Source organism: Lathamus discolor, chromosome 1, assembly GCF_037157495.1.
Source record: "Lathamus discolor isolate bLatDis1 chromosome 1, bLatDis1.hap1, whole genome shotgun sequence".
Taxonomy (NCBI): Eukaryota; Metazoa; Chordata; class Aves; order Psittaciformes; family Psittacidae; genus Lathamus; species Lathamus discolor.
In genome coordinates, this window is record NC_088884.1 from 51,726,682 (window position 1) to 51,785,910 (window position 59,229).

At 40.6% G+C, this 59,229-nt stretch overlaps 1 protein-coding gene across 4 annotated transcripts; it reads left to right on the forward strand.

The window, feature by feature from the left end:
* The first annotated feature begins 1,695 nt into the window (after nt 1-1,695).
* On the forward strand, nt 1,696-24,575 carry NEDD1 (NEDD1 gamma-tubulin ring complex targeting factor). Of its 4 annotated transcripts, none has more exons than XM_065670929.1 (15): nt 1,696-1,846; nt 2,945-3,088; nt 4,979-5,073; nt 6,535-6,651; nt 8,090-8,230; nt 13,498-13,727; nt 14,706-14,907; nt 16,520-16,703; nt 19,575-19,697; nt 19,885-19,932; nt 20,386-20,609; nt 21,623-21,785; nt 22,084-22,240; nt 23,101-23,167; nt 23,852-24,575. In XM_065670929.1, the coding sequence occupies exons 2-15, from the start codon at nt 2,953-2,955 to the stop codon at nt 23,954-23,956; spliced, it is 1,992 nt and encodes a 663-aa protein (XP_065527001.1). In that variant the 5' UTR covers nt 1,696-1,846; nt 2,945-2,952; the 3' UTR covers nt 23,957-24,575. The 4 variants fall into 4 exon arrangements, with proteins under 4 accessions (XP_065527001.1, XP_065526978.1, XP_065526967.1 ...); XM_065670906.1 differs by having other exon boundaries at nt 1,765-1,846; nt 20,386-20,567; XM_065670895.1 differs by lacking the exon at nt 1,696-1,846 and adding an exon at nt 2,125-2,219.
* The last annotated feature ends 34,654 nt before the right edge of the window (nt 24,576-59,229 follow it).

Here is a 59,229-nt window from a genome sequence, read left to right on the forward strand (position 1 = left end):
GTGAGAAGAAAAAAAGCCAAAGGATAATGTTACAGGAAAGAAAAAGCTTTACATTCAGTGTATTGAATATAGAACAGAATAATGAGTATTGGCCTTAGAAGTAAAACATTTGGTTTAAAGTCAAATCAGGAGAGTAAAGTGTAGTGGGGGTAGAAGACTTTCAGGAATGCTGTAGATCCCTTAAGACTCAGATAACAAATGACAGATGATCTAAAAACGACTAGTGATTGGTTAATGAGGATTAATAGACACAATAAGAACATGCACCTCCTTGCTGTAGGGAAATACTAATGGTATTTTGTATAACAATGACAAGAAGGGGTTTTTTTGCCCCGAGTTCACTTATACAGACTAGAAATTAAATTAACTTGGGAAATCAAAACTTCACTGGCAAAGGAAAGTGAATCTACCAATTCTGAGGGTACACAAGGTGAAGACTCATTTGAAACCAGATCTCTGTAGAAAGTTTTGCTAGTTTTCATGTCTAATACCCCTTTAAAGACAATCTTCTACTGAATAATTTTCTACTTAGCTTTAGGAAGCAGAAGCAGTGAAAATACATATTAGCTTTGAGGAAGTGCTTTTATTTTGCCAGATGAAAGTAATAAAAACAAACGCTCCTTCTATAAAGTTCCGCATGACCAGAGTAACAGCTGTATTCCAAGTCAAGATACAGATGTACCAGTTTTCAGTTACTTGCTGTTACTGCAAGTAAACACAAAGGGCGCAGCAGGGTATGTGACAAACGGGTATGTTAGCATGCTGTACTTAAAAATGGGTTCAAACTTAAACAGGGGAAGTTTAGATTGGATAGAAGGAGGAAGGTCTTTACTGTGAGGGTGATGAGGCACTGGAATGGGTTGCTCAGGTGGGGTTCAAGGCCAGGTTGGACAGAGCCCTGGGTGACATGGTTTAGTGTGAGGTGTCCCTGCCCATGGTGGGGGGGTTGGAACTTTATGATCTTGAGGTCCTTTCCGACCCAAACCATTCCATGGACCTGAGCTGACAGGTTCAGATCAGAAACTTCTCTGTTTGGAATGTATTAATTACAATAGGTATAATTGATATCGTATATAACTTATATTTAATCATACTATTTAATTAATAAATATGATGTGCCACCAAGATGTCCCAGTGAAGAATAAGGACCGGGTGGGCTGTGCCGCATGCTTTTTATTCAGTACTGAACACACACCCCTGCCTCCGAGGTGACCATTTAAGATGTGGCCGGTACCACACTCGGTGCCACTCAAAGCTATCCTATAGCGGAGACCAGAACGGATTCGTCGCCCAGCATGTGCCCGGCTCCACCTTTCCCCTGCAGCCTCCGGGGGGGAGCTCGGTGCCGGTGCCCGTCTCCCCAGAAGCCCAAGCCGGGAACTCGGCACCCCATCCAGGCAGCCGGGCTCAGGCCGTGCCTCCGGCAGGCCCGCTCAACAAAGCCAGGCCCTCGCCGGGTCCTTGCCCGGGCGCGCCCGTGCACTGCCTCAGAGCCTGGCGGTGCCTCTTGGCCCCAGGGCCCATCCCGACAGGCGAGACAGGCGGGCTCCCGGCTGCTGCTTTTCCCCTTCCGGCCACCGTAGCCGCCGGGGGACGCGAAGGCGCGCAGGGGCTCTTGGGTCGGGCTGTGAAGTTGGATCCGGCGCGGAAAGTCGGGCGTGAGGGAGGGCGCTCATTGGCCGCGAGTGATACGGACCCCGTAGGGAACTGGGAGCGAGAGGGCCTGAGCCAATCGGGGTCGCAGGCGCCTGGTGCCGGGCCCGATCCCTACATCTGGGAAGGCGCCGGGCTGTGCCGTGCCGTGCCGGGCCAGGGTGCGGGCTGGGCTTGGTGTGCGCCCTGCCAGGTGGGCAGCAGTGGCGGGGGATGATGGGCGAGCGCGGAACGGAGGGAGGCCCGCCGTGGGGCCCGCCTGGGCAGGAGCAGGGCCAGGGCCAGGGCCGGGGCCGGGTGGTGTCGGCGCGGAGCGGTTGTCCCGCGGCCTGCGGGACTGAAAGTGCTGAGCGCGGAGAGACGGCTCATGCGAGCCTGGAGGAGCAGCCTGGGAGCGGAGCGGGGCGTAGCTCCGCGGGCTGATGTCTTGAGCAACGGCCGAGCGCGGGCGGTTGTGGGTGCTTGAGTTACCTCGCTAACGTTGTCAGTGCTGTGTGCCATTCTCGGCAGTGAGGATTAGTGGCCTAAAGCTATGTAGAAACGTCCCTGGAACTTTTGGCTGAAAGGTAGTAAGGCTCTCAAGTGAAGGAGAGTCTTTGCTCTTGTTTGTTGCTAGTTTAAAATTACTCAGAGTAAGAAGCTGAACATAAACTTCACAGACCTGGAATCTGCTAACTTGGCTTCTTAACTTAAAATGGTGTCAGTCTAAACAAGTAGTCGTACGTTGTTGGTGATCTTTTTGTTTTATAGCGCTGTGTAAGCTGCGTTGAAATGTGATTGTTGGGCTCGTATTCTACTGTTAAAAGTTTCGTTTAAAGGATTCTCGAATGCCTCCACAGTGTGAGGCGAACGCCGAAGTGAGTCGTTTAGGTCCAAACTTCCAGCCTTCCCCTGCAACAGTCGGTTTGATTCTAGCTTGTGTATCTCCATCTACTGGTGGAAAACGAGGCTTTGAACTACTCACGGCTTCGTGCCTGGCAGCTGTAAACTGTGGAGACAGCATCATTCGAGTCTCTTGGTGATGCCCCGGAGGGAATGGCTTTTCCTTTGTGAAGAGGAAAGCAGACTTGTAAGAATTCAAGTAACAAGAGTGTGCAGTGTCTGCTGCTTTCAGCAGTATACTCAGATGAATTGTAGTAATAATGTAACTCCAAATAAATGCTCGTGTTACCAAGAAAATAGTATTAGATGGTATAGATTAAAATATTTTTTACTTCTGAAGTTGCTTGTTGCGTATTTTACTTTATATACGTATGCATTTACATTTTTTAATTTATTTTTGCAAAACCAGGTGCAGCCATGCAAGAAAGTGTACGTTTTGCTTCATCAGGAGATGACATTAAAATTTGGGATTCCTTATCTCTAACTGTGGTGGAGCAGTTCAATCCACATACCCCCACACATCCAGTCAGCTCGCTGTGTTGGGCCAGCAATAGTATCCTTTACAGTTTGAACTGTAGTTTTGTGGATGTTCTGTAAAATCTCAGTAGTTTATTTATTTATTACATATGTTAAAGTGTCTGTGAATCACAGCCTTGATGCAGTTTTGAAGTCTTGTGCGAAAAGATTTGTGTATATTGTCAAGAAAATTTTGCGGCTATCTGTGTTGAAACGATTTACAAAATCAACTCATGCTGGTAAATGCTTCTGAGGAAGTTTCTCTTCCTTTAGGAGGCTAACACTTTTTTAATGATTATGATATGCTTGAATTGCCTACCAACTGTAAATCTTACTCATTTGTTTCTTCAGTAGTTGATTACAATATTCACTTTCTACTCAGTGCTTAATTTACTGGCAAGGTTGAACAAACAACTGCTAGTGTAGTAAAATTCTATTCATAGTGTAGAGAGGAAAATTGTAGTGAAAGATGTTGTTTGTTCTTGAACAGCTTCTCATTGATTCTGATAGGCTTTGATAGCATATACTTACCATTTACTCTGTAGGCACTGGTTTTCTTTGTGCTGTTTGTAGCATTTACAGAGGAAGCCCAAACGTGTTGGATATGAAGGAAAACATTCATAGGATGGTGGTGATTTATGCATGAGAATGGATCTGGTCCATTCAGACCTTTCACCTCAGTCTTGGAGGCCTATTACAGGAGGATGAGAGGTGCCAGGTGAATATATGAGTAATGCAAATGGTGTACTGTCAGCTGAACAGCTTGTATGGCTGTCATGGGAAAAGGTGGTGATGTCCGATCTTGATGTAAAAGGAAGACAGGATGCTGGCACATAACAGTTAAGTCCTGCAAGTTATGAATATCTATCCTCTAAGTCGCAAGTAAGTGGATGGATGAGGAAAAAATTAGAACAATCAGAGCTCAAATGAATGTTTTGGCGATGGAGCTTGCAGAGAAATTGAAGCATAGAGGCAATGCATTTATATATATATATATATACACTTATATGTGTTTAATAAATTTTAGCTATAGACAGTCTGTCTTGTTATGCTTTTTTCTGTTTAGTCTCCTCTTCATCCCCTAAAACTGAAACAATGAAGTTTCTTACTCCGTATGCTTTTGAATGTTTGTTAATTGTTAGGGGTAAAGCACTGATTTTGGTTCTGTATGATTCTGTAAGCTGAAACGGTGCCTTAAAATGTTGAAAGCAATAGGAAGCACTAATCTGCTTGCCAGTTCTTTGGTGTTAAATCCAGCCAGTTAACCTGTATGTTCTTAAATAAGCAAATCTAAAATCACTATGGGCATTGGCCTGGAGACATACAGGGAGCAGGTCTAAATGATTACTCAATTTGTTTGGTGTGGGTTCAGGGGCAGATTCCATGCTCTGCAGTTGAAGGCTTTTCTTACTACTTTGAGGTGCTTGGTATCATAAAAGGTTCTTTTGGGGGTTTTGTTTTTCTTCCCTCAGTACAGAGGGAGACAAATTAACAAACATCCATTGTAGTTTAGAAACTATATGGTTTGTCACAAACAGGACTGTTCCTTAAATCCATACTCTGTTAGACATTCCTTTGGACTGTAGTGATAAATGGGGCTCTTACTTCGGGGTGGTAGGGAAACAAAAATGTAGGCTGGTTAAGCTGTCTTAGTGGTAAAGAGCTCTTAAATAATGTGTGTCAAATATTTCTCTTCTCTCTGACAGAAATTGCGCTGCCTTATACTGGGAAGTAAAGGCTGTAGTTAATGCAAGAGCTTCTTAATGAAAGCTTGGAAAATAGCCTTATGTTTCTATTTCTAGGTCCCTTCAAGGTACAGTACCTTAGACTGTTTAGCCAATCTGTCTTCTGTTTAGTAAGGGAAACTTGCTGTTGCTTATATTAATCACCAGTATAACACAATTATGGTCCTTAACTTGTGACTAAGATAGATACCTGGCCACTGCTTCTGCTGCTGGTGATAAAATAGTTGTTTCAAGCTGTAAAAGCAAACTTGTTCCACTCTTTGAAATAGCTGAAGGAGTAAGTATGAGTTGTGGTTCCCTGTTGTTTTCTTTTCCCCACTCTACCTTTTGTTTGTATTGCATCTGTTCTGCCTATTGGGATGAATTTAATTTTAGTATTGTTAGAGTTATGACACATGTAAAAACATCTCCTTGTGTACAGGCAAATACATATGAATGGGGGAGAATAACGGTTCTGCAATAGCATGTGGTGCTTGTATAGCTTTATGCTATGGGAATTGGCATTTTGAGCTCCAGTGTGATAGTGCAAGGCAGCCAGTGGTCCAAACTTGATCTAGGTGATCTAGTGACTAGATCTACTATTAGATCTACTACAAACTTGATGTAGGTGACTGCAGAGCTCAAGTTTGAACTGCATGTTCCAGCTTGAATTGTCAGTATTAACGCATGCCTGTGAATTGTACATTGAAAAACATGAGTCAATATGAAGGTTGTTCTAAGGGCGTATGTGTGCCATCTTTTGGAAATACATGAAATTCTGTTAAGGTGTTTTTTTTTTTTTTCCCTGTTAAATGGAAATGTGGCACTAAAAATTCTTCAGAAAGCTGGACTCAGTTTTAGGAGAGTATCTTGACTGGTTACTTGATTGATTTGCTAGTGCTCTAAACCATTCTAATTATTCCTTTGGATAGCTATTCTAATGCTAATTTGGACTGGAAACTTTCTGAGAAGGTGTTCAAACCTGGCCTTAAGGTTGCTGAAGCATAGGCTTTCAAAAGTGGAGTGTTTGTCCTGGAGATTTCGCTAAATCTGATCTGTTACTAATGGAATCATTTCAGTTTTTCCACGTCAATAATTAAATGGGCTTGTGTTTTCTTCGTTCAAATCTCAGGAACTTAAAAGTGAATTTTCAACATGATAGAACTGCATAATAATTTGTCCTCTATCTAGGTCTATCATTAAGATTGACATTTTTTCCAAAAGCTGGTACTTCAGCTATTTTAAAAATAATCACTTTATCAAATTATGAGGTTTGCTGCTATAATATTCTTTGTAATGTTTAGGGAATGTGAAGTCCATGACTTAGACAACTTTCTGATTTTCTTTTAAGGAGGCGATTTTTTTTCTTAGTGTTTTTTTTTTTTTTTTTAACTTAGCATTTTCTTTTTGAAGACTCTGTATTGGAATAGAAGTCTTATGATTGCATTTTAGGGGGCTGTAATTTAAAGGGAAAATGCATATTGATGGAAAAGGTGCGAAAAAATTGAACAGGAAAGTAGGAGTTTCTTAATTAATTTATTTAGATCTTAAAGTATATTAAACTTATGTTCAAACTGGACTGTATTTTAAATGCTTTTTGATGGGAAATGGCTGTAGTGTACCAATAGCGCTGTTGGTCAGTGGGACTATTTGTGTTAATGAAGAAGAAAACACAAATCACTGTGCTTTTAAATAGGCTTCATAAGTCCCTTAAGTATCTTTAACATACTTTTTTCTTTTTCCCCCCCTTCTCTATCAGGCAAACCAGACATGTGTAAGCTTAAATACTAGTTCTTCATATATTGTAAGTGGAGGCCTTGATAACACAGTTAATATCTGGGATCTGAAATCCAGAAAGGTTTATCGTAGCCTTAAGGTAAGTTTGGCTGAGGAAGCACTGTAGCTTTCATAACTTCAGGTTTTGCTGCCAGCTGTAAAAAATACGCTTTCTCTAAGTCATGTATCTGGAGAATCAAGTTCATAGATGGGAGCAAGCACACATTAAATGTCTTGTTCAATTTTGTGTTCTTAGAGAATCATAGAATGGTTTGGGTTGGGAGGGACCTTAAAGATCATCTAATTCCAAGCCCCCTGCCAAAGACAGGGACACCTTCTACTAGACCAGGTTGCTGTAAGCCCCGTCCAACCTGGCCTTGAACACTGCCAAGGAATGGATAGCCACAGCTTCTCTGGGCAACCTGTTTCAGTGCCTCACCACTCTCACAATAAAGAATTTGTTCCTTATATCTAACCTACATCTCTCCTGCTTAAGTTCTTTACGTGCTGTAAATACTAAGTTTAATTTAACAAGCATTCTTAACTTGATGTCTACAGAGCACAATTCTATAATAATGTATGTTTAACTTTTAAGAATCGTCTTTTTATTTTTGGAATTTTGTATTGATATTCTCTGATGAGGATCTTTTCCAAGGGCAGCATTTCAGGTAATTGCTGTTTCTGGTATATCAACCCAGACAACACTTTTGTATTGGTAGAATACAGTAGTAGAACTAATGTTATGCAAAACTGGGACATGGTTGTCATCTTCTAACTGATCCAGTATGAATTCTTTAAAACCTTGTTATGATGCACAAAACTTAGGATGGTCTAGTATATTTCCGTGATGCCTTCAGTAGATGATTTGCTCTCCCTGTTTATAGAGGCTATAATACTTTGGCTTTGATTTTGTTTTTTTTTTTTTATTTTTATTTTTTCCCTGGACTTTTAAAGTTACAGTTTGAAACAGAACTACTGACTAGCTAATACAGTACTTTAAATATCTCCTCCTTTTGGGGCTAAAAGTACCTGATTGTCTTCCCCAGTATATTCAGTAAACACCGTGTCATCATTGCAAATGACTATATTGAAAAGCTTTTTGGTAAATATATGTGTTAATACTAAAAAGTGATGGAAGGGAAAGCTGGCTGTAGTACACCAGATTAACAGAAAATTTATTCAGATATCACTGGTTTCTGGAAGACTTTACTTTTATAATAACATTAATGACGTGTCATAGATATCTCTGTGGTTGTCCTACTGAAGTATCATATATAATTACAGCATCATCTTTACTAATTTATTAAAACAATCTTCTGAAAACAAGCAGTGGTTAAAATGTAATGGTTGATTGTCAGTATGTTCTGCTGCGGTTTCCTGGGATATTCCATAATAACTCTTAATCTTTTTAAATGTTACAGGTTATCAGAAAAAAAAACCATCAAGCTTGAAGTTCTTCTGCAAAAGCACAGATTAGGAAGAAATACGGTTATCCTGAATGTCTTTAACCATCTCCTTCTAACCTTGCTCCCCCACAGGATCATAAAGATGAAGTCACATGTATTACATATAATGGGAATGATAGCTACATTGCCTCTGGATCTTTGAGTGGTGAAATTATCCTACACAGTGTTACCACCAATTTATCAAGTACTCCCTTTGGTTATGGTAGCCGTCAGGTAGGCTATCTGTATTTAGCTCTTTTCAGGTACAAAGCCTTAATTCACAGTGTTTAGAAATTGAAAGTATGTATCAAGAGCTTTTCAGTTTTGTTAATCTGTTTCCTTTTAATTTTCAAAAGTGCACTTACGGAAAGGAAAAACCAGACCATTGTGTGTATTCTAGTCTTCAGTTATAGTCAACATTGAAATGCAAATTTCTCAAGTATCTTTACTTATATATAGGTTATAGCAAGTTTTACTTTGTAGGCTCTGGTTCCTCAAGAAGAAACTTCTACATATGTTAGAACTGAATGAAAAACAGTTGGCTTTACAAAGCAAAGCAGGATTTCAGTGCATGACTTAATATATGTTGTTGCGAAGAACAGAGACATAGCTTGGGTTCCGACTTACCCAAAGTAATAAGATTTACAGCTGAACAAAGACATCTGTATAGTAAGGATGAATATAAGCCTGCATTTGGAAATAATAAATTCATTTAATTTGGAATCAAAATTGCACAGATGCTGAAAGAGAAAAGCAATGAGATTTTATGTTACCTACTTAGGTGTTTAGGTAAGATTTTGGATAAGTAATTTGAAGGAAAACTGTACAAAAGATAAACACAGAGCATGTGTACTACTTAAGGGCTTTGGTAGGGTTTTACACTGCAGTTTCTTTCTGCAGGCTCAAAAGATACTGGAGAATTATTGGATGTCAGTAGGGGAATTCCCTTGATGTAAGAGCACCTGCGGTAGTAAATGAGCTGTATTGTCCCATCAGAAGTTCCAGTGTGTGTTCTTAGTCTGAATGTTGTCTTAGGCACAGCCAAATGCTTATGTTCTAGGCATTCATTTTTTTTTTTTTTTTTTTTTTATTTTTATTACCAAGTCATTTTTACAGTGGTAGGAGCTGCCTAGGGGATGCAGAAACATTGCTTTGGTCCTAAACCTGACCTTTAATGTCTCAGGGAATACTGAAGTTTTGACTTACTCATTTTCTGTTACTGCAACAGCTTTTTCGGTCCTCAATTACAGATAGAGTGTGAAGTTAAATTTCTCTCCTGTCTAGCATGAACAGCATTAACTCAGTGAAAAATCTCTTACAACTTTATAGCATCATGGGAATTGTGGTATACTTTCTGTTGAAAAATCTCAGTTAAATTCAAACTCTCTCTGCTCTTAGGTGCTGCAGTGTCTGATCCATCACCAGTCTCATTGAAGCAAAATTGTACTTCATACTTGGTTTGATCTTAAAAATCCATCTGTATAGTCAGTTCATTTTTCTGATTGGATTGTTACGATCTTATGAAATATGTGAAGAGGAGGCAGGAGCTACAGGGAAATCCATGGTGGGATTACATGGCTGAGATGAGTATCCAGAGCAGGGACTATGCTGCTAGTTAATTGGAAAATTAAGAAACTCTTATGAGGATGATTTACATCAACCTGTTTGATATATTTGACTCTTTCCACCAAAAAGTGATTAGGAGTAAGTGATGCAATGAATAGCTATTTTGGTAGATGAGATCAAGAGGCCTACTGCAAAGCTGAGTGACCTTTAAGATGGATAAAGATATTTGAAGTTTTAAATCAAAGTAATTGCAAGCACAGAGCCACTGTTCACTTCTGACAGGGTCTATAACATTTTCTAAAGGGGGGCAGTTCTTTGATTGCAGTCTTAATTTAAAATGGAATTGAGCTGTAATTCCGTAATGAGATGACTACTTGGATGTCCCAGTTTATCAGCTTATTTTATATCCTAAAAATTATCTTTCTTCTTATGTGCAAAAATAGCTTTATTTTTTGTTTGGGGGTTTAATTGGTACTTTTAAAGAATTTCAGGGTTAACTGTGCACTGAAGCAAGTATCTGGAGACTAGTGTAATTCCATTAGATTTAAAAAGCCTTTACTTGATTTATAGTTCAGGGGCCCAGTTTTCTAAGAGTAATCTTGAATAGATACACAGTGTATTGTCCTGTTTGATCCTGGCACTAGCGTCTGGCTTAGTAAGGGTCACCTCTCCCTAGTAACTTTTATTTACAATTCGGGAATGTGAGGTCAAACTGACCTTACAAAATTTAGCTTGTCTGTGTTTGTTTCACCATGATGGGATGTAGTTTCCTTGCCAGTTAATTTCTGATACTGGGTAGACTCTAAAAGTAGTAGAGTAGCCCGAGGTTGCAGTGCTTTCTGTCCCTTTAAACAATTTTCTTTTCATATGAGCATTTGCCTATATTCTCTTAACTGATTTTGATTTAGAAACATCTTTGTGCTTTATTAAAGTTGAGTTCTTGCACAGAGTTGTTTGCAAATCCCATAATTTGTCTTTGCTGTTGGCATTTATTTAGACTCCCAGATTCTTATCTGCTTGCTGTTGTGAGGATGAATTAAGGTTTGTTTCAAAACATGTTTGCTCAAGTCTTCACTGCCTGGTGGTATTCTCCTAGCAACAGGATTTAGTTCAGTTGTTTGAACAGCTGGCTAATTTGTAAAGAAGTGTGATGAGTTTTGGTCACTCCGTACAGTGAAAATAGCTTTAAAAGCTGAAGACTATCAACTGTATTTACATCTGCTTTCTCACTTACAAGGCTCAGTAAGGTATAAAGGAGATTAAGAAACTATACTATCTTTAAATAAGGTAATTAATGATGCTAGACCACTTGGTTTAGCTTTGGGTTTTTTGCTTGTTTCCCAGTGGTGAGAAAGTTCTTCTCAGCAATGGGCCAACTATTTTCTGAAGTGCACTGTTCCTTGTTTGGCTGTTTTATTGTGAAGCTTAAAGATAAAACTTCAAATTAATTGATTTGCGTTTGGGAGATGAAATGTTTTGGCTTTATCTTGTCAAGCAGCCTTTCAGAGATGAGGTTCTTTCATGCCGCCTTTCAGCTGTCAGGGCAAGAGTTTGAAACTTCAACATGTAGCATAGTCAGGGATACGTTTGACTGTCTCATAAAAGTGTACTCGAATTTAAGCACCTCTGTTCCATGGGTCTCATCTAGAAATTGCATTGTTGCAAGTGAAGTTTGTTGCTAACCTAATTCAGTGAAAGTGAAGAGTGAATAGGAGCTTCCTCACATATCCTTCATCGGCAACCTGAAATTGAACTTTTAAGCTGTTCTGAGGAAACACCATGATTTCAATGGGAAGTGGGGAATAGAGGTAATATGGGGAAGGATGTATATGAAAGAGAATGGAGAACTTGCCTTGGGCCTGTGAGATTAAAAGGGAAAATGAGAAAAGGAAATGGGAGACTTGGCTGGACAGTAAGGGAGGCTTGAGGAAAGCTGGAGAAAGTAATCTTGGTGGGCAGGAGGACGGAGGAGTGAGAAAATGGAACATGAACAAATGCCAGAGGCAGTAAGGAAGGTATTTGGAGGTGAAGAATTGAGAGAACTGTGAGGGACAGGCATGTTTGTCATGTAAATCATCTACGTAATTGAAGCTGTTATTCCTGAGTCACTCAGTATTTACTTTTTTAATGTAAACAAACTGGAAATGCTAGTAAAAATGTCTCCATGGTCAGTGGAGGACCATATTGATTATAAATAGTCATCTTCCGTCTTATTTGAATACGCAGTTGAGGGTGCTGCTTTGTGGAGCAAATAGGCTTCCAGTGAGACATGCAATACAACTGCTATGTTGGAGGCATATGAGCCAACACATCTCCATTAAAATGAAGTTAAAGAGAGAAATAGGATAAAATCCAGTACAATGCATTGTGGTGTGGTCTATACTGGAATAATATAATAGTTTTCTGAGAGCATTTTCAGACAAAGAAAATGTAACATCTCTCATCCAGCTGGACTTGAGTAGAGCCTTGTTTCAGTGTCTTGTGAGAAGAAGAGGATGTAGGTTAGAAAAGGATCAAGGAGGGGTAAGAAATAGGCTGTAGGAAAGAAGACGTTATGTAATATTGAAAGAAAATATTTGTTCAGGTTAGCAGCAGCTAATCTTGTTTAATGTTTTCAGCAATGGTTATGACAGAAGAGTAGAGCTCTGATGAGACACAGTTGGAACATATTGTCCGTAAGAGAGGATTGTGTCAGTGTCCATAAAGGACTGAAATAATATACATGGGAACAACTATCACAGTATAAAAATTGAGACATCACCATTGAGGCTTTTCTTATTAGACTAGGATTTGAAAAGTCCCAAGAGAAAGAAGGGCTCGGGCTGCTTGATCATAAAATGGCAATAAGCAACCTGAGCAAACTGAATCACAACAAAGAAAATGCAATCTAGGGTATGTTGGGATACGTATTTACAGTATAAAACGGAGGAAGTATTACTGCCTTTGCTAAGGCAATAGCAAAATGTTTTGAGGATCATATAAGATTTTGGTTGCCCATATGCAAGAAAGATACAAACTGTGAGAGCTTCAAAGAGACTGATGGTACTGAAAAACAGTCTTTGGAGGCTATGTATTTGATATTGCATATAGTGGAATAAAGCCTGAAAGAAAGTGAGGTGTCGATGTTTATTAAAACAGGAAAAAGCAGCACTGGGGAGTTTGGAAGCAATTTAAGTATAAGGGCATTATTGGCACAGGAGTGAATTGGTGCAAATGGGTCATAAATAAAATTAATCTGGAGATTAAGTATTGTAAGGTAGTATTAGAGCAGTGAGTTTCTGAAACATCCTCTGAACCAATATGGTATAAACAAAATGCTTGCCTGCTTCTGAAAGGCAAGTTAAGGTCCTGAATTACATGGTTCTAGGATAGCAAGGCTGCATGTGATAAAACATGCAAAAGTGTTCTTCTGCAGGATCTACATGTGTAACTCTGGAGTCTGTCTTATCTAATTGGCTTATATCAAGTACTTTAAATCAGTGGAAGGGAATTAGTTTAAAAAGTTTAACATTCTTGGCAGGAGACTAATCAGTAAAATAATGTAGCTTTCCACTTCTCTAATTTTAGATGTGGTGTGGGTTATTTTGTAGTGTGTGTGATGGCATGATATTTGATAAAAAATCAAGAAACTTTTCTAGAAGTTTGTAGTTTTGGGTTTTTTTAACCTTGCCATTTGTTTTGTTGATCAGCTCGAATGGTACCCCATACTGGTACAAGGGCAAAAAAAGTATCTGCCCCTCTATCAGCAAAAGCGGCATAGTAATGAAAAATGATTTTTTTAAAAACACATGTTGTTTTTTCAGAGTGGCCAGCCATTCTAAACTACTTTAACTTAATGTAACATCTGTATTTCTAATGTGTTTGTGTGTTCAGAAAATAATCTAGTATGGTGTTAATAGTGTTACTACACTTCACTTTTTATGTCTGTTTTACAGCCTGTTCGACACTTGAAATATTCATCCTTTAAGAAATCCTTGCTGGGCAGTGTTTCTGACAGTGGAAATGTAACTCTATGGGATGTAAATAGCCAGAACCCATATCATAATTTTGAAAATGCTCATAAAGCACCAGCTTCAGAAATCTGCTTTTCTCCAGTCAATAAGCTGCTGCTTGTAACTGTAGGTTTGGATAAAAGAATTATTCTCTATGACACTTCAAGTAAAAAGTGAGTATTTTAAAGACCTTTTGATTTTGGAAGGATCCTTATTTGATTTTTGTGAAATGAAAAGGTGTGCCTAACTATAAAGTGAAACATTTAGTTCAGACCATATTCAGAATGGTTGAAGTGGTTGGCATACTACTGGAGAACCTGTGCCATAGTCCATTTTGCTTTTTTATTTAAAAACCAGACAACCCCCCCAAATAAACAACTAAAAAATCCCAAGGCATGTGGCAACTAATTGAGGTGCTGCATACAAGTGACCACTCTGCAGAGCTTGTGTGGGGGCTTTTCTTGTTGATTCAGAGCAATTAGCTTCTGTAAGGGGCAGTACAGCTTGTGAGGACCTTCATGCCCTTGAGCTTAGCTCATCTGTTTTTCTGCTTCAAGATAGAAGACACAACTGTGGTGCACAGAGCTGCTGAGATAGCAATCCTTAAATATTATATAGAATGGTTTGGTTTGGAAGGGACCTTAAAGATCATCTAGTTCCACCCCCCTGTCATGAGCAAGGACACCTTCAACTAGACAAGGTTGCTGAAAAGCCCTGTCCAGTCTGTTCTTGAACACATCCAGGGATGGGGCAGCCACTTTCCTGGGCAACCTGTTCCAATGTCTCACCAGTCTCACGGTGAATAATTATTCCCTTAAATATGGTATTTATAGATAATAAATAGAGTATTGGTTTGAAAAGAAGGAAGCATGGGGCATAGGTGATGGGACTATGTAATAAGAGGGTAGGACAAGGGGCTTCATGGTTCTGGTGTGAGCTGTGCTTTCGTTCCAGCTGTTAAGCAGGAATGTGTAGTATAAGCCTAATCCAGTGTTCTGTAAGGTATTTCCCTGAATTTACTCGGCACTAGAGAAATGGAACTACTGACCCGTAGCTGAATTATGAACACTTTTATTTTTAAATACTCTGTTTTGAAGTCTAGCTTTTGAACACTAAAAGCTTCTTTATCCTGTCCTTTCTCCTATTTGAAGGTTACTGACAACAATAGTAGCTGATTTTCCTCTGACAACAGTAGACTTCATGCCTGATGGTACTACTTTGGCTATAGGATGTTCCCGGGGAAAAATCTGCCAGTATGACTTAAGACAACTGACATCACCAGTGAAAACAGTTGTTGCTCACAAAGGCTGTGTGAAATGCATACGTCTTCAGTTCAGTAGCACTTTTTCCAAGGTAAAAACCTTTCCTTTTTATTGGTCAATATGTAGATTAATGAAAGTTTAGCATAAGTTTAAAAGAAAATGTTAGCATTCCATTTCTAAGCATTAATGATGCCAACCAAAGTGGTTCACACGAGCGCAGAAATTGTAAACTGCTTGGTCTTCAGTGCCATTTTAAGTTTTTTTTAATTTGGAATTCCCCCCCAACTCTGTTCATTGAGTGAAACTTTAGTCTTGAATTTGCTGGTGTGATTATGCTGCCACTGCAGATTGGTTTGTGGCACCTTATACTCATTCGTAGGCAGGATAGTAGAAAGGTCTACAGTGGCCCTTCCACTTAAGAAGAAGACACACAGCTCCCTGTCTTCAGGTATTTTGCATGGTCTTATATATGCTCTTTTGCAGGTATAAATACGTAGTAAAGTTCATTAAATAATAGAGAAGGCTTAAGAGGTTCCTCCAAGACTTAATTAGGCTCTGCTGTAGCCGGAAATCCCACTGCCCATTCAGTGGAGATAGGGAGAACCTTTGAAGGGGGTTCTTTACTTCTCTTCTAGCACACTTACTGCTAGTGGTTGACTGTTTGTCCTGGGTTCAGCCGTAACAGTTACTTTTCTTCTTAGTAGCTGATGCAGTGCTGTGTTTTCAACTTCAGTTTGAGAACAATGCTGATAACACACAGATGTTTTTAGTTGTTGCTCAGTAATGCTTACCATAATCAAGGACTTTTCAGTCTCATGCTCTGCCAGCAAGGAGGGGCACAGGTAGCTGGGAGGAAGCAGAGAGATCCAAACTAGCCAAAGGGGTATTCTATACCATAGCACGTCATGCCTAGTATATAAACTGGGGGGAGTTACCCAGAAGGCCCAGATCGCTGCTCAAGTAGGGCTGGGTATCGGTCAGCGGGTGGTGAGCAATTGTGTTGTGCATAACTTGCTTATTGTTTGTTGTGGTTTTTTTTTTCCCCTCTTAGTTTTATATTCTCTCCCATTGTTATTTCCCTTATCATTATTATTATTATTGCTGGTGGTAGTAGTAGTTTTGTATTATACCTTAGTTACTGGTATCAACCCATGAGATTTACATTCTTTTGATTCTCTTCCCCATCTTGTTGGGAGCAGTGGGAGGAGAAGGAGGGGGGTGAGCAAGTGGCTCCATGGTCTTGAGTTACCAGCTGGGTTTAAACCACAACACTATTCCTTTGCAATTTAGAGCCCTTAATAATGTAATCTGTTTAGTTGGGTTTTTTTTTTTGGGTTTTTTGTTTTTTTTTTTTTGTTAGTTTGTTGTGGTTTTTGTTTACCTCTTATCCCTAAACCTAGGATCAAAATTGGCTCATGCCAGGACACTGCATTGTTACCTTAAGTTCTGTTGCTATTATTTTGCAGGTCCACACAGTATTCAAATAATACAGATCTTTCCCATGTTCTTCGAAATGACATTAAGATACCTTTTTAAATATTTGTAAAGGCATATCTCCTAGGCAACCTTTGCAACTTGAACTGAGGGTTGGGTTTGGTTTTTTTTAGTATTTCAAAGGAGAAATACTCGCTTACATTTTTGCTTTTAGCTGAAGGAATAATAACTTCTCTTTGTTCTCTTTGTTTCTCTATTTTTTTTTTCAGTCTAACCTTACGAGTTCTTCAAATAAACCTGTATCCAAAAAAGTAGAAGTCAAAGCTGGTAGTAATCTTGGAGGAGTTCAAAATACTGGTATAAAAAACGCTGCCTCTCAGGTGTCAGCAACAGTTTCATCTGTGACACTGCCAAAAGAGAATAAGGGAGGAGAGGTTCTTCAGGAGAAAACAGGTAGTGTCCTCTTCCTGCTCTTGCAATAATATTAGGCATAATGTAGAAGGTGAAAGGAGTATTTTGTACCTTGACCATTACAGTATACAAATTTCATTGAGGGAAGGGCATTTGTTTGAAGGAACTGCATGTGCATGCATGTGCACCTGCACCTTCTTTTCTCTCTCCTGCTGGGTTAGACAGACTATGAGACTGTGGGAAGTGAAGTGTGAGCTACTTCAAGCGTTAGGCCTGTGAAGTCTAAAACTCTGGACTTGAAGTAAAAGTATGTATTTAAAGGAGAAAACTATGGTAATATTGTGGAGCTCTTTTGCATTCTGACTTCCTGTAGAATTTGTTTACATACATGATGTATTTTTGATGTACTTTTTTGTATGGAATGCAGAGCTAATGAATTGTAATTCTATTAATAAGCAGGAGTAACAGGCCTTATCTAAAAAAGTCAACCAAACAAAGCACAGGGAAAAAGAAACCTAGTATAAAAATCCAAGTGAGAACTGAACTGTATTTTTGTGTGAGGCATGACTCCAATATCACATGGTAGGAAAGATGTTAAATATAGTTGCAAGTATGATTAGTTGTATAACTGTACTTGCTACTTATGCTTCTGAAATTAACAAGTTCTTTACAAGAATTCTGAGCATTATTCTAAATTTCTGCCGCTGTGTGAAATGTATTCTTAAAATTTTATTGAATTCAGGAGTTCTGAATTCAATTCTGGTCATATCAGTTACACTGTTAGTTTGATTATTGGAAAAAGGAAATCTTCAAACTTAATGCGACAACACTTTTTCCCTCTGCTTTTTGAATAAGGAGAAATACATTTAGCAACAGTAACTAGGCAATAAGCCACTGCAGTCTGTAGAGACTTGTATTAATGACTTCCCTTGGGTATGCAGTGAAGTACGAAGTGAAGTAGAATGTTTTCTATGTGTACAAGAAGTGTTACTAATCAACATTACTGAATGGTGTGTAAAATTTGATTTCTGTTAAAATATATGTTCTATTATCTGTCTTTGAAGATGTAATAGCTGTTTCCCCTTAGCAGGACCATGAGTAATATATAAATATTTCAAGAAAATAAAGGCTCATCAAGTAAAGCAGATATTTTTCATTGAATTGAGTGTTCAATAGAAGTAAAGACCTCTATGTACTTCAGAAGATGGACTCTTTATACTGAAAAATGGTAACGGATGAGGGATCACAAACTGTATTTGTTCTGTGGAAGCTCTTCTATACCCTGATGATGGCCTTTAACTTTGGAGAAATACGGGGCATTCGGTTAAGCAATTTGACAACATATTTAAAACAAAAAACAACTCTTCAGACAGCTGTAAAATATCTGTGATAAAAAGCCCCAGACTATTTATAAGTACAAAAGTATAAATGAAGTCAGAATGTGATGATAAGTTTGGATGTACTTGGAGTTGGCTTCCAATAAACTTCTATTTAACAGCCGACCTCTGGTTTAGGCACTTACTACGTTTAGATTTACTGGGTAATAATATATAAAAGACATTTTGCCCTATTTTATATTATGCTTTTTCCATGTAGATCCTCTGTAGATGTTGGCACAGGTTGATACTACACTTAAACTAGAAGTTTAACTCCCTATTTAACTTACACTAGCAAGTGCAGTCCTACAACACAACTGACATATATGAAGGTGTGGAAAATGTGACATATTAATGCATTAAAAATGAAAACTTAAACCTGATTCAGGTTCCAGTTTATGTGAATACTTGGACATGCATAATTGTAGTCATCCACAAAGTCACATTTTGATCACTGGAAAAAGTAGTATGGAGAAGAAGTATACATACACCTATACTACTTCTCTATGTATATAGAAAGGTTTTATGAACAATGGTTTGTTATTTTATTAAAGAAGGCACAAAATAAAGCTTTTGTATGTACAGGTGATTTATTTACAGGACATTTATGTATTGCGTAGCACAAATGCTTTTTGCCCAGTTCTTATCTTATACAAGCAAAATCTAGGCACTTTTTGATTAAGCAGTTTGGTGATGGCAGCATAGCTGCTTGCTTACAGTCTTGATCTGGTTGTCAAATATACTAAATTGTGAAAGTTATTTAGATGGTTATCTTAGCGGTTCAGTTCACTTCTCCATGTATTCTTCATGTAAAAACTGTAGTCTGAATAATTATTGAGCTTTTTTTTGGACCTCAGATATGCTTCCATTCTTCAGATGACTGTCCCTTCCACCATGCATAGAAAAGATAACTTCTTATTCCTTTCCTGACTGAGTCAGGAATGGGGCTTGAGGGTGGATGGTGAAAGGTCTAGGAACAGGTTTCTTTTGTCTACAACTGTAACCTCACTCCAATTTGCTAGTGTTAGATATAAGCAGAGAATATCGAATCATCAGGTAAACTTTAAAATACATGTGTCACAGAATTCCCCTTTAGAATGCTTAATGGCCCCAGTGAAGCAAATTTCTTGTAGAATTAAATTTAAATTTTGGTAATTTGATTGTGGTTACCTTCTTAGCAGAAGGTGCATTCGCCAATTTTCATTTCACCGGATAGTCCATAGATGTGCTGCATCCAGCATGTAGATTTATCTGAAAATGAGCACATTACTCAGTTTGGCAACTCTCCCTCTTAAAGAGGACAGGACTGTGAGTATCTTATTTCTGTTAATAAGTATCGTAACCTTTAGTTTTGTTAATCTTTGTTCCCAGCCCAAATGAGGAAGTAAAAGTTGACCCTCTAACTGGAATCTGTAGAAGGTTCTAATGTGCTTTCTTTACTTACCAGGCATTGTAATTGCTGTGAGATTGTTTAGAGATAACTTAGGTTATTTTTGGCAAATATCAATTACTAACTGACCATTATTGTCCTTTTAAGGCTTTCCGCATAGTTGCAGCTTGGATGTGATTCCATCTAAAGAAACAGATCATGGGAAAAGTGCTGGCAATATTAATGTCAGTCGAAGTAGTTTAGGAGATGTGTTTTCTCCAGTCAGAGATGGTGAGTTGTTAATACTGAAATTTGTAAAGCATCATTCATCTACACATGACATTTTGACGTTGTGTGTTACTGGCCACTGTACCTATTTGGTATTTTGATTTGTCTTTGATTATGAGCTCAATGCAATGATGTGAATATTGGTGTGGCTTCGTTTAATAAACAACTTGTGTGTTCTGATATTTTGTAGATACTATTGCAAACAAAGTGAATGAAGATCCTCAAGGAAAAGGAGATGGTAAATACACTTTCAGTACATTTTTCTTCGACAGTGATAGGCCTTTGAAGGCCTATGCTAGTTCTTACATGCTAATTTTGTTCTACCATTGAAAATAAGCAAACAGTGAAAGCAGACAATGAAAAAACTGAACTTTTCTGTAAATTGTCTGACACAGTGAAGTGCTAAGACACAGTACGTTAACAGGAAATTAAGAGTACAATCCTAAAGTGATTCTGGTTTTCCTTTATGCAATTTATAGTGATATATAGAGGCTTCTCTTGGTTTATTGCGTTCATACAGATAGTGACAGCATAAGTTGGATTTAAGGATTTAGTTTCTGTGGGGCGCATTTTGGGTGATTTTATTGTTTTTTTTTTTTGTGGGTATGCAGGTGTTTTAAATGTGGGATTGATTTACCTGTGTGTTTGTTTTTTTTCACCTGTGTGTTTCACCATTCCTTCTTCATTTTAGGTGTGGATTTTCAGTCCTACATTTTGGGTGTGGATTTTCTCCCACATCTCACCACTGCCTTTCCGGTGAAAAGAAACCCTGTGGGCAGTAGTGCACAAGGAATATGGTCCAGCCCATTGCATGCACTTGTAGGGTCTACAATTAAAGAAGAAGAAGAACATGCAGAGGCAGACACAAAGAAAGTAAGTCTTGGAAAACAAGAATCTAAAGAACTCTTAAAGCAGGTATGCTATTTTAATGCCTATATGTGATCTTTTTAGAAACTTCACAGAATACTATGACTTGAAGGAAAATTCTGTAATAGTGTCCCATCTAATCTTGTTTTGTGACTCTGTTCACACTAGTGACAGATCTGTAAAATGTTGTGCAGTTTGAGTGTGTTGGCCTTCAGCAGTGGAAGATAAATGTATGCTTCTCTTAAATAAGCTCGGGTTACAAGAGCTTATATGAACAAAACTGGGCTAGCCTGAAGAATATTTTTATTTTTCTAGAAAATTATAGAATCATAGAATGATTTGGTTGGCAGGGGCCTTAAAGCTCATCTAGTTCTAACCCTCTGCCACAGGCAGGGACACCTTCTACTAGAGCAGATTGCTCAAAGCCCCATCCAGCCTGGCCCTGAACACTGCCAGGGATGGGGCAGGCACAGCTTCTCTGGGCAACCTGTTCTAGTGTCCCACCACTCTCATAGTGAAGAATTTTTTCCTTATATCTAATCTAAATCTACCCTCTTCCAGTTTAAAGCCATTTCCCCTTGTAAAAAGTCCCCCTCTAGATTTCTTATAAACCAAGAAGGTCTTGTAGGTCAAGAATGACCACTAGTTGGTTACACCAGTATGATTGTTATTTATTAGGTCAATTCCACCCTCTTTTTTCCCTATCTGCATCTAAGATATCTTTGATACACTTTTGCAGAGACCCTACCTTCTTTTGTATCAACTTTGAGAAGTCTGAGTTGGCTAGGAATGATGCTTATAGTATCTCCACAGAATGTTTGATACGCAAATTAAGAGGCCCCTGCCTTTTGTGCCCTTTTCTGTCTGAGTGCACTTGAGGCAATTTTGAATATTTTAGCAATCCATTTTTAAGATGTCTTGCTAGAAAATGAAAAGCATGTATTTGTGAGGAAGTTCTTAAAAACGTTTGCAAGTGCATTTCTGAAAACAAAGTCTTCCAGTGCAATTAGGTAACTGTAATAAGTAGAGGTAGTATTTTTTATTGTTGCTCTTATTTTTAGGGTCAGCTTTCACAATCGAGTTCATCAAGTGCAGAATCTGTAACTTTAAGTCCTCCACCATCATTCACTGCTGTAAAGACTCCTGATACAAATGAGAGACTGGCGAAGAATACTCAGGCCCAACCTGCGTATGATCTACCATTAAATGGTACTACCTCAACAAGTAAGTTGATCATTTTGATTGTAAACTGATACGAAACCTGATAAAATGGCCTTAACGTGAAAACAGAACATCTGATGTTGCTGCTTCTTTAAATCCAGTTAGACCTCCTGGAATATCTGCTGTTGCCTCTGAAAAGACTCAGTCTAAATCTGTTTTCCTTTTTTTTACTAAGTAATATTTGAGATAAAATACTGACAAGCCTCAAGACAAATAAAAAATCTTGTACTCCATGACACTGATTTTTTTTTTTTTTTGTTTGTTTGTTTTAAACATTATTTATTTATGTTTAATTGTAAAGATCCAAAGATAACATCACCGGTTGCTGCTGGAATTGCAAGTTCATTGTCAGAAAAAATAGTAGAAAATATTGGGAGTAGCAGACCAAACGCACCTCTGACATCATTCCAAATAAACTTCATTCAGAATATGATACAAGAAACAATGGATGACCTCAGGTACTGGTATTCATGCAGGATATTTTTGTTTTCAGTGGCATGCTTTCTTTGTAACATATTTGAGCGTCTGCTGTAAGAAATTTCTACTTGCGTTAGAAAATAAAACCATTAATAGCCCTAATATCAGAAGTCTAGCTTTGTTGACTGATTAAACTGTTGTCTCTGAAGGCAGTTAATGCATGGCTTTGCTAACATGTTTTCAGAATGAGTGTCTGGATAATTTTGGGGTGGTAAATTTATCTGCATAACAAGGTCCTTACTGCCTTCATGAAACCTCGTGCTGATTTCTTTCCCTCCCCACTCATACCTGGTCCCAGCAGGAGAAATTTCTATTAAATTTGACACTGTGAAGAGTTCGATCTAGGCAGATGACTTGTATTGGCTATGATTGTTGTTAGCTTGGCATGTATAAAGTAGAATACTGTGTGTATTTTTACTGGTGAAGTTTTACATTTAACAGTGCCTGTGCGGTTAGTGATGGTGTCAGATTACTTGGTGTTTGTAGATACCTAACTAACATTCCAGTTGTCATGAAAGAAGTTAAGTCAAATGGATTTAGTTAAGTCAACATGGATTTAGAGTGGAGTTTGAAGCAGGTGGAGCCATTGAGGGAGTTGTATCTAGGGGATCATTGGCTAACACATGTTTTAAGGTGAAGTATGTTGACTGAGATGATGGAGGGGAAAAGGATTGCAGTCTTGATGACAAAAAGCAATGCAAAACTAGCTTAGTAGGTCTGTGTGCTATGGCTGTTCTGTGTCTGCCAACAGAAAATACATTGAATACTTTTAAATATCTTCAAATAAGAATATAGCATAGTAAAAATCCTCTGGGTTGACCTTTTGCAATTCTTTCCCCAGAGAAGCATGCCATCGAGATATTGTGAATTTGCAAGTGGAGATGATCAAGCAATTCCATGTGCAGTTGGTATGTATAAACAGCATGATGGGAAATACATTCAGTTTTCATTTTAGTAATACCAAGACATGCCAACTTCTCAAAACTGAAAATCAGTTTTGCTTATTACAAACAAGAAAGGGAGGATTGGATGTGAAGGAGGGAGAAACTGTGAACTGGAATCTGTTAAGCTGTTTTATGCTTGATAAATAAAGGGAGCATATGCATTGGGTAGTTACCATGAATTCCACATTTCAGGAGTTATAAAAAGACAAAAAGGAGACAAATTCAGCTGTCATTTTGAAAGGACTAAGGGCTGGAGTAAGGAAGAGGGATAGAATTCAAATAGAAAGCTTACTTATAGGTACTGCATTGCATACTGAACTATGTTCTTTAGCTTCACCTTTTTATGAATCTTTGTTCTTTTGATCTGCATTACAAAGTCCTTGTCTGGGTACTGAACATTTTAATGGAATCTCTATTAGTAGATTCTCATCCAGAAGTGCAAAATATCCTTTGATAAAATATTCACTAATATATAAATGATCAAAATACTATATGTCAGTATATAAAAAAAAAATCTTACTTTTCCTAGCAAAATTTTTAAAGAACAGTGCTATCTACATTATTTAATTTTCAAAAGGGATATAAAAATGGGTAGGGTAAAACTGGAATAATTATAGCAACTGATTGGGGCTTTTTTCTTTTCTCTAGAATGAAATGCATGCTTTACTTGAAAGATATTCTGTAAATGAAAGCTTAGTAGCTGAAATTGAGAGACTACGAGAGGAAAACAGAAGACTGAGGACTCATTTCTGAAAGATTTACACTGCTAATTTTATTAGCATGAACTCACTACAGGTGGTGTGTTGCTTATGACAGATCATCCATCATCACTGAAGTATTGTATGAAGGCCTACTATTCTTTTGAACATGAGTCTTTTTTTCTAAATAAATGGTGCAAGATACTACATGTAATTATAATTATAAAAATTGTAACTGATAAACACTGTAAAAAGAATGCTTGCATACTCATGCTAACCACCTTGAAATACAGCCTTCTAACAGAAAAACTAAAAGGATAAGTACATTATCAGAGTTCTAGCAATACATAAAGTGCCTTTTTACAAACAAAATCAAACCAGGACGGATGCCTTTTCTGTAAGAATTTTTGGCTATACCTACTTTTCTAGCTGCTGCTTTATTTTACTGATGTCAGAAACAATCACTGTAGCTTGCCTTTCAGATACTTTTCTTGGAGAAAAAGGGGAGAGAAAGCTCATCCTCTGCCTGATACGGAGCCTTGTTTGTAAGGAGCTGGAAAGTACAATATTTGGTTAACTTCATGCAGCTGGCAACTTTTATCCTGAGTAAAACTAACGCTTGAAAATATTCCCAGATTCAGTGCTATGATCTTATTATATTCGTATGACTGAAATTTGTGCATGTCTCCTGTAAACTTTATTGTTGCAGATACGGCTTTCACTACACACTGAGATTTTTGTTACAGCTTTAGCAATGAAACTAGAATTCTTTTTATTTACATTTATTTGTCATAGCTTGTCCAATCTGACTGCAGCTTTAGACTTCCACATGTAAGTACACTCAGACATTAATAATATACCATTGTGTAGATGCAGTCTTTCAGTTTCTGACTTGAGCATCTTTTGGGCCATCTCCTGCTTCCTTTTTATTCATAGTGGACAACACAATATTGAGCAGTTGTGTTGCAGTTTTGCCTCTTGTCGGTTTAGCATAATTGTAGCCTTCTTGTGATAGCTGCATACCAAATCTAACCAGTATCTCAGTTGTATGATTAACATAACAAACCTTAAGGAGAAGTCATTACTTCAGTAGCGTAATGGTATCATACTTGTGTGTAAACAGTTCTGAAATGAAGCTCAGTATGAAGTTCTGAATTTGCTGAAGTTCATGGGAGGTTTTGCTTGGCCTTTTTTTGTGCCAAGAGATTAACTTAAAACTTCAATTTTAAATTAATTTTAAAAATTAAATGTTAATTTTAAATTATATTAAAAACTTCTCTGAGCGACTCCTACAAGAGCTTCTTGCTATTTAAATTGTTGAGGCTTCTGAGTTTTCACAATACTTTGTTTTCTTTTCACACAATCATAACTCAGAACCAGGAAAGTCTGAGAAAATGGTGAGTTAGTTACAACATCTACTGCTTCAGTCCATGGTGGCACTCTTCTACTAAATGAGAAAGCCATAACATATAGTGTAACTTATTTTTATATGTTGTAAAACTTAAAAACCCCAAACCTTACGTATACCTTTCCTCTATTTTTAACTTTTTATAAAAAAGAGACTGTTACTTTTTTCATGTCATTTAATGACAAATACAATCTTATAGCAAAATGAGAGTGTTCAAGTAGCCTTTAATATTAGGGACAGGACTTGAAATGTTTGCAGTTCTTCTGCTTTTACAAGCTTTTAAAATACTTCTGTATCACATCTAACTTCATAGTGAAAGGAAGCAAAATAGGTAAAATTTTTTTTGGTAACTTAAGACACAGTGTAGAGAACTTTGTTTTATAAGATCCTAAGATGTGTAAGCCTGACACATTGACCACACAATTCATGAAAACAATAGTAGTTGAAGGTAGCACAAATATCTTACCATTCTTCTACACACTTTGCAGTGCTAATGAAGTAAACCTCACATACATGCTTCTCTTGATTTGTTCCCCAAGTGCTCTTGTGAGTGTACCCAGATAACAGCAGGGAATCAGACATGTATCTTGGGTATTTGGCTTGTAGATAATTTGTTTTCTTGACTCAGCACTGTATAATGTTTTTCTTAATCCCCAGGTGGAGGTGAGTATAGCAAGAGTGATTAAAATGAGAAATTTCTGCCTTTTAAAAAAGATTTGTAGGGCTTTTTTCCATATCCCAGGATTGCTGTAGTGCAGGTAGCTACACATGCCATGTGGAGACCCATTATGCCTACCACTGTATGGGCAGGTTTTACCTTGTACACAAATCAGATTTGTATGTTGAAATAAAGCTTGTTTTAACCTTTTTGAGAAAAATAAAACAACCTGTGGTGACCTACTTAAAGAGAATAATCTATACTGGAATTGTTCTACCTCAGTACATGTGAGCCTGATTCATGAATATGTAGAGATCTACCTAAAATTCTTCAGTAATCTCTCTTCTGCCTCTGTAGGTTCACGTAGGGCATCAAATCATCTTCACTGAATGTTCACATTACCTCATGCTTTTGCAGTAAAGAGCAGATGTACAGTTCCCCTTTCCAACTTGGCAACTGTTACAGCCATGACAGAGATCAAGTTCACAGCCAAAAACAAATGTCTAATATATAATGTTGGGGGTGGGGGGGGTAAGCTTTTTCTCCCAAGTTCCTGGTGAGTTAAGAGATCCTGCATCTTCCGAACACTTGACTTACGGATGAATTTGGAAGTTGCTCACTGCCCCTTCTATATAAGGAACAAGACATCGAAAGAGGAAGGAAGGGCTTTACAGACTGCATTGCCAGACTGTAGAGTTGCTGTATAACTCTGGATACTAAACCTTGAGATGAAAAATAGTCACAGATAATTTGGATACAGAAATAACAGATCTGATACTTGGTGGATGCTTATGCCTGACTGGTGACATGTAATATGCTTGCCCACCAGTTTGCATGTGTCTGTGAGTGCTACTGGTGTGTGTCAAGAGCTGCACCTTCTGATTGGGCTCAGTATGGCCATTTTTACATTGCCTCTTGCAGAGCATACAAGGGAAGCAAAGTAACAAATTCTATTAAGAACAAACTGTGGAAAGAATCTGCATACCCTGAGCATCCTGTGCCAGGCACTGACAAAGATAAGATACAAGGCTAGAGGGACAAGAACATCTGAAGTGTTTTCAAGATGAACTGTGAAATCAGCTGTGAGTCTGCACATCTCTGCAGGAAAGAAAGTACAGGCCCTACCTGTCTTCTGACGGTTCCTGTTCTCACGCTTGTGACTGGCACAGCTGTAGGACAAGGAAACACAACAGTGGAATCACATTCAATGAATATTTCAAAAGTCATTGTAAATCCATCCTTTTTAGCTCAGTGATATATTTGGGGGAATAGAGCCCATGCAGATGTGGACAGTGATCCATCATACCTAGTACGGTGTCTGCAGCAGTTGCCAATAACACTTTCTGTTAAACAGTCACTTTTAGTTATGGGTTCATAGGAGATGTTTTCGTCCTGTGGAAAGCTAGCCTGTGGTTAGAACACATGCCTGCTGTTTTCAAAATAAACTGATAAGAAGGACGTGGGGGTGCTAGTCGATGAGAAAATGAACATGGGCCGGCAGTGTGCGCTCGCGGCCCAGAAAGCCAACCGTATCATGGGCTGCATCAAAAGAAGCGTGACCAGCAGGTCGAAGGAGGTGATCCTGCCCCTCTACTCTGCTCTTGTGAGACCTCACCTGGAGTATTGTGTGCAGTTCTGGTGTCCTCAACATAAAAAGGACATGGAACTGCTGGAACAAGTCCAGAGGAGGGCCACAAGTATGATCAGGGGACTGGAGCACCTCCCGTATGAAGACAGGCTGAGGAAGTTGGGGCTGTTCAGCCTGGAGAAGAGAAGGCTGCGTGGGGACCTCATTGCAGCCTTCCAGTACCTGAAGGGGGCCTATAGGGATGCTGGGGAGGGACTCTTTGTCAGGGACTGTAGTGACAGGACAAGGGGTAACGGGTTAACGCTTAAACAGGGGAAGTTTAGATTGGATATAAGGAGGAAATTCTTTCCTGTTAGGGTGGTGAGGCACTGGAATGGGTTGCCCAGGGAGGTTGTGAGTGCTCCATCCCTGGCGGTGTTCAAGGCCAGGTTGGAGGAAGCCTTGGGTAAGATGGTTTAGTGTGAGGTGTCCCTGCCCATGGCAGGGGGGTTGGAACTAGATGATCTTGAGGTCCTTTCCAGCCCTAACTATTCTATGATTCTATGATTCTATGATAAGCTCTTTGGGGAAGGCAGTGCATATGATAAGCTGGCTTTTCAAGAGCGTCTTCATGAGATGGGGAAAAAGATGATTACACAAGAAAAATTATTCTTGGTCCAGAAGGCACCTCAGATTTTAGAATAAGCTTAGAAACCAACACTAAATCTGTGAAAACTTTCAGGTTATGCCCTCTTCACCTGCATTTAGACAACCAGTGACTAAAGCAAAGGGAAGAGAAGTGTAGACTGCTGATACTTATTCCTTAGCCTCACTGGTACTTAAAACACTCCGACCTAAACTCATGTAGAAAGTGTCATTCTTTCATCTCTGTAAGACCGGAGATGTTTGGTGGCATGACAACTGCTCCTTCTTTTTCTGGACTGTGCTCATCTTGAAGCAGTTGTGGTCTCCAAAAGCTGATGCAGCGTGAACAGTAATACCTATGGTGTTTTGGAACTCCACCATGTCAGAACTTTGTGTCTAGCTTGGGGCTCTAAAATGGGCTGATGAGTGTCCTAATGCACTCACTGTCCATTATGTACTAGCATTAGTAGTTCTCAGAGACAACTTCCCAGCTTTGTGTTGGCTGCTGTCCCACGCAGTCACTGGCCTAGCCATACACACAAATGCCTCTGGTGGGAGTTTAAAACCGTCACGGTACCTCTGAGGATCATGTGAAATCTGTTTGAGCTGTAGAAACTTCTGCTGTCCTTATTAGCAGAATTATTCTTCCTTAGTTCTAAGAGGTTGCAACAAGTTGCAGCACAAACGGTCACGCTTTGGGCTCTGCACCTCTCTTGAATTCATCATTTGCCTTCTCACTCTCGCTAAAAATACCAAGGCTCATGCAATTGAAAGTTATTATGGTTGCCATCCAATTTCTTATGCTACAAAGTTGTGTCACTATATGGAAATTTCTGAGACAATGCTCTTCCAGCCTCTTATTTTGCAAGAGTGATAATTCTGATTTAGTCTTTTCCTCCCTACTTGTCCTCTGAGTAATGGCAAAGGAAACAAATTACACCAAGAAAAGGACACTTGAGAAAAGAACACAATTTCCTATGCAGGTTATTTACATACAAGTGCCTTTACAGGTTACACAACCACGTATATTAGCTAATACAGGGCAGAAGTGTTTCAGAATTAGTTTTAAAAATTAGTGCTATAAATAAATACTAGCTCTCAGTTGCATTACTATAGCACTACTTACCAGGATGGCTGAATACCAAGAGGTGTCCACCCAGAGTTATTTTTTATGATTACTGTATTGCAGAGGGTGAGCTGTTTTCTGAAGAGCAAGTTCATCATATTTTCATAGGGTCTCAGACTCTCCAATCAAAATTTAGGGCAAAGCAACACAATTAATCCTTTCTTGAAAGTTTTGGGCTAAGTAGATGGGATTGTCCCCCTAATTTCCTTCTAAACTTAAGCAGTTCTGGGTTTATGCTGTTCCAGTGCTCATCACTAAACTTCTTTATCAATCACAGAGTCACTTTATCCTTAGGGTTGGAAGAGACCTCTGGAGATCATCCAGTCCAACCCCCCTGCCAAGCCAGGCACCTACAACAATTTACACAGGAGCATGTCCAAACGGGTTTTGAATGTCTCCAGAGAGGGAGACCACAACTCTGCTGGGCAGCCTGTTCCAGTGCTCTGCCACCCTCAATGTAAAGAAGTTCTTCCTCATGGTGAGGTGAAACTTGTGTTTCAGTTTATGGCCATTGCTCCTCATCCTGTCACTGGGCACCACTGAAAAGAGTCTGGCAGCATCCTCCTGGCACCTGCCTTTGAGATACTGATCTGCACTAATGAGATCCTAGCTCAGTCTGCTCTAGACTTAACAGTCCCAGCTCCTGCAGTTTCTCCTCATAAGAGAGATGTTGCAGATGTCTGGATCATCCTCTGGACTCACTCTAGCAGGTCCATATCCCTCTTCTGCTGGGGGCCTCAGAGCTGAACCCCTGATCATCTATCATCACGCTGGACCCTCTCCAGTAGCTCCTTGTCTTTCTTGTATTGTGAAGCACAGAACTGGACACAGTACTCCAGATGTGGCCTCACCAGGGTCAGTAGAGGGGGAGGATCACGTCCATTGACCTGATGGCCACACTCCTCCCAGTGCAAAATGTTGATGCATTTTGTCTATTTGAATAAATAAAATGGTGCAAGATCGATTTAATGCTTTATCTTCTGCTTACTATCATCCACTCAAGTTTTAAATTTCCAACATTGCACAGGTATCTGCAGATTTGTCCTATGGTTCTATTATTACTGAAGCCTATCCTCTCGCCAAGAACAGGCAGCAAGTCTTAAAAAGTAAGGCAAATTTAAATTCAATAGACCCTGTGTCCTCATGCCACAATACACAAAATTCTTTCCATGCCACACTGGCCTTAAAGACACTGATGCAGCGCTGGAGCTCCACCTCCCACTCTTCCCCACAGTGTGGGGATAAAGTGTCACTATGATGTGCCCAAAATACTTGTCCCACGAGCCCGATGCCTCATCAGCTCCTCTGTCTGTGGAAAAGCCGCTGAGTCCCTGCCTCTCAGCAATAGCAGAAGCAATTACAAGTCTCTTTTCCTGCTCCCAGACACCCTCTCAAGGGTGGTGCACAGCAAAGTGTCATTCTGCCCGTGGTCCTGCTGCAGGGCTTCCTTCCGCATGGAATATGCTCCACGAGATGGAGGACACACCACGAACCAAGACTCGTTTTGCATGGCATGTATGGGTGGGGCCTACTAGTACCTACATAAATGCTAATTCTTGTTTCTATAGTAACTTTGATGCTTCAGAATGGAAAAGACAAAAAAGCCAGGAACAACAAGGAGACGATGCAGGAAGTAATGTCATGACAATGATGTGTTTGAGTTGCCCTGGGCCATTCTGAAGTGGCAGAAAACCCAACTGTGATGGACAAATGTTCTCCAATGATCACAGACTCATAAACTCATAGAATGGTTTGGGTTGGCAGGGACCTTAAAGATCACCCAGTTCCAAGCCCTCTGCCATGTGCAGGGATACCTTGCACCAGAGCAGGCTGCTCAAAGCCCCATCCAATCTGCCCTTGAGCACTGCCAGGGATGAGGCATCTACAACTTCTCTGGGCAAACTGTTCCGTGCTCCACCACCCTCACAGTGAAGAACTTCTTCCTAATATCTAATCTAAATCTTTTTCCGTTTGAAGCCATTACCCCTTGTCCTGTCATTACATGCTCCCATCCTCTGATCATACTCATGGCTCTCCTCTAGACTCACTCAAGCAGGTCCACGTCCCTCTTGTGCTGGGGACACCTAAATTGCACACAGTACTCCAAGTGGGGTCTCGTGACAGAAGAGCAGGATCACTTCCCTTAACCTGCTGGCCATGCCCCCTTTGATGCAGCCCAGGATATGGTTGTCTTTCAGGGCTGCAAGCACACACTGCTAGGTCATACTGAACTTCTTGTCAAACTAACACCCAACTAACGATGACACCAGGACTTCTGTAACTGCCCATCCCATAGTTTATTTTGCTCTTTATTTTTGTGGGGTTTTTTAAATGCTACTTTCCACAGCCAGGCAAATAATGGTGGCACTGTTGTGACCATTAGGTGTATCCACTTTAAATTGCAAAACAGGGTCAGGGGTATGAATGGTTTGAAAGCTACGCGATGCGTTTTAGAAATACAGGAATGTATGACTGAAAACCAATGGGACCATGTGGTTTTTATGGGAGCACAGTGGGAGCAAGCAAGATAAGCACTGCTGTACCTTTTAAAAAACCTTTTTCTTTTTAGGGTTGAAATGTACTTGAATTTTGTGTAGATAATTGAAAGTACTTAATTGATGCTGACCTTTCAGAGGTTAATGCCAAGTCAAGACAGGCAGTGTACGCATTTATTTCACTGCTTAAAGCAGTTGACTTGTGTTTCCGCCTTATTTAAGTGGCACTTGTGTGGCAAACTTCGTAGTTATACATGGGTGAGGGAATTGGTAGCTTGTCAGTATTTCAATTCCAGCAAAAGACAAAAGTCTCTTCAGCCACTAGCAATCACCTTTGGCAAGACGTCTCACTCAATGCAAGGGGAAGAAACCAAAATATTTCACATTTAGTTCTTAGATTCCACTGATCATTTGCTCTGCTTGTGACTTTTGCCTGTTACCATCTGTTTAGTCTCTGCATACATAGTACCAGAGCTATGAGGAAGAGTACTGAACAGGACTGCGAAGGTTCGTCCTTCTGACAGATCCAGTGTTGGCTACAATGCCTTCAATCAGTTTAGCAGCTTCCTTTTTGGACAGAGAATGTGGCCTCAGGGACGAGTCCATCCTTCGGATCACTGCACTGTGCGTACCGTGCCCTCTTTTCCCAGGAATCAGGGCTGGCCTTGAGAAACCTGACTGTTCTTGATGGTCACAGATAGCATCCTTAGGAAGGAGGGAGAAGAAGAGACACACCTACTTAACCTGGTTCACCTGCTAATCTCCTTTGAAGATGGGGACCTTGGAGCTTATCTGCAATTGAAGAGAAACCTGGAACTGCTCCGAGTGCAACTGCTCCTCTCAACTGATATGCTTAAAAAAATACTCCCTCTAATGTTTGCCTTACAAAGCAGATCAGCTATTTGTGTTTTCTGCACTGAAACTGCTTTTCTAGTCTTTGCTCTTCCCAGTAAATTGATAGGTAGCAACCTAACCCAGGGACCTGCAAGGCTTGGCTAATAGAAGCCAGCTCCAGCTGCAGAGGAAAAGATGGAGACATTTCTCACCACTGTTGCTGTGTGTTAAGAGCATCCAGGAATGAAAACAACTCTCAGAGGATTTACAGCCCTTGCCACACACTGAGTCACAGCACTGAGGATTCAATAACAGGAGCCCTCCAGGTCCTTGAAATGCTTCTTTCAATGAGCATCCACTCCATCACACCAAGGCTAAGCGTAAACAAACTTTTCTATCCGTAACACTCATCTCAGCCACCTATTGGGTTTTCTCCCGATAATGCTGTGCCAAGCTCCAGAAGAGAAAGCAGTACAGGCAGCTACTCCTGGTACCGGTTCAGCATCAGGGATCAAATTAACGGCCCTGAGGGTGCGATGCCTCGAGCGATCAACTTCAGAGGGCTTGTCTGAGAGCATTAAAGAAAAAAACCCACAGAAAACAAATGGGAACCTATGGGGCTCTGTGATGAAAACCGGCGGGGCAGAGGCGGGGGAGGCATGGAGTGAAACGCGCCCCGCTCCCCCGCTCGGCCCGGGGGACGTGAGCCCGCCGGGCTGCGGCCGGGGGGCAGGCGGCGCAGCCGCCGCTCGGGTGCTCGTTCCGGGCCTCCCTCCTCAGCGCTCTGCGCCCGCAGCCCCACGCCGAGGCGTGCGGGGCTCCTTCCCCGCCACGCTGCTCCCGCGGCCGCGCGGGCACAGCCTTGACCCTCCGGCGGGGCAGGCGGAGGCCGCTCCTGCTGTCAGCGACGGAGGTGCCGTGAGGGGCACCGGTGAGCAGCGGGCACGGAGGCGACCGGGAGGCGGCCCAGGGTGGGCTCCTACCGCCGCTCCCCGCCTCGGCGTGCCCGGGCCAGCCGCGGGGCGGAGAGCTGGGGCACGCTCAGGGCCGGGCAGAAGCGAAGGCACGCTGCCCCTGCCGCCCCACCCCCGAAGGTGCTTTATCTGCCAGGTACCACCCCACGGCGATGTTACACGCGCAGAGACGAAGCCCGCAGGTCTCTGGTGCCGGGCTCGGAGCGCGCTGCTGCGCTTTGGTGTTGATAAAACCCCGCTCCGGCGGCCCTGCCTCCTGGCGCAGAGGCACCAACACCCGCGCAGCCCCCGCCGGCAGTCGCACCGCGGGGCTGCGGGCAGCAGCGCGGGCAGGCCGCAGTACCTCCGGGCCCCCGCAGAGGGCAGGGCCGAGCCGCGCCTGGGCGCTCCCCCCGCGGCGGCGCCCGTCCCACGGGTGCGCCCGTGTCTCCGCGCGTCTTCGCCGGGCCGGTGCGCTCCGAGTGCCGGCCCCCGGCGGGCTGTGGGCGCGTGTGCGGGGCCGGGGGAGTGGGGGCCGCAGCTGCCGTCGGTAAGTGATTAATCAGCGTGAGCCGCAACCGCCGGTGGCCGCGTTAGCCACCGGTTAGTTCTGCAACAGGCGAGTCACGGCACTGGTTTTGTGCAGCGCGTTAAGTCCTGCTCGAAGAAGCCTCTTAAATATTCATTCCAACACTTAGCGCCGGGGAGATGCAAAGGCATTTGTATTTCATCGTAGAGTGCCATGGAAGTGATATCACGGTATTAAAGGCATTTCAAAGAGCGTTAAGGAATTTTTTATTGACAGTTGTTCTTGGTAATTAATACGTCATGTATTCACCAGGATGTATGTTATTTTCTAGGGATGGAAGGAAGATGTGAAAGAAGAAGTAGGATGCTACCAGATGTCTTTTGCCTTTGCTCATTTCCTTCCACCGTGAAAACAGTAAACTTCCGAAGCTTAGAGCAAGGGGAAAAGTAGTTAAACTGTTTTAGTGGGTATTTTTAACTTGTCAGACAGAGAACCAGACCTTCTTTAACCCAGTATTTCTGTATTTATGCAGCTCCAATAAAGTGAGACTGCACATGGCCCTGTATAGTCAAAGGTCTTGGTGATTTTTGATGCTGTGGGGTACCCTGCTTCAGGTCTTGGCTATGGTGAATGGTTACACAGTGGAGCTCATGCCGGGCACACAGAAAGATCAGTCAGTATTTCTGTTCCAGTGCAGGCAGAGCAGAGGCTAGAAGTAAAATTATTCTCATTTATGAGAAGTACCCAAAGAATGTCTTCTGTGTCGTAATTGTTTAGTAATTGTTGAATTCACTCTCAGTCACCAGGAAAGTTGTCTGAAGTGTTGAAATAGTCACAGGATGGAAGAACTGTTCCTGGCTTAGCACAAGGTCCTACAGCTGTTGGAGAACAGCCATCCTTGCTCATGCCACATTGGTGCAGGATAACCAAGAGGAAGTGCTAGGCATGACTGGCTTGGCTGGGCTGCATCAGCATGCATGGGGGTGCATGAGTTTGGGCTCAGTACAGCTCAGTCCAATATTTTAGAGGAGTGCAAACATACAGTCTCATCTCATTCCTGTTGGCATGGGTTGCGAAGGGATTTGAAGATAGTATCTCTCGATGTCAAAAGAAGTCTTGCTCACAGAACCTGTAATTTTTCAATGGCCATTGTTGTGTGGCAGACATGCATTTATATATGTATATATATAGTCCTCATGTTGGTTCTGGTCCTGGAAATGAGCCCAGTCATGGGACAGTCTTACTCCCTATCAGAGCCTGGATGGAAACTAGTCCTGGATGGATTTCAGTAGTGTACCTTTGTGTACCTTGCAGCAGAGAGTGGAGTCTGTCAGGTGCTTATGGGGGCTGGTTGGCAACTTTAGTGCTTGCTTTTTGTATTTAGATGCTGAAAGGGGGATTTAAGTACTCACAGTCTTGGATCTTTAGCATAGGGAGTTTTAGCATACATTCAGTACAGTTGTTTTCACTTGTTGGAAATTCAGGTCAGGCTCACTTTACCTTAAGTTAAGGGACTTACCAGTGCAATAGGAAAAAAAAAATACCTACAGAAGTGGTGATACCCAGAAAAAGGCCAGACGACCTTAAAGCTAGTTATACTGGGTGAGAAATTATGATTGGAGTTGTTATTGGTGGCCAGAATGTATTGATTGGATTCTGAGCAATTCTGACTATCTTGTTTGTATCTTTTAACAATAGCAACATTTCCTATCAGCCTCTGGTCAGTAGGAGAGGAAATAGAAGTGAAGGAAACAGTGAGTTTTTAAAGCCTCTGTCTCACTAGTTTCCACTCTTCTAGGCGTCAGTGCTCATTAGAGCCCAGCAGAGCATGTCCTCAGAGCTGAATCACCTTTTTCTTGTTTTGTAGCTGTTTCAACTTGACAAGAGTGTTCTTCTGAGGCTGTGTTTATGTGTGAAGTGGCTGTGGCTCAGGAAGGGAGAGGAAATTTGTGTTAAATTTCTGAAGATGCTGGATTCTGTGGTTGTTCACACTCTTCTCAGGAGTGAGTTGCATGGCTTTGGGGATGCTGTAGGAGGGCTGGCTTCTCCTAGGGTAGTCTCCTAGGGTAGGCTGATTGCATGCAGCTGTGAAGGGAGCTGTGGAGATCTTTGTTCCTAGGGTTTTTTTAGTTGGGAGGACACTGAATTATGCTTTGTGGTCAGTGAAGAGCAGAGAGCAACATGCCTGGGTAACATGTTTAAGAGGATCTTCACCGATGAGCTTTTGGATTGCTGTTGTTTAACAGCACTCTGAGTAGAAGATGTTTGGAGAAGTTGTGTCCAAGGTAGCATCGTAGGTGTGACACACGGAGAAGTTTGATGGTTGGTGCTTCTAGATGCTATGGAAGAGGGTGTGTACGTCCTTTAATGGTGTGCAGAAGGGCTCACTGGTCAGAGAGATGGTGATGCATGCTTTCTCACATGCTCTGGTTGGAGGGGACCTTGGACACTGACAACTGAATGTAGCATTTGAAACTTTATTTGGTTCCCTGCCTAGCGTGGCTGGCCTAAGGAAGTGTCCTTGACAACTTGGAGAAGGGCATGGATGCTGAACTTGGCTGTGCCCCCTCTCCAGCCAGTGAACAGGCATTGCTTCTATGGGGGCATATGTGAGCAGAAGTCCCAGGGGAAATGTTTCCCTCTATTGAGGGTATGCCCGGAATTCAAGGTAGATAAGTCAAGGACTCAGTGTTGGGTAGTACATCTACATTCCCCACTTCATCCATTTGAAGTCACGTCCTGTGTCGTTTTATGTTTGCTGCCTGTCCTGAACATTGCTGTTTAACAGTATGCTTAAAGGAATGTGAGCAAGGGAAGATTCAAGGTGCCTGTGAAGTCATGTAGTCATTTTCCCATGACTGAAACACTTTCTCCTTTTCTGATTCTTCCCTACAGTCTATGGACTGTTCTTATTTTTCATTTGATTATTAACGGTGATGGCCATTGGCATTTAGAACAGAAACAACACTCATTTCACATGACATCAAGCACAAGCAATGATTCAGGGTTCATATATTTTAATAATGTCGGTTAAAGCAGTGTATGTGCGTATTTCTTTGTAAGCTGTTGTGAATATTTATTTTTAAAACTTTTTCTTCATCCTAGCTACTTTATGATGGCTTTTATTTATTCTTCATCTATCACTGCACTGATGTTGAGCTGCTGCTTTTATTTCTAGAAAATCTCATAGAGTGCTATTCTGTTTATTCAGAGAAAAGTCAAATATTTCTGAGTAATAGGTTGAAATAAAGCAGTAAAGAGCAGTGTCACAAATGTTAATAAAAGCAAGGTTTGTCAACTTGGGAAAGAGGTACTGCTGCTTTACTCAATGTTTCTGAATTGTTAGGGTTAAGTCCTGGCTTAAACACCATCATTTGGATTAATACTCTTTTTTCTGATGTTAGCTAGAATCTGGTGCCTTGGGAAGGTGTGAGACATGGTGATGTGAGTAATTACTGAATAACCAGCCCAGAAGGAAGGTTTTCCATGGATCTGTTGGATAGATTTACTTTATAAATGTATACATATAAACATATATATATATATAAAATTATTTTCTACTTAAGAACGGTATTATGGGGAATATTTCACATTCAATGTAAATGACTTTCTGGTTTTACATTTAACAGTGGTCTTTAGAGGAATATTGTGGTTTGTAACAATTTGGAATTAAGTGATTCCACCCCTTCTCCCCCCAAAAAAATCTTCTTAGTTTATGCTAGTTTCATTGTGTGCCTTTTCTGTTAAAATAGAGTGGCATCTTGTTTACCTTCTTTTTAACTTTTCTTAATGCATATTTCTAGTGTGTGCCCTCGTTTCTTTCCTCTTACTTTAGCCTTTTGTTGCCATGTAATGGGGGAGCAAGCTTAGACCTGTTTCAAGAGACAATTTCTTAATATGAAGACTCTCCAGGGCTGTCAGAAATCACTAACAATTAATGCAAGTACTGTTGTAATGCTCATTTGGAGTTGAGTCATACTGATGCATGTGTCATGAATTTGTAGTACAGGGGAAACAGGCACTGTGTGCTTGGTGCTATACGGCTTCGGGTTTAAAGAACCATGAGGGAGATCTTAAGTGGGTGAAACCTGGGAGGAGGTAGTAAATAAAACAAGACTGAATGCTAATGGTGTTTGGTATGAGAGAATTAAGCTGAGTAATCTGAGGAGGTGTTGAAGCAGAGGAAAACAAAAACAAAGTTAAATGTGTGCTTGAGACCATATGTGAAAGTTGACGGTTATTGGTTCGAAATGTATTATGAAAGCAAGCAGAGATGAACCTGTGGTTTCAATTGAAAACTGAGCACCTAAAATGTGGCTGAGGCAAGGCAGAATAATGAACCTCTAATTTTCCTAAGCTGCAGGAGATAGATAAACAACTTGTAAATAAATTTGGAACAAGTCAGAATATTATCCCTTTTTAAGGAACAGCAGCTTTTAAAAGTGAAAATGATTATGCTCACTCTATTTCTTGATTGCTTGGCTGAAGACACATGGCCGGATTTTGCTCGCTGAGATCATGAAGCTGCATTATGTGAACAGTTAGTTATCCTGAAAATAGGGGAGAGACACAACCAACTGGTACAAAGCACAGGTTTCATTCCCCAAGTCTGGGAATGACTGTGATAATGAGAAGGCTCAGGAAAGAGCTTTAACTTCTAGACAGTGTCAGAGAGAAATACAGTCTCACTGCTACAACAGTAAAAACCATGAAAACCACCCAGGATGACATAGAAAACCTGTGATTAATTTTGTTATCTTAATAGTCATGTGGTGATCCACACAAAGTACTAGAGATTTTTAATTTCAAATGGATTGCTATTTAACTTGCATACTTACTAAGTAATAAAGCCGAAATTATTTGTAACGGAGCTCAACTGAAGTAGATGGATCTGTACCAGCTGAGGATTTGTTCTTCAAGTTTCCTGTTCTGTATTCATTACAACAATTGTGAAGGTGTTATTTTTTATAATAGAATACACTGGTTGTTTTGAGAGCTCAAACAGTGTGTTAACTGGCACTGAAATAGTGTGCTGCATGTGGTGACCCCTTGTGATTTGGAGTTATGGATGATAGTATTTGATAGTGGCTTCAGGAGTTAAACCTCCTTTGCAGGTTTTAACTGTGTTTCTGTAAGGACTAAATGAATAAACTCATCGTGTTTTGAAACACAGAGTTCAAAGGGATTGTTCTGTGTTACAGATTGCTGGGTAAATTAGACTTGCAGTGGAGTTTTCCTTGCAGGCTCCTGTGCTAAAGCTTTTGGAGCACTAAGGTAGGGTTGCAAAGATACTATAGAAGGTACAGAATACATCCTGGTATAATTTTGCAGTAAACTAGAAACCATTTAGAAACTTCTAATTGTAAAGCAAGATGGATACTTAGAGAAAAGAGTACAGCATATAAACAAATGCCTGAAACTCATAAGCTGAGTTGCATCTCGCACAGTTTTTCAGCATGTTCTGTTGCCAAGATGCTATGTTTTTATATTGATGCTGCTTCACGACATTGCTGAGTTTTGGAACTGGAGCTGGAAACAGTATGAACTTTTTATAGCTTATTTAAAGACAGTGAGCACTTCAGCAGTTTGGAATTTAGATAGACAATTCTAACATGATGTTCCTGGGAAGCTCATCAGAGACACGAAATTGATTGAGACCCTCCTCCTTCCCCTCCTGCCCTCCCCCTCCCCCCGCCCTTACCTCCCTTTAAGTTTCTGAATCAACTTGATTAGATGAACGACTGTTCTTAACTTTTAAGATTTGCTCAGTCTACAGAATAAGGAAGATGACATCGCACTGGATTTCATTTTGTTCATGTCGGTGATTTCACGACTGTGAGAATGAGGAATATGTTTTGCTTTCAAGTTAAGGGTTTCATTTTGGTGAGGTCCCACACTCAAGGAGCAACTTATATTGTAGTTTCTACAGTGAGCAAAACCCTACTGCGTGGTTGTGTGCCAAGATCAGTGGTTGCATTCCTGCTGCTGAAACCCTTGTGTCATCTCTGGGCCAACTCTAACTTGAAAGCCATTGAAGGTATAAAACTGATGGATAATTAGATGTTTTACTGATGAATATTGATTCAATTATATAATTCAACTGTAATATCTGCAAATGGGAGTGAAGTGCAGAGTGAAAAGAGGGCATTATAGGCATGTATCTGTGAAATGTGAATTAACTCAAATGATGTAGAGAACATCGGAGACTTCTGCAGTATTTTTGAGAGTGCTGTATATACCTCATTTTAATTGCTTGATGCTGTTCTGCCAAGCTGCATGAAATTAAATAAAAGGAAACTTTCAATGGAACAAACAGGAAATGAAATAATAAGTAGAGTCAGATGTCTCTGGAGAGGATGCCAAGGGATTTGCAGTAATATTTGAGAAGTTATTTGATATGAGAGTCCCACCTGTGTGCTCCAGCAGCTGTGTTTCTCTCACACGCGTATAAAACACCATCATGGAGAGTGAAGGTGGGAAGGGTTGCATGCGTGTGTAGCAGGGGCTGGACGTAATTTCCAAATGGGATTACAGAAGGAGTGTTGTGTTATACCTCTTTTTGTATCCCTCACTGAGGCAAGTTTGGATTGAATGAGACATAACCACAACAAACGAAGAAACAGTAATTTGTGAGTATCTGAGACAATAAAGTTGGGTTTCCTGTAGTGGTGTTCTCCCTTGACTTGACCACACAAGTTAGCATCCATTATCCTGCACTAACCAGTTGCCCTTATACTTCAGTACCGCTCATTTTCCTCTGGTTCTCCACCATTACTTGCAGTCTCCCCACACATCCCTGAAACCAGTGAGCAGTACTGCAGATTTTCCCCCTTGTTTGCTTTGAGCCTTGTGCTGTAGATGGTTGAAACTCTGCCAGGCTCAGAATTTGCCAGAGGACCACTGTCAAGCTGCATGGTACGTTTTCAGCTGTCTTAGTCCAGGAGAAAGGCCAATTTTGGCTAACTTGGTAGGCAATGGGTAAGCTCTTCATACTACGCAATCATCATCATCAGTAAACACTTGTCTGGGTTCCTTCTTCTGGAAGGCGCAGGGGTTACTGTCATTGTTAGGGCTTCTTCAGCTGTTTTCTCAAGTGCTGCTTCACCTCCAGCTGTGCCATCAAAAATGGAAGCATATGCATAGGCTAGTTATGCTGGTTATCATTGCCTTTACTGTTTTACTGCCTAACTGGTCAAACGGGAGAAATTTGTCCCTTCATAAATGGAACTTCAGTATAATCTGGAATTGCCTGCCTTGGTCCTTCTAAAATGTGTGGGGCTTTCAGTGCTGCAGTTAGGTTAAGGCAGTGTTCAGCATGCTACTGTGATCTGAAGAATACAGAGAGAAACAGTCTGTTTGGTACCAGGCTGGCATATACTGTTAGTCAGTTTTCTGAACACAATTGTATGTTAAGCCTTATGTTTACATCTTAGTCAATGTGCCTTTTTGTCCCCCCTAATACAATGGAGTTAGCGATTCTGCTGACTGCAGCTCCCACTGGAGCTGATTGAGCTGGTGTTTTTGTTCTGTAAGCCTCCTGTTTGTGGTTTCCATAAAGTTGAAAGTAGTTCTTGGTGCTCATCATATCTTTTTTTCTGGCCTAAAATTTCATCCCAATTTCATCTGTATGAGATGACCCTTCTTGAGTTTATCTAGTCTTTTCTAAAATTAAAAAGAAATCCTTATCTGTGAAGTTTTCTTAATTCTAAATGGTCTCCGATATTCCTGCTCAGAGTAAACAGCTTTTGCTTTACGTGTAGTCTGTTTTTTGAAGTGAGTTTAATATGGGACTCAAGGCATCAGAAACATTTGGCTCATTGAACTGTAAGATGGGAATACTCTTTTTCTGTCAGGCCTGCAGGCTCTTTCCCCGTTAGCTGTAGTAACCTCTTAAGCACTGGGACTGAGAGTTTTTATGCCAGCTGCATTTTTTGTTTGTTGTCTCATCAGAATGCTTCGGGTTTCTTTTGAAAACGAATTTGTGGGGGGAAAATCATGTTGTTTTGTCACTTGCAAAAGCCCCTTCAACCATGGTGTCGTAGGCTTTTGTGAGGTAGGTTTGGCAGAATTCTGCATTTTTAGAGGAAAATGGTTCTTTTGCTGCTTGTATTTAATTCCTGCCAAGTTTGGAAGTATGTGAAAAACATGTGTCAGTAATAAAATTCTGAAAACTTACCTGTCATCTCTGTGCAATTAAACTGGATGTCCCAGCCTCGCTGAGCAAGCAAGAATGTTGCATCTCAGAGTTATTGGGAGCTCAAAGAGATCTTCCTAAGTGGTTCCCTCTTGCTGCAGGCTGAGGTTAAATTGCATCCTGAAACAGAAAAGGGAGCTTCTGTTTCCAGAGCTCCAAGTGACCAGCAGGTTATTTAAATGCGGAAGAAATACAAGCCAGGCTGTGTCAGGGGGTGGGAACAGGGAAGGAATAAGGCAGTAGGGACTGGGACTTGGGCCCTGGTGACTTGGTTAGGAAAGGGAGGGAGGTTGCCTTGAAAGAAAGGAGCTTTACTGGAAGATGCTGTGGCTCAGAGATGTATCTCTAAACCTCTTTTTAGGTCCTCATCCCTCTCTGGTTCCTATATGGAACTACACAAGTGTGAGACAGGGATCCCTGTGAGAGCCTAAATTCTGTCTTTGGAGCAGGGGTTGGGTACCAGGTTTTGCACATGGATTTCTGCCTGTCTGCATTACATGAGCGCTGCCACTGCATTAGCACTTTGAGTTCTCTCGTGCAGAGATAAGTGTCTGTTGGTACTGAGATGGAGAGAGTATTTATAGTTTTTGTCTGGTCAAATGTTCATGTGTACCTTGTTTGAGCTCTGATTATTTATATATTTACTCCATTCCCACATTATTTTTGGAAAACATGTCGTTATTAGTAGACATGCACCTGAAACACATTTAAATCCAATGAAATTTAACAAAAACAAGAACTGTCTTGAGGGTTTGTTGGTTGTTTTTTTGGTGTGGGTTTTTTTTTTTTTTTGTAAGTTTTCAAAGGTTTTTATTAACATTTTATGCAATTGAGTTTGTATTCTGGGTTTTACCATAGAGCAGGCAGCAGATGCAAATGGTTCAATCTAGCTGCTCAGCCAGTCCAAATGCTTGCTGAAGTGCCTCTTCAGACACCCGTTTCACTGACTGTGCTCGTGGATCCTGTTAAGCTCCACTGCTTTATCTAAGTACATTTGGTAAAGCCTTGAGGCCTTGCTGGGGCTTCTGTCAGGAATGATGTGTATACCTAAAAAGTCACAGTCACAGTCCTGGAGGGTTTGCCATCTGAACTGAGAAAGGCACAGCAGGTAAGGGATACACACAGGCAGAGGGAAGAGGCGAGAACAATGTGGCATGGTCAGTTGTGGCTTGGGTTGGTGTTGAAGTTGGTGGGCACCACCACCCCATCACCAGGTTCAGTCTCTGTTGACCATATATTCCTCTAGAGGTGAAGCTTTTCCTCAGAAACACCTTAGCTCCATCCCAGCACCAGTCAGGCAATTTCCCCTGGTTCATTGTACTGGAAAGCTGCTCTAGAACCAAACTCATGTAATTTTGAGTTTATTTATGCCCGTATTAACAAACACACTTATATTCGTTTTTGCTCACTGTTTTGAGGGACTCTTCTTTCTCACTTTGGCTTAGACAAATCATAGTGTTTTTACATAAAAAAGCAAGTTCTCTACCCCCTGAGCATGCTTTACAGCAGAGTTGTTGCTGCAAGCGTTGCCTCTGTAGGCGCACCTGAAATACCTTTGGGCTCACTGGTTGACAGCCTGTTAGCAGCAGTCGCCACAGTGTAAAGGTCAGTGCCAGGTAACAGGGTTCAGGCTCAGGAATTTTCTCGGGTGGATTTTGCTGTTTGTGCTGTGCTTGCCTAGCTCTTCTGCCAGCTGCACCCAGGATTTTTAGGAGGCCGAAGAATCCATATTCCTTTATGCTTTCCCTCCCAAATATCCCCCATGTTTATGCTAGGGGTTCTTTGCACTTGCCTGCATTTTTTTTCCATGATGGGCTGACTAGAATTGTTCGTTTTGACCATAATTAAAGCATCCCACATGCCTGGACATGGCTGATGGCATACTGGCATGTACTGTACACCTGTGATGTATGGTGGGTTTTGTTTGCTTGCATTGTCTCCTAAATGGCTTTAAGAAGCCTGCATGAAGATCCCAACCTGCACAAGAGAGGGGGACACTGCTTCTTTGTTGGAAACTGTGGTCATGCCCAGGAGCTTCTCTGTAAGCTGGGAGACTCTGAAGCAGAAAGAGTCTGTAGTGGGGAGTACAGAGAGTGGCCTCCAAGAGGTCTGTCTGGAGTTTATTGCAATTCAGAAAGCTCCTGAATAATCAAGTCAGGAAGCAGAGACCTGCCCCTGGAGGGATTCAGTGGGCAAGGAGCGCCCAGGGTATAGTCCTTTCCCTTCTTTCTTCTGTTGACTTCCCTACTCAATTTGCATATTCTAGATTTTTTCCAATAGAACCTACTTTCTTGAGATTGAAGACCTAAGATTGCTGCAGAAAACGTGGTCTTCTGTAAAAGGCTCAGTATGATGTGATCCACCTCAAAACTCTGGCCAACCTCAGGGCCCTTCTCCAAATAGTTCTGAAAGCACCATCAGTTGCATTTGCCTGCTCTCATGGCCACACTTTTCCTGGTCTTATGAATAGTATCATGCTGATAGTTTGGAATCATCCTGCTCTTGGACCTGCAGTTCTTACAGGCACTGTGTGTTGCTTGCATTGTTAAATCTTGTCTTGTGCTCACTGCTGTGCTTTTCTTCCCTTCTGATGCTCAATTCTGTGTCCTTGAAGACTAATCTGAAGGAACTTCTTTAGTAAAGGAGCTTTCTGCCTGATACTTTTCACTTATTCTTGTTTATCCTTTAAGTAGTTTATCTGATTTATATACCTTATACTTTTTGCTGACTTTTCTCACTTTTTCCAGTTTAGCCTGTGTAGTGCTTTGGCAAATGATGTATTAAAATCTAGATAGATGATATTAGCAATGCTTTTTGTGGGAATAAAATAAAAGAATGATTTTGGACTAGTATGACGTGATCTGCTTTCTGTAATTCATTTGATCTTTTGTTTCCCATTCTTTCTTCAAGATTTATGTGCTATCTGTAGATGACTGGTGTGTCTGTACTACCAAAATGACTTTTTTACCCTCTTTCTTTCCTCCCAAGTATAGGCACCATATTTGGTTTTCTTCAGTCATGTGGTACTCCCTCATTTGATGGATTTATTTAATATCCCTGCTATCAGACTTGCAATTTCATGTACCACTTCTTTCAGTGTTCTGTGATTAAGGTTGTTCTGCCACCCCAACTTGACAGCAGTAAGCTGTTTGGATTTTGCTTCCATCTCAGTAATTTCTGTCTCTGAGAACTTATTCTTATTAGGTGTCATTTGTCTGGTCCACTGTTCAGCATCAGTTTGTTTTGGGCTTTTCTTTGAAAATGGAGATAGTAATTTGGTTTTGGAGCTATGTGTATATTTTGCATGAGGTTTACCCTACTCCAGTTAAGAACCTCAGTGAGAATTTCACACTTGTTTTTCTTTAACGTGCTCGGTGGTTTTTGGCTTTGTGGCTGAAGGACTGTCTCGTACTCGTAAGTCCTCTTCACATTCTGTCTGGTTAATTTTCAGCAGTGCTGCCATCATCTCTGTATCTCATGAACTCTGAGGCACATGTGAGTTTTAGGACAGCAGAAGGAGTTCAGCAGTTACTCTCTTCCACGTGTAAGATGTATTTTACTGTTTTGCCTTCACTTGAAGTAAGTACCCAGTTGAGGCTGGACCCTTCTCTTACAAGACTTTCTGCCATTTGGTAGAGGCTAACTTAACAGCTCTGGCACTGCTGCCTTCAAGAAATGCAGCTTCACTGCACACATATCAAGGAGGGTCTCTGCTTTTTTAATGACTTTGTGGAAGTAAAATGATGGTGGGAGAGCAGAAGGATGATGTGGGTTGTGTTGCAAATAACAAAGAAGACAACGAGAACAAATGCATCCACCTCTGTAAAATGTACTATGGACTGCAGGTAGGTTTTTACATTAATCTGAAGGTAGATAGTTCTTTTAACATTGGGCCTTTTGTTATCTGCTGAGGAAGAGGTCCAGTACTTCTGAAATACTCTGGAGCAGCTCCATTGCCAGTGGAGAAGATCACAAAATAACCCCTCAGTGTTAGAAGTACTTCTGTGGAAGAACTTGAGTGCATTGACCTATCTTGCTGTGTTTTGGGCTTGCTTTTATTTTTTTTTTTGGAAGTCTAGCAATTAGAGGCTTTTCAGACTTCCAGTGTCAGCTTTTTCTTTCTGACCAAAGTTCATGCCCAGAGAACGGTCTGATCTTGGAGTGGCGCAGAAGCAGCATGCTTCTTCAAAAATTCTAGCCAGCTCTAATTGCTCCATGCGAAGGACCTGGCTGTACGGTGAGTTCTGAATTAATCTAAACTGCACCACTCTAATTCTGTGTGGACAGTTCATGGACACTTTGTTACCTTCTGCAAGCAAATGAAACCTGCAAAGCAGCAGGGAAGTGATTCTAGTTTTCATCTGGTGTTTCTGTGGAAACATAAAAATTAAGGAAGGGTACCTTGCTTAAAGGGGCGCAGAAACAATTGCACTCAGGATGCTGCAGTTGCTAGTTTTGCTCAAAGGTCCATGCCTGCTGCCATGTATAAGATGTGTTTACTGTGAACCACCCGCTGACAAACTGTAGCGTTCTGGGAGCTGAAGCAGTTTGTGACTTGAGGAAGAGGATGAGGGCTTTATAGTACTAGCATGATCGTAAGTCACCTCTCCAGCCTCGTTCAGTGTTTTTGGCATCATGCAGTATCTGCCAGTTGCCCTTTCTCCTCCTCTGGAGAGGATCAGAGGAAGATACAGAAGAGGAGACAAGCAGTTACTGCTGATTGTGAGAGGAGGTTGAGGAAGTAGGAATAAGGAGATAGTGCTGAGCAGTGGGACGAAGATGTCTGCATCTTGTGTCCGAGTGCAGGGATAGTCAGTTCCAGTTATCACTGTATGTTTAGGCTACAAAAGGTGATGGCAGACCTGGCATTGTGAAGAACCTGCTTGGTTCTGCCAGGTAGCTACACTGCTGTGAGATTTAGACTGAACTATGCTGTTCCCAAGTCATCTCAGTAGTACTGCTATTCCTGGACATTGCTTGACCTTATGAGCCTTGGCAGGGCCAGGCAAGGTCCCAAGAGCTGCTTGGGTTTGTAGGGAGTTTATCAGCTTGGAGCACTAGACCTGAAATGAGTCCAGATTTTCATGCTACACTAATGCTGAGCTATCCAGTTTTCCCAGAACTGGGGTGCTGAGAGTCAGTGCAGACCCACCAGTGTCTTTGCAGGTATCAGTACAGGACCATTAGGGCAAAATCAGGGCAAGAGACGAGGCCGTGAGCCGGCTCTGCATGGACTGTGGGTTTGCTCAGAAAGCCACAGCTCGCTTTCTGTACAGGTTCAGGTACACTAATCTCATTTTTCTTTTTCTTCAGAAAATGGAGATTAGTTCCAAAAGTAACTGGTGGCAGGGAAAAGTGTTCCCAGAGCAAACTGCACATGCTGTAGAACAAAGTCAAGTTGGATTAGCTGGAGCTGCATCTGCAGTAGGTGGTTGTTTCATCTTACCAAGGCTAGTGTGTGTGTATATGATGGGGTTTTTAGATGACATTCAGTATGTTCATGGAGTAAGTCTTCTGACAGGTAGAGGTGAACCTATAGCAAGAGCTTTAAGGTACATGTTCTTAAGCTCTTTAGTTAGTATTCAGGAAAGGAATAAATGATTATGTGTAATTATGCTGTACCATGATCATATTACACAGATGCTAGATAGGCTTCCAGCATTCTGCTGCTTCCTTACAGAGAGCCAGCAGGACTTTATAGGATTTTGCCTTTTTTTTCACTATAGATGCAGTCTACTTATTCTCTACATTCAGGGTCGCCTGAGAAAGCAAATCTAACTTGCCCCTTACTGTTGCAGGTCCTCCATGCCCATTGACAATCCCCTTAATCTCAGATTTTTTCTGTTTTACACCATATTTGTGTATTCCATTGTTCTGCTCTACAAGTGGAGATTGTTGTAGGGTATTGGGAAGTTTTACATCTGTGGTAAATGTGAGCATGAAGAATAGATGATTGTGGATGCAAAAAGAATGCAGTTACTTGTTTTCTGTGTGAGTATCAAAACAAGGTCTCAGCAAGTAATACACACTGGAAGCATACCCCTTTGATCATGAGTTGAAGTCCTTGCTAAATTTTTACATTTGTTTTCTTCTATTCTGTCCGTATTCTCTCAGCTTCACATAGACTAATTTTAGCCATTCAGCTTAGCCAAAGCTATAAAAAGCAATTAGCTGTCCTCTGGATTATTAGGTCAGACATGTTAGAGAAACCATGAGAAATTGCCACTGAGGGTGTTGTAGCACACATCATCTTTGTGTATGCATTGACAGAAGTGGATGTACATGAAAGAACTCTCCCTGTAAGAGCTCTCAGCTGAAAATATTTCCGTTACAGGTGCCTGTAATGGTCTGTTGCTGTGAAGAGAGACATGTGAAGCAACTGCAATTCCATGAATTTTACAGGCTTAAAGTATGGAAAACAACACTAGATTTTATAACCTGTATAGCTGTGGGTCTTCCTTTTTTTTTTTTTGTTTTAATCTTTTTAACCCATTTTCCTTTTTTTCCTTTTCCTAGTCATTTTCCCTTGCTAGTGGGAGGAAATGGTGGAGCAGCTCTGTAAACACTAGCAATGCTTAGTTTCTGGAGTGCCACTGGATTTGATAAAAACCTTGTCAGAAATCCTGCAGTTTAACTCTACAGGATTCAATAGAAGTATGAGGTTGATTACATAAAGGTATTTGAAAGGCTGGAGGGGATGACCAGTGATGTTTGTCCTCTTACGTTAAAGAACAATCAACAGTAGGATGCAGTTGATTTTAAAAAACAAAACCAAAAACCCAACCGAAACAAATGGAAAGATGGTACTGTATAATAACCTTATCATTTCCTTTGTCTGAAAAATACAATTTTGATATATAAACAGCATTATTTATGAATGAGAAGCTGCTGAGATGTATTTATATTAGTGTGAGATTTTAATTTCTCTTGCAGTTTTGTTTACTGGAGGCCATCACAGTTTGTACAAGCGGCTGTGTGTGTGTGATAATGACTAATAGGATGGCTGTTATTGGTATATGTATATTGAATCTCTTAAAGCTATTAGTTTAAATGCTTTAGGTTTATTATTAAAAATGTAAAATTAGATTCTTGCTTAAGTAGATAACAAACATAACCTCAAGAAACTACAGTATTTTATAGCGCATTGGAATCTTATGGATGTTTAAGTAATATGTTTTGCAAACAAGTTGTTTTTTTTTAACCTGATTAGCTTTTAGTTGAAGTCTCTGCTCTGTAATGTTTGGATTGCCAGAGACCACAGGGAATATCTTTCTGTTGCAACTAAAATTGAACAGGGGCATGTTTGTGTTACAACTTTGAAAGCCCCTCTTTGAAAGCATTCAAGAGAGCCCCCTTCAGCAAGGGAAATGCTGTAGGCAAATGTAGTGTGTATTTGATAAAGATGTTTTTTAACAAAGAAAGCTCGGAGACCAAAGTTTGGCAACATCAGAGAAAACTGAAATGACAATTTCTTAGGCAAATGCACCAGCTGAAAATCTATATGATTGATCACAACATGAGCACAATAAATAAGAATCACAAAATATCATCACCCAAAAGCTTTGATATGCTTTGAGGCAAAGGGGTTTTGTGGAGCAGAGTGGATACTTACTCAGATGCCTGTGGTCTCTCTAGCACAAACTCTTTCTGTGCTGCTTTAAATGCATTTGAGATATTATCATTGTACTACAAAGGTGACCAGGTTTAAGTTCAGTAAACCACATTACTCCCCATCTCTAAGAGCTAAACTGAAACAGTTCTCTTTCTGGTCCTTGTTTGAGAGTGCTGGTCCTCAGCATCCCCAGAGCTCTGCATTGCTGTCACAAGGGTTGTTTGCCTTTTGCCTCACTCTAATTTGTAATTCCTCAGGGGTTATGCCGTAATATTTAACTTCTCAAGATTTGGGACTCTGAGTATACTGTTCGGTCTCGGTTTCTTTCCAGAAACTTCATGGTTGTACACCTGGATGCTGTTTGGCGTTCCACTGGGTGTCCCTGGAGGATTTTGAGGGTGGGGAGCTGCAGTGGTGGCCTCTGTGAGAAGAGGCCAGGGGCTGTCCCTTGCTGCACATGGCCCCACCACAGTTCACAACTGAGCTCACCAACCACGGGTGTTCACTTCTGTGAAAAACTATTTATAAAAAAAAGCAGGGGAAAAGAGCGAGAGGGAAGGGGTGGTGGAGAAGAGCCACTGTGTACTAACTGTCATGTCCCTATTCCCTTATTTCCCCTCTGCTGCTTGGGGAGGGAGGGAGGTACCTGGAGGAATGAAGCTGAGCCTGGGAGGGAAGGGAGGAAGGGTGTTGCTTTAATGTCTGCCTGTATTTCTCTTTGCAATACAGTGAATGAATTTTCTGCATATTGGGTCTTTCTTTCTCTGAAGGTAATTGGTAAGCAATATCTCTGCCTTTATCTCCACCCACAATCTTTCTCATCCTATATTTTCCCCCCATCCCACTGAGGAGGAGTGAGCAAACAGCTGGGTGGCATTTGACTGTTTGACAGGGTTAACCCACCAGAAGAATTAAGTTCTAGAGGAAGAGGCAGATAGTGGTCTGCATTCTTACAGCAGGAAGCTTTAGTTGTATATTATTGCACTTGTTGTCCATTAGGAACAATTATTCTATGAAAGCAACAGCAGCAGAAATCTGATTGAATTCTTTAAAAATGACAATATGAAATAGCCTTGTACCGTTTCTAATTTCATTACATGTTATTTTATCTGGAATTTGATTAATCTGTGTTATCTCTTACCTTCCCTCATTCCTGTGGGTAGTTGAGAATTCAGTCCCATGGCTGGGCAGGATGGGGAAGGGCTGCGGGGAACTGGAGACTGGCACTGCTGCAGCATCGCTGGGGCAGGGACTGATGGCCCCAGGGAGCTGAAGTGGGGTTCTGTGTCCTGGCCAGGGTGGGGGGGAGTTCCAGGGGACTGGGCAGGGACATTTGGGGCTAAAAATGCTCTTGGGATCCTGACAAAGCCTAACACTTTGTAGCTATTTGTGACAGAAGACTTACAGTAGTTGAAACAAATACTCCTGTAGTAAAGTTGCACTGACTTCAGTGAGATTATGGCTGGCATTAGCTCCACAAGTACCTGTCTGCATGACTTGGACTTTGATTTTAAGAGGTATTTCTCCTAAGTTTGAGTGTAAAGCAGGATGAGACGTTCGGGATGTCTGCAACATGAAATGGATGGTTGTTTCTTTGGAGGAAGCCTGTAAGAGAATTGCAGCTCTGTCTAATTAAGCAGTTGACAAGTTGAGTCTCATCTTTTCTGAGCAGTCTGCAGCAAAATTTAAAGCCCGTCCTGGAAACAGTAAACAGTTACTTATAAGCCTAATTTTGGCCATGCAAGTTGCTTCATTGAACTAAATAGTATTTCTCCAGTGGTCAGTCACATGTCTGAAGTGTTTCAAATGTTTGCATCTTTGATCTGTAAACATCTAGCATCAGGTTTTTCAAGCTCGTATGTCAAAGCTCAGGGAGTCTAATTTTGATTCACTATCTGTGATATTGAAGGCCTTAATGTCACAGTGCTGAGAAATATGTAGACGCTTCATCAGTTAATTTCAGTAGCCTAAGCCTCCTTTTAAGTACTTGGCTGTTGAGGTTCTACCTTTAATTGCAGAATGTGGAGGTTTTCCAAAAGTATTCTTGTTTCTAGCAGGACTTCCAGAGGCACCAGGACACCAGGTATTTGAAAGGAGGATAGTTTCTGTTGCTAAAATGCATTTAATATCCACCAGGTGCCTCTGTGTTTTCTAAGCTCTGAACTTTTTGAAGTGAGATTAAGCCCACATAACTTCCAGCCTTTTGGAGAGATCTGACTTTGATAAAGACTTTGAAACATTCCCAAAAATATTTGTGGAGGCAGAGGAAGTCGTGCTTCAGCTCTGGGCAAGGGAAGGTGGTTTGCTCATAGCGGGAAGCAGTTATGGTATAGAACAGGGATGAAAAGCACATGAACTTGTCTTTTCAGTCTTTTCAGTTCTTCTTTGCCTTTGAAGAGCATAGATGTATCTGTTAAAATACACCAGGTTTTATCTTCTTCATTTTGAAATCTATGAATTTAAAGTAGCAGCACTTAAACCTTTTTCTCCTAGTTTCAATATTAGAAATACTTGTTTGAAGGACCATGTACTTGTACCTCTTTCTCCTTCATGTTGCTGGGGACAGAATGACAGTGACATTTAACATTTTCCATCTACATGAGGAAACTTCTGCATATTATGGATGATTGTAAGGAGTAAAGTGGAGGTTGAGGCTTGCTGAATTCTAGAACATCACTGTTTGATCTGAGTTTGTAAATCTGATTTGTAGTGACTCTAAAAAAAGCCATTTCTCATTATTCTGTGCTCTCATAGATGACGTAATTTGGTATAGTTGAAGTGTGCTAGTACTATGAGAAGCGTGGAGAAAGCCGTAAGTTTTCTGTCCTGGCAGTGTATGTGAAATATAAATGAACCATTACAATTAGCACAAGTGGTATACATTCAAATCTATGTAAAGGTTTTGTTTTGAATAGGTGCATTCCAAATTGTCACTAAGAACAGAAAAAGCTTTTAACCCATGGCTTCTATTCACCTGTGTTGATTTTTTTTTTTTTTAATTAACAGGTTGTTGCTTAGCAGTTTAGTTCATAGTTCATTGATACAACACTGTCAAATGTTCTGCAGTGCTCTCCACAGTTTAACAAAGCAAAATTGAAGATATTGCTAAAGGCCTGGTATCTGTCTCTTGAGCAACTAGGTGAGAATTACTGCAGAGAAGTATCTCTTCAAAGTACCCATTCTTATTGGTGTGGATATATTTGATGAAGTTATACATTTCTTCACCTTAGTTTTGTTTTTATAAATGTGCGTGTCTTGCTGCTTAGTTCTTCTAAATGTGAGATGTAGGAAATGAAACAGATGTTTGGACAACTACTTACCGAGCTCATAGAAGAAATGTGCAGAGTGGTATTTTCATTGTTATAATGAAACTATAATTGCATCTGCTTGTGAGGTTTGAATTGGGTTCTTAGCAGAAGCATGTTCAACAGGCAAAAAAAGCCACGTAAATGGCATAAAACATCATGTGATGTTCGGATAATGAAAAATGTTTCACTTAACGGTGTTTGCATTATTCAGAGTTATACACATACAAGTGTCTGCTCTAATCCCTTGCCAGTATGTTGTCTTGGTAACCAGCTACCTGCACACCTGCTCGGCTCCTGCAACAGGGAAAATGGATGGTTATTGGCCACAAATATATTGAAATGGAATATAAAAATCTAGCAGAATATTAATATTTAATAAGGCTGTGCCTTCTAACTTTGGTGTTTAGTCTCTAGCAGCAAGTTTTATACCTGAACAAAAGGAGATTTGACATCATTTGCATTACATCTTTCTGCAAAGCAGGAAGAAGTCAAATTCAAATTCATACCCAAAGATCCTGTAACACAAAAGAAGAGCTATGCTAGTGACAGTCTATTGAGTGAATGCTTTGGAGTACCTAATAATTGTGGAGGAATTAATCACTTTTCAAAATGGTTCCTGTTTGTCACTGAACTAAATTGCCAGTTCCATACAGGTACTGACCTGAGAACCAGAAACTGGGGAGGGAAGATAAAATGCTGGTAGGACTGACCCTGAAAATATTTCCTGCTGTGGCTGAGCTTCATTGGCAGATCTTCACCTTGAAATAATTTCTCCTGGTATAAATAAAACCTTATGCTGACTCCCAAGAACTTAACACTGGGATTTCTTTACCACCTCTGAAAACAGGGGATTTTGTAGGGCTTTTGCTCTTTAAATTCCAACTTTATGAATAACTGCCAAAAAAAAAAAAAAAAAGGGATTTTTGGTTGTCTAGTACATTATAACTTAATGTAGAAAAATCTGAAGAAAGCAAAAAGGTGAGTAAAATATCTAAACGAGTGAGAATAGGTATCTAAACAGCCTTTTGGCACAGAGGAACCCAGTGTACAATAGCAGCCAGAAATAAGATGGAGAAGCTGTGAGATTGTGGTATGCATAATGCTGTGTGCAAACTGATTGTACCCTACTCAGAAATGCCTTCCTAATCATGGCCAGAGTGAGCTTGCTCTTAACTGACTGCTGCAGTTGTAAATCTTTGCTGAAAAATGTATGTATATACATGCATATGTATAGTCACAGATGACAAAAAGTTATAATGCTGAAAAGGGCAACTACTTGAAGTTAACCAGGTGCTTATTTAGATCACAGGTTGTCTACTGGCTATGCATGACACTCCAGTATTTCCTAAGTCAAGGATATTCTACATAACAATTCATATGCTATTACAGACAGTTCTGAAGTTACAGAGGAGGCCTATGAAAGATTTTGAATTATGGGACCATATTACTTTAGGAGGATTTCTCCTCGTAGTACAAAAATGGGTTTCATTCATGCCTTTGTGCATTCTTTCCTCTCCAAAATATTAAGCATTAGGTAATGAAAAGTTATGTGGAGTTAGAAGACCAGCTGTTTTTTTAAAAAGGCAGCCTTAACCTGTATTCACCTTAAGGTGCAAGTGGCTTGTTCTAATAACGACCCTAGTGCTCCTTTAAAAATGCCTTTTATGTCACTTGGTTTTGTAGTACAGGGTCTTAAAACCTCTGTTACAAAGACGTGAACGGTGTGATCCAGTGAGGTGGAATTCAGCTTCCAAAAAACAGGCAGGAGATTTATTTTTTAAAGTGTGCCTAAATGTCTTGTGTTCAAAAGCTGGTTTTAGTCTTACTGTTTCTGCTCATATTTCAGTAGCCTTGACAGCGCACTAGGTGCTGCCCATGCAGAGGAAGGCAGTTTCATTGCCCTAATGTATAGATCCCATTGCACAGGACATGTGGCAGAAACAAGTGAATCATTGCAGGAAGAGTTTTAAAGTCAGCTGTATTTACTCCTGTGCTTGCTCAAAAGTTTTTACAGGACCTGCAATCTAAGATGAACTGTGTCTATTTTTAGGCTTGGGGCGGGGGGGGGGGGGGGGGGAGGGGGAGGGATGTAATTTATCTACATACACAAATATAAAAATAAATCCTGTAGATTTTACATGGCCAAAGCTAGCTATTAAAATGGGTCTTGAAGAGTGAATCTAATGTTACTGTATTGGCAGTTCTGAAGACTGGAGGTCATAATAGTTTTATATAAATTCTGATTTTATTTCATTTTGAAATTCTCTGATACCATAGAAGTATACTTGTTCAGGTATATTGCTTTTGGCGTTAGCATGGTAGGCTTGGATGAATGGAAGGACAATTTTGACTGCATTGTACTTTATGGGTTATGTGGTAAAAAGCCCAGAGATTTTGTTAACTTTCAGATTTACACATCAGGATAAAAGTGGTTTTACCTTCACGGGAATGTGAACTTAGTAAGATGAAAACATTTTGAAGTAGAAATTCAAACTCTTGTTCACAAGTATGAGAAAGCATTACTCTTGCTTTTAGATGGGATATTCCACCTAGCCATGTGGGAAGGGTGTGTGCAAGACTGAATCTAATTAGAATTATACCCTTACTCATTCTACTCCCTTCTACTCAGGCATGGCAAAACACCGCTGAAGTGCCCTGGGCCAGTGCCACATTTCCCAGTACAAGATAAAGACTTACTGGAGTGAGGCTACCAAAGGGCCAGGAAGATGATGAAAGGTAGATGAGGAGAGGGAGTGTTCAGTCTAGAGAAGGGAAGCTTAAGATGATCTTACCAGTGTGAGTAGGCACCTGCTGGTGGGGGAGTAAAGAAGATAGAGCCAGGCTCTTCTCAGTGGTGTCCAGTGACAGCATGAGAGGAAAGGGGCATGAGAGGCAATGGGCACTAACTGACTACGGGAAATTCTGTTTGAATGCATAAAAATGTATTCTTTAAGGGTGATTGAACACTGAACTCAGAGAGTTTGTGGCATCTACAGTCTTGGAGATATTGAAAACCTGACTTAAGACAGCCCTGAGCAACCTGCTGTGGTTGACCCTGCTTTGAGCAGGGGGTCCTCCAACATCAACGATTCTGTTAAATTAGAGAAAGAAATTGGTAACTGTTTGTATCAGTCATGTTTAGTCCCTTATACTGTCGAAGCATAAGCAGTTTATCTCTCACATTAATGACCTGATGATGGTCACTGCTAATTTAACACTGGCATCCAAAAGTTGTGTTTAAAGACAAGCATGTACATTAAACAAATGCCTGTTTCCAAAATGTGTTTGAATGATGTGCTTAAACTCCAAGGTCTGTTGATTCCTAAAAGCTGAATGTATACTTGCTTCATTGCTGTGAAAGGGCTCAGGAAATCAGACTCTCCAGCATGCCGAAACCCTTCAGATGTGCATCCAGAGCATGCAGAAAGCAAGGCAGCATTGCATGTGGCGCTTTGGGCACAAGTGTGTGTCCAACTCCCTCAGCTTTGGGAAATTCTAGTTAATATTATCATTAGAAATGGACATTATAAATTCCCCTCCAATGGCACTCTCTCTGTCTGCTGGATGAAATAGGCAGGCAGGGTTTTGGAGACAGCCAGCCCCAGATAGGTCTGAAGGTCTTTTTTTCCCATGATGCACTATTTCTGCCTGTATTTATAATTAAAATGTGAAAGCTTTTAAGAATGTGTGTCGATTATAAACTGTAGATGTCAAGAGTCAGATCAGAAGGTAAACAGCAAAAAAAAGTCAGTGTTTAAGGGCTGTATTTTCAGAACCAGCCTCTCTGCATATGCTTCATCTAAAGCCTGTAATCATCAGCAGCTGTGAGGGAGAAGGGATGCGAACATTATTATTTTAGTGCACAAACCTAGTTCTGAATAAATCCTTTCTTGCAGATGTATTTCTGGGCACCAACAGAAAACCTCATTGTGAAGTGTTAGCGGCATTTTGTTGTTGACAGTGCACCGTGGAAAGGAGCAATTTGCTTGCGTAAGGGTAGAATAAAGTTCCTTCAAGTTGAAAAAACAAACAAACAAAAAAAAAAAAAAACCCAAACCACAAAACAAAACCTAAGCCATAACAAAACTCGTAAGTATATGTCTAGAATGCTGCTTAAGTAATTTTGCGCTGGAAGTTAGGTGTGCAGCTTCAAGAGGAACATGTGTTTTCACTACAGTGCTCTTTGAAGTGCCAGTGTAAAGGTAGAAGTGATTAAGAGCGCCAGGTAGGTAGTTTTGGCAAATCAAGATTAATTTGCTTCCCATATCTCATTGCATTGCTGAGTGTGGCTTCCTCTACAGTTTTGCTCAGATTTTAGCACACATTGTGGTTATTTGAAGATTTTGCTGGATCCATTTCTGGACTTCTGAGCATATAACTGCTAGTGTACTTCAGATACACTTTGGTCCAGAAGAGAAATGTCTGAAGTGATGCATAATGGGGACAAGTGTGTGGGCATTACCTCTGCTTCTCCTTCAATCTTTGGTCTGTGGTTGTTTTATGCAATAATACTTCTGTTAATCAGAACTTGAAAGATTAAATTTGATGGCTGTGCATGGAAAATTGAGATACGGGAAGGGGAGGAACAGTCTGTGTGCAGTGATTCTGGTCAGCGGTTGCAGACAGGAATGCAGCTGCAGAGGTCGGATTCCACAGAGCTGCCTCCATACCTATTTTCCATTGGAGTAATTGATGTGAAGGAAGCGAGATTAGCTTTTAACTTTTGTATGATGCCAGCAGCATATTTAAGCACATGTTTATATTTTCATCCTGTTACCAAGTCATTGGAGAGATAGGTGGTAATCACCAAATTAAAGCAGTTTTTCAGTGGGGGCTGCTCATCAGCTGATTCCTGCGCTGGGGCTGGGTGCTGCAGCAACATGTCCATTAGCTGTGCAGCTGTACTCTGTTCCTTTCTGAGTGAATGCTTCTCTGGTTTTGGGATCTGCCACCCCAAATCCAGACAAGTAGAGGTGTGGCTAGTTGGAATGTTATTAACCTTGTAGTCTAACAGATTGTATATGCATCATGCATGCTGGCCTTATTCCTTCTGTATTTCCAGTGACTTATATTTGACATTGCTGCCTGAAGGGCGTTTATTTTCTTTAAGGTCAAATGCTTTAGTAAAAGTTTAGTTTTCAAAGATAAGATGATCATGAGTGAAAATAGCTCTGCAGCAATTTTACCACTGATTATACTGATAAGCCTCTATCTTTTCTTTAATCATCACTGTCCATTTGGAAAGTGGTTGGTATAAAACACTGGTCATATGAGGGAAACAAAAATGTCATTTTTGAATGAAATTTAAATGTTTCTAAATGGTTATAGTTTGTAGAAGCTCTGCATTTTACAGTACAAGAATATACTCAATTATAAATGTAGTATTTTTATGGGATATGCAGTATTTAGTAGCAGACCTTGAGAAAGCATGAAACAAAAAAACTCACTTTCAGATTAGCATATAGTTAAAATCTAATTAAGGCAGTACCCATTATACAGGCTTATAATTTACAATTTAAAACATTGCCTTGTAAATCAACTAAATATGCATTAAAACAAACAAAAAAATCTTAGCAATTCTTGACCTTTTAAAATCAGAGTAATCAATCCAGGCTTGTTTTCTGCTTTAATGCATCCTGGCACCTCAAGTTTGAATGCCAAATGGTGTTTGTTTCTCTCATGTGGGTCTGACTACATTTGTTGTAGAAGTTAAGCAGGATGACAGCTTGCTTTGTCTGAAGGGTAGAGCTCTTGACTGTTTTGTTTTTACTTTCCTCCATAATAAGTTGTTAATAGAAATTCACTGGCCTACAGGGCAGAATTAATTTGTCACAAATATTGGGTTGATGCAACAGGAATGGAATGCAGTAGAACAATACAGAGGGTTTTTTTGGATGTCAGCTCTTTTTGACTTGGTGATGTAAAGCATTTTCTAATAAAGAAGTTCTTAACACAATGGAACTTGCCTTTACGTAATCATGCTATGTTTGAAAAAGTAT

Excerpts from the sequence above, each read along its gene's own strand:
- NEDD1 (XM_065670929.1), top strand. The coding sequence starts at position 2,953 with ATGCAAGAAAGTGTACGTTTTGCTTCATCAGGAGATGACATTAAAATT. Across the intron at positions 6,652-8,089 it reads AGGTTTATCGTAGCCTTAAG|GATCATAAAGATGAAGTCAC; the intron begins GTAAGTTTGGCT and ends GCTCCCCCACAG. Across the intron at positions 19,933-20,385 it reads TCCTCAAGGAAAAGGAGATG|GTGTGGATTTTCAGTCCTAC; the intron begins GTAAATACACTT and ends TCTTCATTTTAG.